The sequence below is a fragment of the Carassius auratus genome, chromosome 35, assembly GCF_003368295.1.
Source record: "Carassius auratus strain Wakin chromosome 35, ASM336829v1, whole genome shotgun sequence".
In the NCBI taxonomy this organism is placed as follows: domain Eukaryota; kingdom Metazoa; phylum Chordata; class Actinopteri; order Cypriniformes; family Cyprinidae; genus Carassius; species Carassius auratus.
In genome coordinates this window covers 8475724-8537329 of record NC_039277.1, presented here as the reverse complement: position 1 = coordinate 8537329, position 61606 = coordinate 8475724, and the positions used below count along the sequence as shown (strand labels likewise).

The following is a 61606-nucleotide window of genomic DNA, read 5'->3' as shown; positions in this document are numbered from 1 at the left end:
GAATCCTTAAAGCAAATTTAATCACCAAGCTTTTGGTCAAACGACTATCCCCATGGCATACAGACCTCTGATCTCTGAACTCCATGATCTCCCTTCTGATTCCATTTTAGCTATGTTTGATGTAGAAATTCTTTATACCAATATTTCTCATGAACGAGGTATTACAGCACTAGAATACTACATGCAGAATCGCCCTGAGGATGTTAATCCTCCTAACAATTTCGTCTGTGATTTGGCATCATCAATCCTTAGATTAAATTTCTTTGCTTTCCACCAGGAAGAATATTCCCTCCAAGTTAAAGGCACAAGTATGGGGAGTAAATTTGCCCCCAGTTATGCTAACGTGTATGTTGGATTCTCTGAACAACAGTTTATTTTTAATGAGGACAGAAATCCCTTCTACAGTAAAATCATCAGATATTTTAGATATTTAGATGATGTCTTGTGTGTTTTTAAAGGGTCCCAAGATGAGCTGAATAAATTCAACAGTCACCTCAACAAGATGAGCTCAGTTCTAAAATTCACTGTAGAATCTGACTCCATTTGTGTGCATTTCTTAGACATGTGGATCAAACTAGAAGATGGTAGACTGACCACAACCCTCTATCATAAAGAGACTGATCGCAATTCGTCCCTTCTGGCAAGCAGCTAGCATCCCAGTGCCTTAAAAAACGGCCTGCCTAAGAGTCAATACTGTATATATATATATATATATATATATATATATATATATATATATATACAGTACAGACCAAAAGTTTGGACACACCTTCTCATTCAAAGAGTTTTCTTTATTTTCATGACTATGTAAATTGTAGAGTCACACTGAAGGCATCAAGGGCTATTTGAGCAAGAAGGAGAGTGATGGGGTGCTGCGCCAGATGACCTGGCCTCCACAGTCACCGGACCTGAACCCAATCGAGATGGTTTAGGGGTGAGCTGGACCACAGACAGAAGGTAAAAGGGTCAACAAGTGCTAAGCATCTCTCTGGGAACTCCTTCAAGACTGTTGGAAGACCATTTCAGGTGACTACCTCTTGAAGCTCATCAAGAGAATGCCAAGAGTGTGCAAAGCAGTAATCAAAGCAAAAGGTGGCTGCTTTGAAGAACCTAGAATATGACATATTTTCAGTTGTTTCACACTTTTTTGTTATGTATAGCAAAATATATAATATAATTCCATATATAATTCCACATGTGTTAATTCATAGTTTTGATGCCTTCGGTGTGAATCTACAATTTTCATAGTAATGAAAATAAAGAAAACTCTTTGAATGAGAAGGTGTGTCCAAACTTTTGGTCTGTACTGTGTATATATATATATATATATATATATATATATATATATATATATATATATATATATATATATATGCATAGATATATAATTTAATGCAAAGATAACTTTCGTACGCACATTTTCTAAAAGAATGCACTTTTGCACGCTCAAAATATAATCTTTCGCGTTCATAATTGTGGCAGAGATATAATCCCATAGTAATGCACGAATTACGCTGGACGCCAACCGCCGTTAAATTTTAAAAGAAAAAGTAGAAGAACCACACAGACACCTCTTGAATGCGTCAGCGTTTAGTGCAGTGCGTCGATTTTGAGGGAGGGGGGAGAAACGCGTAAACACTACTGCGCATGTGCAGCCGTGTTCTCAGACTTAGCTTACGGTAGTGATTTTGGTGTAGTATAGTCATCATGAAGGCTCTTAGAGGAATGGTGAGCGGAGCTGTGAGCGAAATATCATCCGCTGTTACCGGGAGCAAACACGTCGCCGTTCGGGAAAATGTCCTCGCCGTGACTCGTGACTACATTTCTCAGCCGAGATTAAGTGAGTGACCAGTGCTGACTATGAAGGGCCCTTACAAACAGAAACCCACTACTGTAACGATCAAATGATGTGTGTATGTCGCAGCGAATGAATGCCATGCTCTGTATTTACACTGCATCTGCTAATCGTCCTCGTCATGTTATTTTCAGCTAAAGACATTACACTTCTGATTTTTAGCATATCTGGTACTGTACATCTGTGATTAGTTAACGTTATGCGTTCAGGTGAATCCAGGGACAGCCTGCTAATTAAATTATATTTTCATTGCAAATGCGTAGTTTACGTCAAATTGCGTGTAAGTTACTTAAAATTCAGTTTAATGATAGGTTGGATTTCACAACTTATGACTTAAAATTAAATATGATGCAGATTTTAGAATGTTTGATCTGTATCGTGATGGCGTCATGGCAAGCGGTGCTAACAATTAGACTAATACTTCAACTAGTATCTATATTTATGTTATCAGTCCTTTTAATTACTTAATATTTCATATAAAGTAACATAGAAGTATTAGTACCTATTTTAAAAATATGTTACTCATATGTGTCAAAAACAATTGGAATACTAGTTTAAGTGAATAGTCAATATCTGAACAACAGCAAATTTAATGACAAAAATGTAAAATTTGTTACCAGTAACAACAGAATAGATGTCTTTTACTACTGGAGGCAGGACAGGAAAGAAATACATACTAGTATTCAATAAGATGTTACTAGTGAAATGGAAAGCTAGTGCTTATTAAAATAAGTATACCGGTAAGCAAAGTCCCTTTAAGGCAAAACAAAAAGTACTAATAACATAAAAATTATATTAGTTAGTTAAAGGAATAATGTTAAATTGGCTTGCTATAGATGGCAGCATCATCAGATGAATTGATGACATCACAGCATGCAAGGAGCTTTAACAAATTTTACATTTAAACTGGTTGATTCTCAAATATGGAGTCTTTTTAGTAAAAAAAAATAAATAAATCACATTATTTAAAACAAACAATGAATACAATTTTACAAATAACATTTATAAGGCATCATGACCTTTTATTTTCTGATTATGATCATCTCAGTCTGTTATTTATTTCTATATGGGTTTATGTTTTTATACATTATAAGCGACATTCTCATTCTTTTTCTTTTTTTTTCTTTTTAAAGAGACTTTGACCATATCATGATGTCATATTTTATAAGGTGATATGTGCTTTTTTTCTTACTTAATTTATTTTTCATCAATGCAGTGCTTACTGAACTTTGTTCATGTAATAATAATAAAAAATAAAAAATAAAACTTTGTAATTTTATTTAGACTAAAACCACTCTTGTGACATTGTTAACTGTGTGTACAGCATATAAAACTGTTGCTGGTGTTAATGGACCCCTGGTGATTTTGGATCACGTGAAGGTATTGGATTTCTATATTATTATTACCTTTGTTATACATCTGATCTGATTTGATTTGTATTGTATTTTAGAAACATAATGCACCAGAATCTGGCGCCACAACTCTCTGCTTACTTATTCAATATAAAAATATAAAATGTTACAATATAAAATATTTTCATATAAATTGTAATGATAACTTGCCCACATCTACACAATAACCCATCTAGCTACAGCTGTAGAGGTTTACCATTACTAAGATGTTCATTATTGTCTTTATAATCATGAATCCAGAAGCCGAGGCAATCATCTCATATGTTTGGAAAATACTGGATTACTCTGAGGTTCTTGATGTAACATTAACCTGTTGCTCAGTAGCATTCTGTATATCTGGTTTAGTTCCCCAGGTTTGCTGAGATTGTTCATCTGACTCTTCCTGATGGCACCAAGAGGAGCGGACAAGTGCTGGAGGTCACAGGCTCCAAAGCTGTGGTTCAGGTCAGGGAACGAGACCTTCTGAAACAGCTAGGTTTTTTTCCTCCATTGTGGAAATTTCATCAGTAGCATACCTCATTTTTTTATTTGTAGGTTTTTGAGGGAACGTCTGGTATCGATGCCCAAAAAACCACATGTGAATTCACAGGGGACATTTTGCGTACACCTGTGTCTGAGGATATGTTAGGTAAGAATAAAAAAAAGGAGACGTTCTGAAGCCATCTGATGTTTTTTTATGATGTGTATTTGCTAACACTAGGAGTGTATTACAGGTCGGGTCTTCAACGGGTCAGGAAAGCCGATTGATCGAGGGCCTGCGGTGCTAGCGGAGGACTACTTGGACATTATGGGTAAATTTCAATGAGGCCACGTTAATGATCATGCTCACATATTGTCATCAGTGGCATTTTTGAGTATTGATGGTATGTGAACCATCCAATTTCCTCCTGCTTCATGTAGGTCAGCCGATTAATCCTCAGTGTCGTATTTATCCTGAGGAAATGATCCAGACAGGCATCTCTGCCATTGATGGCATGAACAGTATTGCTAGAGGCCAAAAAATTCCTATTTTCTCTGCAGCTGGCCTACCCCACAATGAGGTAAGACCCCTGTCAGTTTTTTTTTATTTGTTTGTATCATTCTTTTCTGGTTTTTATCTTAAAGGTAGGAAGGATGTTGAATATATAAAAACATGATTACATAAAAGTTGATTCTCCTTGAAAATGCAGACATGCATTGAATTGGTTTTATTAAATAATTTTCTTTTCAGTGAGGATGCAATGGATTAATCAAAAGTGACAGTAAACTCACTTATAGTATTGCTTTATAATTATTGTATTATTCAATGTATATTATATTTATATTTCAGATAAATGGGTCTTTTGAACTTTTTATTCATCAAATAATGCAGAGAAAAATATATATCATGGTTTCCAAAAAAAAATCTGTTTTATACATTGCTTATAAGAAGAAATGTTTCTTGAGCAGCATATTAGAATGATTTCTTAAAGATCATGTGACAGTGAAGACTGGTGTAATGATGATGAAAATTCAGCTTTGCGTCACATGATTAAATTTTATTTTAAAATGCACTCAAATAATTAGTAGTTATAATTGCAATAATTGTTATCAAATAAATGCTGCCTTGGTGATCAAAAGAAACAATGTTTTTCAAAAACATTATAAAGTCTTATTGACAACCAAACATTTGAACTGTATTGCATGTAAAATGCAATGTCGCTGTAGCAAATGTAAAAATAATAAACACCGTTAACCAGACACAGTGGCTATGTTTACATGCACACTTTTTGGTTCAATCGGACTGAATTCATAACGATTGATGAATCTGATTGTAGTGTTTACATGAACGCTAAATAAAGTTATCCAGTTGATGTGCGCATTTTCTATGTCACAAGCTTCAAATCGGAATATATTTTTTTAGACATGCGCACACTGCTCAAATAGTGAAAGTGACATATAGATAATATTGAGTTTCTCAGTGTTTGCACAAAATAACCACTCTCCCACGTGGTTTCTTTATTTGTTTTCAGCAGCAAAATTATTATATACACCTTTATGGATAAATAAACATATAAACCGCTGTGCTGTTCATATTTATCATGAAAAAAAGTAAAAAGCCCCTCCCCGTGCCCAAAATGGGTTTCCTGTGGATGAGTATCCAAAACTATGGTGTGCTGCTCCACTTCACAGTTGCCGAGTGAAATGAGAGTTTTATAATGAATGGACATGCATTTATACAACACTTTATTCAAAAGGAAGAGCCGTCGTTCCGTGCGTCATACGTCATTACGTTATTTCATTGCACATGCGCAGTCCTTTCAGTTACATGGTTCAATTGATTGAGTGTTTACATGCACACTTAATCGTATTAGAAGAGGAATAAAACATCCCCTTCAATCCGATCGAAATTTAATTTGGATCGAGCTCAATCAGATCGATTAAAGTGTTTATACGAATGTTTTTCAATCCGATTGAGCCTTCAATCCGATAACAAATGGATTATTTGGGTGCATGTAAAGTAACCAGTGGCTCAAATCAAAGGGATTTATTGTCTTTTAACCACTGCACATCTTGTACACATCTTGACTTAGTAAAATTTTGGAAAATATCCAAAATGCCCATTTTTACCAAGTCTAATGTAGTTATCTTACAGTTGAACCCTCATTGTAATGTGCGTTTTTCAGATTGCTGCACAGATCTGTCGTCAGGCGGGTTTGGTGAAGAAGTCCAAAGATGTGATGGATTACAGTGAGGAGAACTTTGCCATTGTGTTTGCTGCCATGGGGGTGAGCAACACCTCTGATTAAAAGTTAGCAATCTACATCCATACCAGTGGGATATCTTCATGACTTTACTTGTATCTTCAGGTCAACATGGAGACTGCAAGATTTTTTAAGTCTGACTTTGAAGAGAACGGATCTATGGACAACGTATGCCTCTTTTTAAATTTGGCGAATGATCCCACGTCAGTATCTTCTAAAATATTCTTCAAAGTAAAGGGATAGTTCACCAAAAAATGAAATCATGTCATCATTTATTCACCATCATGTCATTCCAAACTCATATATAGTCTTTTGGGTTTTTAAATAGGGATGGCCACTTTGGTTAATGGACCGACATCCGTTACTTTTGAACATTAACCATTAACTGATATAAGATTAGAATATTAAATTATTATTAAATAAAAATAGAATAGATAAGTGTCCATGACCCTGACGTGTGAGTTCCGCTCCTGCTAATTTTTTTTATTTTATTTTGCCCGCTTCCGCAAATATTCATATATTGTTTAGAATTTTCACCCTATCAATATTTGGGTATTAAAACCGCTTTTGAATGCGCGTTCGCTGTTCACTTTTGATTTTATGTCCACTCACACTCAATGTAAAGAAGCACATCTAATCTTACAAGATCAGATTTTTGTGTGGGTGAGTTCAGAGTAAATTCCAGGTATAGGTCACCATACTTTGCCACACATTACTTCACATTTTCGGAAGGTCATGCAGGTTTGGAATCACATGAATGTGAGTAAATAATGACTCAGAAATATTTATTTTGATATGACTTGGACCACAATGTTTGATTTCCTGACGCAGGATTGAACGCATCATCACCCCTCGCCTTGCACTTACCTCAGCTGAGTTTCTGGCTTACCAGTGTGAGAAACACGTGCTGGTCATATTGACAGACATGAGCTCTTATGCTGAGGCTTTACGAGAGGTACGATGTGTGAATTTATACTGGAAGCCATTAACATCAAAGTTAAACATGTTACTTAATTTTACTTAAATTTTACTTATAACCATGCATTAAACCCTATCATTTTGAAGGTCTCAGCAGCTAGAGAAGAGGTTCCTGGGCGACGTGGTTTCCCAGGTTACATGTACACTGATCTGGCAACAATATACGAGAGGGCTGGACGTGTGGAGGGACGCAATGGCTCCATCACCCAAATCCCAATCCTCACTATGCCCAACGATGGTTAGCAAACCTACTCCTACCTACTCTTGTTTTAATCCTTTAACCATCATAAAGGGTTACCTTACTTATTTTCATCACCTAAACACAGATATTACCCATCCTATTCCCGATTTAACTGGCTACATCACTGAGGGTCAAATTTATGTGGACAGGCAGCTGCATAACAGACAGGCAAGAAACAAGCTTACAGTCTGAACATTAGTTATATAGTATGATTGAATCTCGTGTGTTGTTTCATAGTAATTGTTGATATTTCTGTGCAGATCTATCCTCCTATCAATGTACTACCTTCTTTGTCTCGACTGATGAAGTCAGCCATTGGTGAAGGAATGACACGCAAAGACCACTCAGATGTTTCTAATCAGCTGGTAAGTATGGACCTAAATTATTTTCATATTCATATTAATCAAAAGTGTTTTTGAATGAAGCCTCTTATGCTAATTAAGGCTGCATTTATTTGATCAAATTACTATATAGTTTTAAAGGGGTCATCGGATGCTAAATTAACTTTTAGATGTTTTTTTAACATAAATGTGTGTTGGAAGTGTATGTACACATCTATATTATAATGATAAAAATCCACCCAGTGGTTTTTATCTAATTCCTAAAAATAATGTCCCCTTTTTCAAATCAGGCCATTCTCAGTTGCTTCCACGATTGTTGATTGACAGTGCCATCTTACCTTAGACCTGCCCTGTGTGAGTTGTCACAATCCGACCACAATTGTTTCACTGCCCGAGCAGATGTAGATAAGAATGGCTCCGTAGAGATTGAGGTGTTTTATTGTTAAATGTAATAATGAACATAGCAGTGGTCATTTACTCCCCACATCTGAGCCACTGAAGATGCAGTGGATTACTTTTGTTTGTTAAGGGAATGTGCCCCCAATCTACCTAAATGTATCTACACTAGGGCTGCACGATGTGTCATTTAAGCATCGATATCGCAATGTACGAATCCACGATAGTCACATCCCAGGATGTGCGATGTAGGCTGTCGTAGTTGATCCGTTATTCATTAACTGTACGGGCCAGCTGCTCCCTGGCCCTTGACGAATGTGATTCGCGGGTTAATTGCACAGCTTAACCATCATAGAGTGAAAGTTTATCATTTGCATGTGTTTTTAAGTCCTGTCAGTTTAACAGTGCTGCATGTTTGTCTCTAATCAGCATCAAGACTAATTAAAGGGATACTCCATCCTAAAATGAAAATTTTGTCATTAAATAAACACATACAGTAGTCCAGCCTAATAATAATTTGTCTATATTAAAAGAATTGCTCTTACAAAACCTGTGTTTTGTATCACTAGTGCAGTGTCTGTTATCAGAGCATAAAAGCCCTGCCCGCGTGAGGCACACCGCTTCCAGCTTACTCTGTTCTGTAGTTTAATAATGATATAATGTGCGTGTTTATATTGCACCAAAATGCAACACTGCACTCTCTTGGGTCTACATCAACACAAGTCGATTAAATGAATGGTTTCTCAACATAATATAAATGCAGACAGACAGACACACAGAGATTCCTGCCTTTATCAGAGAGGAGCATATGTTGAGCCCCCTTCTTCTGAAGCTTCGAATATTTGATGTTGATTACTACCGAAGCTTTGAAGCTCAAAAAAACCATCACCTCATGGATCAGCATGATAATGCACGGCCCCATGTTGCAAGGATCTGTACACAATTCCTGGAAGCTGAAAACATCCCAGTTTTTCCATGGCCAGCATACTCACCAGACATGTCACCCATTGAGCATGTTTGGGATGCTCTGGATCGACGTATATAAAAGCGTTTTCCAGTTTCTACCAATATCCAGCAATTTCGCACAGCCATTGATAAGGAGGGGACCAACAGGCCACAGGCCATAATCAACAACCTGATCAATATTATGCGCAGGAGATGTGTTGCACTGTCTGGCCACACCAGATACTGACTGGTTTTTGGACCCCCCGATACAGTAAAACTGCACATTTTAGAGTGGCCTTTTATTGTGGTCAGCCTAAAGCACACATGTGCAATAATCATGCTGTCTAATCAGCATCTTGATATGCCACACCTGTGAGGTGGATGGATTATCTCGGCAAAGGACAAGTGCTCACTAACACAGATTTAGACAGATTTATGAACAATATTGGAGAGAAATTGGCATTGTGTGTACATAGAAAAAGTTTTAGATCTTTGAGTTCAGCTCATGAAAAATAGGGGCAAAAACAAAAGTGTTGTATTTATAATTTAGCTTAGTGAATATTCGTGCAAATCATTTGTAATCCAACTTCACTTACAGCAGAAGTGAGTATACATTTTTTTTTTTTTTATGAATCTTTGCAATCGCTGTTCCTAACAACAGGCTAGTTAGAAAGCTTCATGGCTAAATGTGGTTAAAGTAAACATTCTTTAAGAGCACGGTTCATCACCCTACAGAAGAGGGGGCGGGGTCAGGAGAGCTCATTAGCATTTAAAGCAACATGCAAAAAATTCGGTGTTCTGCAGAGCTGATTTTGACAAGGTTAAAAGGGTGTTTTTTACACTGTCTTTGAGAAATTTTAACCAAAGTATGGTATTGACTTTTCATTTATACCCTAAAGAATCATATCAACTTGTGGAAAATGGGCATCTGATGACCCCTTTAATATTTTTGCAATTTGAGGATGTTGTTTATGGACATTTAAATAACTTATCATCTTTTGCAGTATGCTTGTTATGCCATCGGGAAAGATGTGCAGGCAATGAAGGCTGTGGTTGGGGAAGAAGCACTGACATCAGATGACTTGTTGTACTTGGAGTTCTTGCAGAAATTTGAGAAGAATTTTATTTCCCAGGGTAAGTAACAACAGGAGAGCACCTGTGGAATGATTAAAAAATTAACTTGTTCCCCATTAAACAATTAGGATTAGTTCACTTTCAAATTAAAATTTCCTGATAATTTACTCACCCCCGTCTCATCCAAGATGTTTACGTCTTCACATTCACACAAAAACATTCTAGGATTATTGTCTTTAGTTTAGTTGACTTCAACAGATACCAAATGTTTGAAGGTCAAAATTTCATGCAGCTTCAACGGGTTCTACACGACACTAGACGAGTAATAAGGGTCTTATCTAGTGAAACAATCAGTCATTTTCTAAAATATATATATGTGTGTGTATATGCTTTATAAACAGAAATGATCGCCTTGCACTGCTCTGTGATGTGATGATGATATGTAAACCACCAGCCAAAACAAATTAATTTAGGCTAAAACGAAATTGAAACCAACTTGGGTCTCTCCTTTGACACAAAATCAAATGTTCCCATATTTGCGATGTCTTTAAATGCCAATTTATAATTTATTTATCCACGTTCCAATATTCACGTAAAACAAAATGTTTTGCAAAACATTGTGGCGGTTCGAACACTTAACAGCACAGATTTGATTACATATTTAAACTGTTTTCTTATATATATATATATATATATATATATATATATATATATATATATATATATATATATGTATGTGTGTGTGTGTGTGTATGTATGTATGTTTGTTTGACTGACTGTATGTTGTTATGTACAGGGTGCATTGTCAAAGTAGCAAAGCCTAACTTTTTGTGCCAATGTGGCACCAGCAATCACTTGAGTTTTTTTTTTCCTATTAACAGTGAAAGCTATTTCTCCTTTTAGTCATGAAGATAATCGGAATTATAAACGGTTTGCCTTTATTTGTATACATTCACAATAAAAAACAAATCTCTGTGTGTAAAATAAACCTAAAGAAAATAGGATGCCGCTTTCTGCCATCTGTTTTCTGCCATAGTCAGATAGGGAGCTTTAATTGAACGCCGTTAATTTTATCTTATAAATACATAATCTTTGGCAGTATTCAGTGCATATGAATGCACAAGACGCATTTGAAGTTCTTTTTCACAGACCAAACTGTCTCAGACATTTCTTTCTTTTTTATATTGAACGTAGTGTAGCTGTTTAACTTGTCTGTTTGATCAAATAGCGTGCTTCTGCTTCGCCAGCTATGGAGAAACTGGTAGTTGATCTTAAGACAAAACAAGAATTCAAATTCTTAAAAAAATAACTTAAATTTAGGACAGCCCCAGACTTGACTTAATCCCAATAATAATTAATTAATGAATTTATTGGGTTATTTGAAACTAATGGTTATATTTAAGCATTACAACAACAGCAACATATAATACATAGGAGGACAATTTTTATGAAGGGACACCGATGACGCTGCTTTTTGCGGACTTCAAAACTCATTAGCAACTCTAAAACGAGTCGGATAGGGAGCTTTAATTGAACACCGTTAATTTTAGCTTATAAATACATAATCTTTGGCAGTATTCAGTGCATATGAATGCGCAAGACGCATTTGCAGTAGAAGCGCAGACTCAAATATCGGGAAACGTTCACTCAGATGAAAGCGCAAAAACATGGCACAAAAATGAATGAAACATATCGCTGCAGCCTGAGACAGGCTATTTTAAAAGTAACTGTTCAAAAACAGGCTGCATTAAAAACGTGAAGCTGAGCACCAGTCAAAGTCGCAACGACAATATACAGTCTATGGAGCATGCTTATTATGATTATTAGGGTAAGAATGTTTGCGAATATTATTTGATTATTTAATATTTAAGAATATATTTGAGAACTTAAGAATTTTTTCAAGAATTGCACTTGAGAACATTTTCACTAACTTCGCGAAATTTATCTTAAGAAATTTCTGAAATTATTTTGTAAGAAGATTTTTGTGAAATCTTCACCTGAAACCCAGGTGTTAAAAAAAAAGAAGAAAAAAGTTGAATGCCAACACACCGAACGAATATTCAAATAATCCAATATTCTGGTCCAGCTCTAGTGTTTACAAGTTAAACGCCATTTGCAAAAAATGTGCATAGTGTATGTGTCATTGGACATACAACAACTTTTGAACGGTCCTCCTTCTCCACATTTGTAAACACACTGAGTCAGTACTTCTGCCTACATCAGGTGTGACCTTTTCAAAGTGATTAGGCATTTCAGAGCAGTGCAAGGCAAGCATTTCGGTTTTTAAATGGCTGATCATTTCGATAAATAGGATCCTTAATCCTTGTCTTGTGTCGTATGAATCCATTTGAAGCTGCACTGAAACTCTAATTTTGACCTTCAACTGTTTGGTTGCTGAAGTCCATTATAAGGAGAATAATCCTGGAATGTTTTCATCAAAAACCTTAATTTCCTTTCGACTGAAGAAAACAATACATAAACATTTTGGATGGAATGGGGCTGAGTAAATTATCAGGAAATGTAAATTTAAAAGTAATCTAAGCCTTTAACACATTAAAATGTTTATTCTCACCAAACACCAAACAAATATTTTCTCAAGGTGCTTTGTAATATCGGTAAAAAAAACAACAATATATAAAAATTGTAGTTTATAGTTTGTTCTTTTATAGTTTTATAATTAACTTTCAGTTAATTCTGATTATCTGTCTCTAGTTTTATGCTTATTGGCTGACGTGTACCTGCAAGGGTTGCCACAAGTTTTCAGCTTGTGTATTTGATTTGCATGAAAAGCACAGTGGGCTGCTTTGTGTATATAACTTCAGAATGAGCATAACATGTTTTGTGGCACAGGTGCATATGAGAACCGAACTGTGTTTGAAACACTGGACATTGGCTGGCAGCTGTTGAGAATCTTCCCCAAGGAGATGCTGAAAAGGATTCCTCAGAGCACTGTGGCTGAGTTTTATCCCAGAGACTCCAAACATTAGTCTTACTTCCTTCTTTGTTTATTCACTTTGTCTCTCAATCAGCCATGAGTCTGCCCTCTTAACTTCTATATGTTACTCTGCTCAAATCAAGTACACTTGAGTCTACACTGATGGAATAAAACAAGTTTTCATTTTTGCTCTTGGTATTTATCATGTAAGTGTTGCTGAATAGTAAAGCAAATATTGTATTAATATTGTTGCTACACCCCAGTGTGAAAGTGTTTTTGTGTGTGAATGTAGCTCAGTGTTTAAATTTTTCTCTATGCTGGCAAAATTTTTAGAACAACTGACAAAGCTATTAGTATGCATTACAAAGCAGTCCATATCTGTACTTTAGAAGTGCCAAGTTGAATGTATAATGGCTTTATGCATTCTATGAAATTTTCATCGTTATAATGTATACACTATATATAAAAGTACATATTTATCACAAAGTATAAAAATAAGCCATATGTTCATACAGTGCATTACAAAGGAATAGAAAAGCACAGTGGCCCTATCAAATCAAAGAAAAAAAGAGCAATAGATTTATTGCTTGTCATGCACTGTTTTTGTATAAAAATGTCTAATTTATGTTTGTGTCAGCAGTATGTTTATTATAATTTATATTGGTGCCATGAATTTATGTACTGTGGTAAAGTGTGTGATTATCAAGTGAATTCATATGAAAGTAATTGTTGTCCTAATGCATGAACACTATATTTAAAATATTTATGTAAAACACTTGCTTCATGAAATAAACATTGATGTAGTTTAAATAATCATGCTGATAGTTATGAAATCTATTTATTGATGGTTTGGTGTTGATTAGTTTCAATGCTGATGTCATTTGCGCAAAAGGATGCATATTCATTTCACTAGGAAATTTAGTTTTGCACAGCCTTATTCAAGTAACTTGCTAGCTCAGACAATAAGAAAAGGTAATTGTTTTTATCGCCACCTAAATTTAGCATAAAATTTATGCCATGCATTTGCAAAAGTATGTAATGAGCTAAAAAATTAAAAGTTTTGCAAAAAAATATATATAAAAATATAGAATTTCAAACTAATGATTTTAATATCAAAATTAGTTTGATAAAAGTAATTAGCATGCTATCCTATTAACAGATTTGTATTTAATATAATGTATATTTTGTATAAGGTGCGTGTATAATATCTTATGTAGACATTACACAAAGGGTCTCAAGAGTTTTCACAAAACAAGCATCAATTGTCTTTTAGCCAGTTTCCCAGGTGAACAAGATTTCATATAATTAGTCATCTGCGTTAATTGGAATGGTGAAGGCATATAAAATACACTTACTTCCAGTTGCAAGTATGTTTGGATTTGTTGGTTCTGTGTGGTGGTTTGATAACGTGAACGTTGGGTTTTTGGAGTACTTGTGGGTTTTTTTGGCTATGGGTCAAGGTTGGAAAAGGTCAGTTTGTTCATTCAATCTGTGCTTGTGAATGACTCCACAAACATTTGTTAATGTGTCTTAAAATTTTGTAGGTTATCTTTGCTAGTAGTCTTCTTGTTTTGGAGGAATGCTGATGGATTTAAAAGTGAGTTGTGCTCTCTCCCTCTTATTTAAAGGAATGCGTTTAGTGAGACTTGTGTAAAAGCCTTCTGTTTTAATTCTATAGGTGGAGCATATTCAGAGTCCCATCATGGGTGGGGTCAGCCTTCTGATGGTCTTACCCCCCATGCAGTCCAGTCTTCCATGTCAGAGGTCCATGTGACTGGGACTTTGCCTGTTGAAGAAGTGGGCTCCAGTTTGTTCCCTACTAAGCCCCTGAAGAGCAAGTCAAAATGGAATCTAGCTCAGTTTGTCAAAGGTGGTTCCAGCAGCTATCCATCAATGCCCGATGCCCAGGCTACTCCAAGCAGCTCTGTATCAGTTTCCTTGCCTCTGTCCCGGAATCAACAGTCTTCAAGCAGTTTTGCGTCCTCTGGATCAACTGTTCCAGGTGTTACTGGGGGACTACGTTTGGTGACCCAATATGCTGCAAGTGGTTCTAGACCAGTTTCTACCCTAAGAGAGAGAAGTAGCTATCCTGCCCAGCTTGGTGTTTCTAGCCAATCCACCAGTGATTCTTTGCATGTGTCCAGCTCCCAAGAAACCCAAAGTGCTTTCAGTCAGTCCACCAGTATCTTGAGTTCCCAAAAGCAATATAGTGCTGCCTCTCAGGTCAGCTCTGGGGCTCAGCTTGGGGCCTCTACTGGTTTGCTCCCGCAGAGAATGAGCAGCTCTTCCAGTGGTTCTGTCCAGTCTCCAGGTAGCACAAGTCAGTTTGCCCTCGGGTCTTACCCATTTGCTGCAAGTGTGTCACTGTCCTCCCCACAAGCTGGTCCATCTACTGTTCTGGGTCCTCAGAAGCAGCTGACCTCTACCTACACTGGCAGCTCTGGCACCCAGGCAGGATCCTCTACTCCCTTCACCCTGCATGGAAGTCCTGCTTATGGATCAAGTCAGCCTCAAGGTACCACAAGTCTGTCTGCCCCTGGGTCTCCATCCTCCTATCCAGGTTTATCCCAGTCCTCACCCCAAGGTGTTGCCAGTCAATCTAGTTCACAGAAGCGGCTTACCTCCGTCTACCAGATCAGTTCTGGGCCTCAGCTTGGGGCCTCTACTGGTTTGCTCCCGCAGAGAATGAGCAGCTCTTCCAGTGGTTCTGTCCAGTCTCCAGGTAGCACAAGTCAGTTTGCCCTCGGGTCTTACCCATTTGCTGCAAGTGTGTCACTGTCCTCCCCACAAGCTGGTCCATCTACTGTTCTGGGTCCTCAGAAGCAGCTGACCTCTACCTACACTGGCAGCTCTGGCACCCAGGCAGGATCCTCTACTCCCTTCACCCTGCATGGAAGCCCTGCTTATGGTGGATCAAGTCAACTTCAAGACATGAGTCACTTTGCTGCTAGCAGTCCATATGGAGGCTTGTACTGCAAATGTGCGTTGTCACCTCCAGGTGTAGACCATCCCTCTACTTTTCAGAGTTCACAAAAGCGGTTTACCTCTAGCTATGGAACCCAATCAGGGTCTTCACCATTTACTCTGCAAGGAAGTGTCACTTTTGATGGCTCGCAGCCTCAAGGTGTTGCCAGTCAATCTGTTCATGGCTCTCTGAAGAAACTTCCATCCACCTTCGTAGGCAGCTCTGGAACCCAGGTAGGGTCCTCTACTGCTATCCTGCAGGGAGGCACTACTTATGGTGGATAATCTAAGCCTGAAGATACCGCAAGTGCGTTTGTTCCTGGGTCTCAGTCCTCTTATGCAAGTGTATCACGGTCTTCACCTCAAGATGTTGCTGGTTCTGGTCCTGCTGATTTCTCAGCAGTTTACTTCTACCTTCACCGGCAACTGATTCAAGTGCCTTTCAGAATTGAAACCCCAATAAAGGTTGGATGTCAAGCAGTTTTTGTGTGGGGGGTGTGTGTTTTTTTTTATTTTATTTTTTTTTAAAAAGGTGCAATGTACAGTTTAACCCCTTCACTGTCAAAGATCAGTAATGACTTCCGCTTATGTCCATCTAACAGCCCTCTTTAATTTATACTCTTACTTGATCGAAAAACAACATTGTTAGGCTCGTTTGACCACGGTTTTGATAAAACATTGCAGTGACAGTTTATGACCGGAGTGCAAAATATGTCATTTAGAATATAAATTCACCACACATTCGTATTCTGCTTCACTGAATGGTGGCAATTGCTTATCGTCCAAAGATGCATATACATTGAGATGTTTGCTCATTGTTCTCTGTCCTCCTATGCAAGTGTATCATGGTCTTCACCTCAAGATGTTGCTGGTCCTGGTACTGCTTGGTTTACAGAAATAGTTTCTCTACCTCCACAGGCAGCTATGGTAAACTGATATGATGCATGTGTCTTTCAGAATTGAAACCCTAATAAAGATTGGAAGAAAGGGTTTTTGTCTCTCTGTATGTTAAAGAGCCCCCTTTTAAATGTCAGTGAAATTGGTTTCAGTTCAATCATGGTGATAAAATGTCAGTGATCTGTATTCACTACAGTTAGTTTCATTAGTGCAGCTTTCAGAGTAGTGAAAGCAGAATTATATATTTTTTTAATCTGTGATTTACTTCTGTAGGTATGACTAGGGAATTTGATTTCCCACCAGAAACCCATTTAGTGGGTTCACTTTGTAGTTCATTTCATATTTTCAAAATCATGATTTGTTCTGAAAACTTTCAAGAGTGAAGCTACAAGAAACCGTTCCAGCTTTCACAAAATAGACTGTAAAAAAAAAAAGGTAAACGTAAAACTGATTATTCTAGAAAAGGGAAACAAAGTATACACAGAGCTGGAAATGCAATTTAAATTTCACAACTCTGTATTTCTCAGTTTATAATTATCATCCCTGCTATACTACATACTTTTGTTTCATGGTTGCTGTAAATGCGGGCGTACACAATGCGATTTTTGCTTTCTTACGAGTTCGCATGCATTTTTTTTTTTTTTTTTTTTAAATCTTATGGAAATCGCGTATTCTCGTATGGTCGCGGCTCGTATCATTTGCGATGAATTACGAGCCGAGCAGAGTGGCTTACGAGCACTTCCCGACTTCCATGTCTAAAAAGTTTGTGAGCTATCGGTTTGAATTTGTGCAGTTGAACGAGCCGATTTGTTGATTTATCTGAAGTTGACCAATCACGAACTAGGAAAACCACAGAAGAAGAAAGACGAAGACGGCAGCACCCCAGCGAATGTGGACTATTGACCAGGAGGATAAACTCGCTGAAGTCTCACAGGAACAGCGAGCGCTGTATGATGTTTCTAGCAATGTGTTCCAATGCCTTTTTAGTTCTCTCTTGCTCTCTCTCTCACACACGCATACGTAGTTTACAGGGACACTCCATAAACGTAAAGGTATTCTATACTGTATATCCCCATACATCTATCCATCACAGAAAATGCATGTTGAAAATTTATATTAAACGCTGTATAGTATTTTTTAAAAGCCATTTGGTTTACGAGGGCACAGGAATTGTCTTCACAAACCATGTTTACATTGTAATAGGGCTTGGGCGCCGAGTTGTATTCTGGGGCGTGGCGGCCCTGTTGCTAGCCTTGCGAATGTAAACATACAGCAAGTTGAACAAGAAGAGATGAGTAGAGAGAAAGAAAAAAGATGTTAATATCGCAAAAATTATGTGGGAGTTATAGGAATACGCTAAATATGGATGCCAGGGACCGGTATGTGGACAAAATCGGCACTATAAACAGTTTGGAACCATATGAAATTCCCAACAAATAGTGGAGTACAGACGGAGACTTGCTGCCGCACTTTTGCATTACAGATATCTTCGGCTACCTTGTTTGTTTTGTGAGCGCCTACACTTCAGAATAGTTCCGAAGCTACAAGTCAGTTCACAAATGGATGGGTATTTTCCTGTAAAATATCCCGTTAGCTCTTCAATCGTACCTGTCAAGTCTCTGTGTTGTTTTCCTGTTGCTACTCCTTGCCCTTCCAGTGAAACAGCTGTTTTGCTTACTTGAAAGCAACCTTAGCGTGATGTTGGGCTTTTTAAGATAGCGTGGTTGTTGTGAGAGCACGATTTCACGCCAATCTGTAACTAAAGTCACGTTAGACCTAGCTTCACAAATCGCTTAACGTTGGTTAATGCAGCAGTTTTGTAGTCCAAATTCTTATGTCAGCAGAGGGTTAGCAACAAAAAGATGAATGTTGAAATTTCCCGTATTTTGGATGAGTAACGTTAACCCAAGAAATTTCCCTTATTTTCAATGTTGACTTAAGCTATATAAATGAATATTCAGATGTTATGGTCTCCGTGGTCGCGCTATGGGTCGCGCCTCCAAGCAGGAAAATGGTGTAAAGTGAATCCATTCTCATTTTATTTTTCTCATGGCGATTATATGTTGCGCTATTACACCCCACAATACAGCAACGGTTTACCATGGTTGAAATAGATTTTTAATTAATCAAATTAAGACACACGGATGAGAGGGAGTGTGTCTAAACACTGCGCAGTAGCCCGAGTAGCAGTAAAGGAGGCTACCAACGTGGCGGCCACGCCAAGTAATGACATCACGACGCCCAAGCCCTATACCCATTTCAGATATTTATAAATCATATACAAGAACACACACACAGGGTAACCAAACGTCCCCGTTTCCTATTGCTGAAAAATAACCTGTACGTGTAGGAAACAGTAACGGCTCGTATCAATATTTTATTTGCAGTTATGAGAGAGGAAGCACAGTGACATCAGGCACGTTCCACTTGAAGCAGCGCTGCACAGAATGATCACCTGTATGACATCAAAGTACCGCGAGAGCGAATGCATTGGATTTGTGTGCTCTCTTATCGCTCTCGCGGTACTTTAATGTCATACAGTGATCCTTCTGTGCATGCAGCGGTGCTTCAAGTCGAACGCGTCTATCATCTTCGTGCGATTGCTTCTGGAATTTGCGGGTTGTAAAATCGTTTCGTATATCATCTCGTCCGTACGATTTTCAGATAAACTCACTCGTGCCGTGTGCGTGGACATATGATCTTCCGACCATCCGAATTCGCACCGTGTACGCCCGCCTTAAGCAAAAACAACTCTTCATCAAAACTGCACTACAAAAATCACTGTTACACACACACACAAAAAAAAAAAATACAATAAAATGTTGTGATACACTACAGAGAAATTACCACTCTAAAAACGCATGTTATTACCAACCCGTTCTCATCTCAGGGCCTCATATAAGGCCGTTTTGTCACGTCCTTCGGCGTTTTCTGCCCACGCATGATGACAGGCACGTGGCTTTCAACCAACTTTATTGTAAAACCATCCACAATGTTATTACACACTCAGGGCTTCGCCAGTCATCAATTCACCTCATCATTGCCTACACGTAACGGACGTTTCCCCGCAACAACGACTTATGTTTGATCTATGATTAAGATTGTCTGCACCTAATGGAGGTCAATATTTTCCATTATTTATCTTTCAAGAGAAGTCTATTTGACACTTTCAACACCCTTATCGTCTGTGAGAGATGCTCGGCTTTACCACCTCCAATGCAACCCACCCGCATTTTACAGGACGCAGTTGGACTTTGCCAGCCAAGCCAAGTGCGTCATATCAGATGCTTTTTAGCAACAGTAGTGTGCGTAGGCTACAATTTCATTTAGTTTTAAATTAGCCTGTTGTAGCCTACTCAATTTAAACGTGAATGTGTTGTAATGGAAACAGGTCAACTTAGCACAAAGGGAATCATTTAAGATTTTAAAGGCAATTTGAACAGAATCACTGTTTCACGGCTGATCACTGAGATGCCCTGCAATTCACTGAACGAGCCAGTTAACATCAAATCTGCGCTGGATATTAATATCCAAACTATAGTGAAACACTATCAATTAGCACAGTAAAAAGATCGGCAGTTTAAGACTTATTAACTTGTAAGCACAAAACACAAGACACTTCTCTTTTCAATATGAATAAGGCTTTATTTGATCAATCTAAGACATATAAACTAATCTAACACTCACAGCACTCACAGATTCATACAAGTTGCAGGAAGATTGAAAGTTAGGGAAAGATGAGTTTAAGAGAATGGAAATATGAAATCCCAAGTTTACAGCAATACGTTAAATTGCATAGACATGAACAGCCATCAATCACGTAATTAGCCCTCGCATTGAGTTCCTCAGTGAGGTTAAAATTATATTAGATACACCAGTAAAGGTCACAGTCTGGAGGTTACTTGCGTCTCCTGTGAAAAAGGGAATCCCGGTGAAAGAGGTATCCCGATGTCGCTGATTGGCTGGAAGTTCAGTAGTCGCTGAAGTGACGTCTTGGGAAGGCCCGTGGTGGGGCGTTGGCTGAAAATGGAGTTGTGTGGCTGGTTGAAGTTGAACGCGCAGACGAGGTCGACGTTACAAAACTTAACTCATGAAACTCTCAAACTGAAAAGAAAAGAAAAGAAATAAAGTTTGACGAGACTAGGTGGTGTTCCTTCTCATCGTGGCTAAGTAGCAGCAGGCGTGCAGGCTGAAGCACTCTGCAACCGCGCTCAAAGAATAGTGATGACAAAAGGCATGGCTAAAAGCTAAAGCTAGGTAGCAAAGCTACAAGCTAAAAGCTAAGAGCAGACTAAAAGCAGACATGACAAATAGCAGAATCAAAGCTAACAACTAAAAGCACAGACATGACTAATAGCAGAAGCACAGCTAGAGACTAAAAGCAAAGATTTTATGGTGTCCTAAGTATTTAAACTGGCCTGTTGGCCACACCTCAAATGCTGACTTGACCAATCAGATATTGTCTTGGCTTGGGGGTATCATAAATCATATGTTTATCTTACCAAGCATGTGGTCCGAATTTTCCTGCCTTGCAGGGTCTAATTTTGGACATGATTCCTATTACCAGGTTATGATATATTTGACAAATAAATGATTGTCTGTTCTAATTCAAGCAAGCAGATTCAATCACACAACAAACATAGTTATGAATCCTTAAGCTATCCCATAGTTATTAAAAAAACATACACAATAAGTGATTATAACATGATAGTCAAATGTGTGGGTTACACATAAATGAATATGGAGTGAATCGATGGACAAGTCATGTTGGTGTTCATTTTGGTCCATATATATGTACAAAAAACTGTTTCTTTGTCATTCTCTCACATAGGGATGTTCTGTTGGAGACCAGAGGCTACAAAGCCCTTCCCCCTTAGGAATTTCAGTCTGGTTCTGCTGGGTGGGGGAAGTCAATGGAACTTGTGCAGTACTCTCATGGGTTTCCATGTGATGTCCAGCGTTGCATTTCAATTACTAACAACAAATTTGACAATCTCTTCTGCGAATTAAAATTGTCAATAATTGCTCTAGTGGTGTTAATGTTGAAAGCTGTTGTGTGAACAAGTTGGTTGGTTGGTTATCTTCCTTGGGACTTGTGGCACAGAATTTTATGACTTCCTGAGGAATTCGGATCGTGTTCCAACACAGCTTTGATAGACTCTTTAATTTGTCTGGTTCGACTCATTTCTGTTACAGTGTGCTAGGTGTGTGTCTCTCTCTCTCTGTTTAAATCTAGATTAAAAACACATCTCTTTCGCCAAGCAATCGACTAATATATTCAAAATTGTGAGTGTAGTTGCATCTGATCAATGCACATTTTTATTCTTTAGCTTGGGTTAAACTAATTAATTTTACTTTGTTGGATCAGCAGCTATGCTAATGATGTCTCTATTTGTTTCTATGTTTTGCCACATGATTTATATTCATTTTGAGACTGTCCTCCTTCTAAAAATGACCACATAGGTCGTTTGTGCAAGCAGCGTATTACGACCCATTATTACGTTTTCAAATCAAGTGCCCTCTAGTGGTCTTATTACGACAGTCTCGTTTGTAAGGTGTGTCGTCATCAAATGACCTTTGACTGTCGTTACCATCGTTACAGCTCACAAAAAGGAGAAGTGACCCAACAGTTCACCGAGCGTTGTTGTCCAGGTGTGTAACGTTAAACTATTTTATTTTATGGTTTATTTTTTTAAGGTACTGCTCGGATTCTTTGCAATTAATCTGGAAGTAAGTGCAGTTTGACGTTTACAGATTTGTAAATTTTCTTTACAAATCTGTTGCGAATGCCAGTGAACGAATGTGTAATACCCAGTGACCAAAACACTTACCATATTATTTACCATGATAACTGTTTTACTGAGGTATTTTTCTTTTCTGTTTTGCAGTTTCTTCATATCACATACATCTCAAGCTCCTACAACATTCAGTGTCCAGAGGCTCTTTTATGAAGTTTATTAAACTTTTTCTGTGTTTCAGTTGAAAGGAAGACCAAAGGAAGGCCTGTCAAACTCTATTCAAACCTGTCTTATTTGTGGAGAGGGATACATTTGACCATCTTGTGTGTTTATGGAGTAGACCAAAAGCTGCAAAGGCAAACATTTCCAGTGGTACGTCTGTGTTGGTCTGAGCATGTCAACAGAACTTTACTGCAGTTACATTTTGCACCAAATTTGTTTTTTGTTTTTACTTTTTTACATACCCCATAACCCCATCAGCACGAGCCCTGTGCTACATCAAAGTATTAATAATTCATACAATTTTGGCGAATCCATATGACATTGTACAAACGTGCTCTCCAGCTTTTCCTCCTGCTGTCATTGACCATTAGGAGTGGGCAGATCGATCTAAATATCTATAGTATCGATGCCAACTCTGGTATTGGTATCGGATCAATACAATTGTAATTTAATCAATATTTTAATTTAAATATATTATACTTTGCTCGTGTCTTGTACCTCTACAATCCAGAGCAAATGCTGCTTTCACATTCCAAGTATAGGTCTCTGCAGGAAAGTAATGGGAGTTTCCAGATCAGGGTGTTTTTACACCATGATACCTGATTGGTTGATGTAATAGTGACGTTAGGTTTAGGGGTGGGGTTGGGTAAGGGGGATCATTTAGATTGCATGATTTAGAAAGACCCAGCAGTTTGGAAAAACACCCACATTGTGATAAACGCCCACTTTTGCTCTGCAGAGACCTAAGTCTCTCACATCCTGGCTCACTTTGCTGCTACTCCCCGTCCTGCTGCTCTGCTATGATTCGTTGTTGTGTCGTCACGTGACACAACGCGCCAAGGAGCAGCGAACAGAGAGAGCGAAGCTGATACCAAATTCAGAAGGGGGGCTCAGGGAATGTTATTGCACAGGTATATTTGTTCTTTGTTTGTTCTTCAGTAATAATTGTGTGCATTTTATTTCATTTGCTTTTAAAACCAGAAAAAAGGGAGATTTTTTATTTTATTTTATTCTTTATTTATTTTATTTTTTTAAAAGGCTGTATAGAATTCATTCTACAGTGCCTAATAACTAATAATTTTGTGGACTTCAGTACATTAATAAAAAATTTTGCCTAAATAATTGATCATTCATCCATCTCAGAAATAATGACATAGACCTACTGCTCTCCCCTACACAAATTTTTTGATTTTTTAATTTTTTTAATTTTTTTTTAAATAAAAAGTATTGTATTGGTATCGGTATAGGCGATACTGACCCTATATGTATTTGGTATCGGATCAATACAAAATTTTGCAGTATTGCCCACAAATATTGACCATTGCCTCAACTCTCATGCAGACTGTGCCCATTGTAAGTAGTCAGAGCGTTTATATCCTAAAGTTTATATTGAGTCCACTGTATTCTTTATTAGTGCCGTCTTTTCCCGTTCTAACAGTATATCTGTCCACACCTCACAGTCTGCCTTTATTTCCATGTTGATTTTAATTGAACACATCTGTCTAAAAGCAAGTCTGGAAATGCTTTTTAACTTGTTATGACACATCAGATCTTCAGTTAATTTGGCCAAATTAGATCATTTTAGGCCGTTCACAACAAGAATAGTAACTACAATTACTATTGGTGGGCCACCCTGCCACGGCCATAACACGTTTCAAATAATTTTACTTAATTTATCTCTCTACTCAGGTCTTCAGTCACTTTGCCGTGTGCCTTGCAAGGACAAAACACATGCCTTCATCTTCTCCTGGTATCCTGGTGTTGTGCACCAAGGGGTTCTTCAAGTTGAGACTTGGTCAGCCTCTCAGGACAAACTAGACATCCCCTTCTCCTTCCCCTTAGGTGAGGAGCGGTCAGAGTCCATCTGCAATTAGTGACGATGACACAGGTGAAACTTAGTTAGCTACTGTATTGAAGAATTACAAATGAAATTAAAAATATTGGTGTGTGTGTGTGTGTGTGTGTGTGTGTAGACGTGGCTTTCTGCCGTGATCCAGTACTAAAGAAAGCCGTGAAGAAGTACAGGGTGAGACAGAAACATTAACACTTAACTTTTGTAATTCAGATCCACAGTAAATAAAACAGTTGTGTTTTACTTTTTCCTCCAGTGAATTTTATTTTATATAGTGAATGTGCAGTAATAGCAGTTCTTTCACTTTTAATCGTGTAAATAAATAGTGTTTTATATAGGTATAACAGATGATTGGCTTTCCAGTGGGAGGGGTGGGACAAGTTGCACACAACCGCCATCTTTGCCATTAGGGGTTTTCCTTATATAGTTGTATTGAGGATTGAGGAAGTGGCATGTCTCTTATAAACTGTCTCTGATATGACTCATAACATATGAAGGCTACAGTAGCCTAGCTAAAGTGGACGAGAATGCTAACTAACGTTACCAACCTCCCTGCAAAACTCACCAAAACTTTGTAGGTCTTGTCCCTCATGCTGGCACTTACAAAACCCACAAGCTGACCCTACACTCAACTACATGACCCGATCTGAAGTGGTTTTCACCCCTTTGAACGCTTTTGTTTTCCTCCTTGAAAAAAGCCATTATGGCAGCCAAGGAGATCATGATTGCACTGATAAGTCTACCGTGCAAAAACGCAACACAGGTTTTAATTTTATTAATTTTTTTATGAACAATCTTCAGACTTCACAGACATTCGGGGGGTTTAACAGGACAGTTACACAAGTTCCACCAATCAGATGCATCACTGTGGGATTGTAGGATTGTTCAGGATTGTTCAGGACCCTGTAATGAAGAACTTATCCAAGACATCGTGAATAAAAGGCATTTATCTCAAAACAAAGTTAGTGCCCCATGAACCTTTGGCGTTTATATGAGCGTTTATACTATCGCTAATCACAGCCGTAGCTGGTTTTAAGTCTACCATGTATGGTTACGTTCTTATGGCTTATACCCCAACTGTCAATGCAGAAATTGTATTGAATTTTTACTTCCGGCGCCGGCTGTGGGCAGGACTGTGATGCTCTATAAGGCTTTTCACTTATCAATCCACGCAGATTCTGTTCATAGACAGTAGGTTCTGTTACTGAAGAATCCAACACGAGACAACAATATGGGTTAGCCAAACTGTTGCATGATTGGCTGTTAGCGTGTCACCCCCCACGTTGCTAGGTTACCAGAGAGCGAGTGCCTTTGTTCATGAAACCAAACTTGCTTCGAAATGGTTTCTTCCGACGAAGAAAAAAAAAATATATATCTAACGATATTGATTACATGTCTATCTTACATTTTATTCATAAACCTTAAAAACACACTCTTTTGTAGTAAAATATGAGCAGAAGATAAAAAAAATGGAATTCCAAAAAATTAAACAGTAAAAAATGAAATTTGGAAAAATAAATAAAATGAAATTTAGGAAAAAATTAAACGGAATTCATAGGGCCTTACATCACTCTGACTGGTTTTGAGCAAATTACTTGAACAAGTAGTGTAGCTACTCAGGCTACAGCTATAACGTTAGCTAACTTTACCTCGGCACACAGACTATAATGATAACTTTTAGAGTAAGGACTTGCATATTTCGGTATTCAGTTACAGTAGGCTACCACCAATTGAATCCTGAGCAAATGTGAATATGTGTAATTAAAGGGGGGTGAAATGCTATTTCATGCAAACTAAGTTTTTTACACTGTTAAAGAGTTGGATTCCCATGCTAAACATGGACAAAGTTTCAAAAATTAAGTTGTACGTTTGAAGGAGTATTTTTGGAACAAAAACCTTCCGGTTTGTCACAAGTTTCGGAAAGTTTTTTTTTTGAGTATGGGTCTGTGTGACGTTAGATGGAGTGGAATTTCCTTATATGGGTCCTACAGGCACTTCTCCCGGAAGAGCATGCACGCGCCCGTAGAGCAGAGCAGAGACATTCACTGACCAGAGCGAGAGAGCAAAATCTCACAAAAGAAGTGTGTTTTTGGTTGCCAGGGCAAGACAACCCTGCACAAATTACAAAAAAAAAAAAAAAAACAGCATTATAGGAACACTCCACCGTTTTTTGAAATAGGGCTTATTCACATTATTTCCTACAGTTAGATAGGTGGGCAAATGCATTTTTGTGTCAGTGCATGCATTGTTTTAGTTTGACTGGGTCGGCGTTAGCTTAGCTTAGCACAATGAATGGAATCCTTTTTTGCCAGCTAGCATGGCCTGAGTAAAAGTGATCAAAAAATATAAAAAAACCCACCTAATTACTTCTTGTGGCCTGCTTATTCACAACAAGTACAAATAGCGATCCGGTTTAACACTAGGCGATTTCCTAGGCAGATATTGACTTGGGACTATATTATGGGGAAGCACAGGCGAAGCACTGCTGCTTAGGCGAAGCACTGCTACTTCGGCGCAGAGAATCATGCAACACATGAAATCCCACGACTTCCGTCAACATACCGGCGTGAATAGTAGCTGCCTGGCTATTTTCCTTACAGTAGACGAATGGCGATGAACATGGCTGATTTTGAGAGAGACGAAGAGGGTGACTTCTCAGACAGTCAAGAACCAGAACCATACCTATTTGAACCAGAGTTTACAGAAGACGAGCTGCGTGCTTTGGAAATAGAACGACAGGAGGAGGAGGCTGCGTTCGCTCAACAGCCTGAGGACGTGAGGATGAGAGCCAACATGAACTGGTGGCGTGAATGTGGGGGAATATGCCAATCTATAACCGACGGAAATAGAGTGTCTGTGCTGTAGAGAGTGGGACATGTTTTTGCCATTGATGACCAGGCTCAACACGTCAGATCAAGATGAGCGTGCCCGAAGTTGTGTCACATCTACAGAGGATTTCACGGCGCTGATCCATTCTGCAGTACTCGATTTTTTTTTCCGGTGTGACAAAGTGAACTGGAAAAAACGCCCCACGCCGAATGGACCAAATGGACAGCTGTCCACAGAGTAAGTGATTATTTTAATCATGACGCATGTATAGATCGACCCATATTATACCTGTATTCACATAGAGTTGATGTTTTCATGTGTTGCGTGATTCTCTGCGCCGAAGTAGCAGTGCTTCGCCTGTGCTTCCCCATAATATAGTCCCAAGTCAATATCTGCCTAGGAAATCGCCTAGTGTTAATCTGGATCGCTATTTGTACTTGTTGTGAATACGCAGGCCAAAATAAGTAATTAAGTGTTTTTTTTTTGTTTTTTTTTGATCACTTTTACTCCGGCCATGCTAGCTGGCAACAAAGGATTCCATTCATTGTGCTAAGCTAAGCTAACGCCGACCCAGTCAAACTAAAACAATGCATGCACTGACACAAAAATGCATTTGCCCACCTATCTAAATGTAGGAAATAATGTGAATAAGCCCTATTTCAAAAAACGGACGACATAAAGTGGAACTTAGTCATTTTCCAAAACCGCTAAGCAAATATATACAGTTTCAATACATACTACATAGAGACGTCCTGCTGTAGTCTTTGCTGCTGCTGTTCTTGTTCAATTTCAGCCTCGGGATCTGATTCTGGATCATAAATATACGGATGAATCTGACTGTTACCCATGGTTTGTTTTGGATGATGGTTTTTTCCTCACGGTAATGTCACAGCTTCCAGACACTCTCAACGCAAAAGCCTACTTGCGCTCGTGTTTCTTTAGCTTCGCCCACACGTCACGCCTCCAGCCGCTTGTGTTTTTCCGAAAAAAAAAAAAACTGTACAGACTATCTTTCTTTTATAAATATAATAAAACTAAAGACTTTTTTGGAGATATGAAGGATGCAGTACTACTCTATAGGTACTCAAGATTAACAGGAGATTAAGAAAAATTACTTACCATTCACCACATGCTTCACTCGTCTTGTCATCTGGTTGCGCGTTGAAACTGTGGGCCGTTTACGGGTCATCACATAGTTTTTTACCTTAACAGAACTTAAAGTTAAATTGTTTTTTGATTAACTGAAAATGTTAAACTCTGACAAGTCTTGATAGTATATTTCATCAATAAGCATAATTTGTGTGTCATCCCAGCTCAATAAAATAAAAATTACAATTAAAAAGTCTAACAGTATCTCAGAACTTGATTTTGTATTTCACAACAACATATACATTTTAAGTAATGACTAAAAGTCCAATGAATTAGTTTTTAGAGTGTAATTCATGTGTAAACCTAACAAAATGTGCTAATTAGTCTTTATTCAGTATTAACTTTGAGATGCTACCTATTGCAATGCACTATAGTCACTCAATAACTATAAGGGAAGTTGTGGCCTAATGGTTAGAGAGTCGGGCTCCCAATCGAAAGGTTGTGAGTTCGAGTTCTGGGCCGGCAGAAATTGTGGGTGGGGGGAGTGCATGTACAGTTCTCTCTCCACCTTCAATACCATGACTTAGGTGCCCTTGAGCAAGGCATGGAACCATAAATGGCATAAATGGCTGCCCACTGCTCCCGGTGTGTGTTCACTGCTCTGTGTGTTTGCACTTCGGATGGATTAATTGCAGAGCACAAATTCTGAGTATGGGTCACCATTCTTGGCTGAATGCCACGTCACTTTCAATAGAAATGCTCTTCCACATAGTTGGTTTAAGTGCAGTGGGTTCTAATAGACTAGAAATGTAAAGCTCTCATTAAGGTATTTCTTCAGATCTTTAATAAGCCATGGCTTGAAAAGATTTTAACCACTTTAGTATCAATTACAGTATCTTCACAGAATTTAATATAAGATGTGATATAGTCTGATAACTCATGAGGTTCTCTGCATGAATCAAAGAACATATCCCAGTTTATAGTGCAAACAATCCTGTAACGTCCACTTTATCCTTGCTCAAAACAAGGATTTTCTTTTCTACCGGTTTCTCATTTCTAACAGGTTTTCTGTATTTTGGCAGTAGATGGATCACTTTATGAACCAGTCTGCCAGTGTGTGCTCTACATAATGCCCTACCCTCAATGTTACCATACCACAGATCCGATGCACATGAGAAAATGGTTGAGCTATCAATATATTGCTGCAGGTTTGGAAGAGTCTCTCTTAACAAAAAAGTATTAAAATATCCCAGTATGAATACTGGTTGATTTGCCTTTGTCAGGTTGCTATTAAAGCACTTTGCAGTGTGCTCTGCTGCCTTGCTATTATTAGGTGATACAAAATATTTACGCATACAGCTAAACGCGTGTCTGTGTTGATGGGGCAACAGACAATAATAAAAGGTAATGGGACTGTTTTGAATCTCCACATAATTTAGCTCTGCAAATCAATGCCACATATTTGCAAAAGAAAGGACTGAGCAAAAAAAAAAGTAAATAAGTAAACAAAACAGCCAAATAACAAAATGAACAAAAGGTATAATTCACTGCAAACTAATGATCTTAATATCAAAATTAGTTTGATAAAAGTAATATAATTATATTTTTTGTAATATGATGTGGTATATTTGTATGAGGATATCATACACTGTGAAAGTAATGTTCTGGGATTAATTAGCTGCTTTAAAATGTTTTAACTGCAGAGGGTATCACAGCCTTCACAAAGCAAGCAATCTTCTAAAGACCAGTTTCCCAGGTGAACAGTATTTCATATAATTAGTCATTTGCTCTTATTGGACTGGTGAACACCTTTAAAATACACTTAACTCTAACTGCACATATGCTTGGAATTTTGTGTTTTGTGTGGTGGTTTGAAAACTAGAACATTGGGTATTTGGAGTATTTTTTTATTTGTCATGGATCAACGGTGGACAGGGTGAGTTTGTTCATTCAGTCTGTGTTTGTAAATGACTGCACACATTTACAATACTTATCTTTTATTTTTATTTTTGCAGGTTGCTCTTGCCAGTAATCTTCTTTTTGTTTTGGAGGATTGCTGATGGATTTAAATACAGCTACCCCCATCCCCCCAGCCCCAGCAATTTCAAGGAATGTGCATTTAGTGGGACTTGTGGGACACATTCCAATCATGGGTGGGGTCAGCCTTCTGATGCTTTCTCACCTCCTGCAGTCCAGTCTTCTATGTCAGAGGTCTATGTGACAAAGAATTTGCCTATTGAAGAAGTGGGCTCCAGTTTGTTCCCTAAAAAAACCCTGAAAAGCAAGTCGAAGTTGAATCCACTTCAGTTTGTTAAAGGTGGTTCCAACATCTATCGGTCAACGTCCCATGCCCAAACTGCTTCAAGCAGCTCTGTCTCCACTACCTTGCCTCTGTCCCTGAATCAACAGCCTTCAAGCAGTTCGGCAACCTCTGGATCAACCATTCCAGGTGTTTCTGGTGGATTAAGTTTAGAGCGATATCCAGAGATGTCCAGTCAGTTTCAGCCCGTGGTGGTATCCAGCCAGTCTACTAATAGTCAAAGCTCCCCTAGTTTACATATGGTTAGACCTCAGAGTAGTTCAAAGTCAACAGATGATGCTACACCTCTGTACACTCGGGGCAGTGTTTCTTACAGAAGCTTCTCTAGCCAGTCTCATGGCTCCGCCAATTCTCAGGGCAACTCTGGGGCTAAATTGTCTGCAAACTCTATCCCCAAACGAGTAGGGAGTGGCTATTACAGTGGTATGTTGCAGTCTCTCAGTACCTCTAGTCCATATACTCCAGGATCCCTTATGGCTAAAAAGCTTGACTCTTTACCCCTGGGGGTTTCTAGCCAGTCTACAAATGTTCAGAGTTCACCCAGTTTGTCTACATCAAGCACCCAGAGCAGGTCTGGCACTCGGTCTGCAACTTCCAGATACTTTATCCCTGTGCAAGAAGATCATAGATCTGTTAGTTTATCTCACAAGTCTACAGGCACTCTGGGTCAGTATGCTCCCATGTCCCCTACAAAATATGCAAGTGCTCCAATGTCTGCACCCCAAGCTACCAGAAACAGCAGGTCTTCATATAGAGCAGTTTCACAGGCTGGTTCTCTGTCTCAAATGGGAGCTTCTGGTCCACTTACATTACTGGGAAGGAAGTATTACAGGGGGTTGCTTCCACCGTCTCAAGCCACCTCTAGTCCATATGCTCTTGGCTACTCCAAGCCCTTTTCCTCACCCCACAGCACTGGTGGACTAGCTGGAAGTGTCTTGAGTTCCCGTAAGCAATATAACTCTGGGGCTCCGTTTGGGGCATCTACTGGTCTTGCCTCACAGGGAATGAGCAGCTCTAACACTGGTTCTGTCCCGTCTCAAGGTACCACAAGTCAGTTTGCCCCTGGGGCTTCCCCATATGCAAGTGTTTCACACTCCTTACCCCAAACTGGTCCATCTTCTACTGTTCAGGCTTCTGGGAAGCAGCTTACCTCTACTTACACTGGCAGCTCTAGCACCCAGGCAGGATCATCAACTCAATTTATCCTGCATGGAAGCACTGCTTATGGTGCATCACATCAGCCTCAAAATATAGCAAGTCAGTCTGCCTTTAAGTCTCCATCCTCCTATACAAGTGGATCACTGTCCTCATCCCAAGCTGGTCCATCTTCTACTGTTCCGGGTTCTCAGAAGCAACATGCCTCTACCTATATGGGCAGCTCTGGCACCCAGCCAGGATCATCCAGCCTCACTCTGCAGGGAAGCACTGCTTCTGGTGGATTAGCTCAGCCTCAAGGTCCTGCTAGCCTGTTTTCCCTTGGGTCTCCAACCTCATATCCAGGTTCATCACTGTCCTCAACCCAAACTGGTTCATCTACGGTTCCGGATTCTCTGAAGCCGCTTACCTTTTCCTTCATGGGCAGTCCAGATACCCAAATGGGGTCCTCAACCTCTTTTATCCTGCAGGGAAGCACTGATTCTGGTGGACAACCTCATCAGCCTGCAGATGCTGCAAGTCCGTCTGCCCCTGGGTCTCCGTCCTATGCAAGTTTATCAGTGTCCTCATCCCAAGCTGGTCCATCTACTACTCTGGGTTCTCCGAAGCAGTTTACCTCTGCCTACCAGGGCAGCTCTGGGGCTCAGTTTGGAGCCTCTACAGATGTTTCCTCACAAGACATGAGCAGTGGTTACAGTGGTTCTGTCCAGTCTAAAGGTACTAAAAATCAGTTTGCTCCCGTTCCTTCCCTATATGCAAATGTTTCACTGTCCTCGCCAGAAGCTGGTCCATCTACTGTTCCGGGTTCTCTGAGGCAGTTTACCTTCACCTTCATGGGCAGCCCAGACACCCAGACTGGGTCCTCTACTCCTATCCTGCAGGGAAAAGCCGCTTATGGTGGATCACATCAGCCTCAAGCTGCTGCAAGTCAGTCTGCCTCTGGGTCTCCGTCCTATGCAAGTGTATCACTGTCCTTACCCCAAGCTGGTTTATCTACTACTATGGGTTCTCAGAAGCCGTTTACCTCTGCCTACCAGGGAGGCTCTGGAGCTCAGATTGGGGCCTCAGCAGATTTTGCCTCGCAAGAAATGACCAGCTCTTACAGTGGTTCCCTGCAGTCTCCAGGTACAACCAACCAGTTTGCCCCTGGATCTCCATCCTTCTATCGAGATTCATCATTCTCACCCCAAGCTGGTCCAGTTACATTTCCAGGTTTTCTTAAGCAACATGCCTCTAGCTATATGGGCAGCTCTGGCACCGAGGCAGGACCATCCAGCTTCACTCTTCAGGGAAGCACTGCTTCTGGTGGATTACCTCAGCCTCAAGATATTGCTAGCCAGTTTTCCCCTGGGTATCCATCCTCGTATCCAGGTTTATCACTGTCCTTACCCCAAGCTGGTCTATCTACTATTCTGGGTTCTCTGAAGCAGTTTGCCTTTACCTTCATGGGCAGCCCTAGCACCCAGGCAGGGTTCTCTAGTCCCTTTAGCCTGCAAGGAAGTATCACTTATGATGGATCAACAGAGCCTCCAGGTACTGCTAGTCAATTTGCCCCTGTTCCTCACTCATGTCCATGTGCATTATCCCCATCTCAAGGTGTTGCCAGTCAATCTACTATTCAGGGCTCTCAGAAGAAGCTTGCCTCTAACTTTGCAGGCAGCTCTGGTACCCAGGCAGGGTCCTCTACTCCCCATGCTCTTCAGGGAGGCACAGCTTATGGTGGTTCATCTCAAACTCAAGACCCCACAAGCCAATCTGGCCAGGGACCTTATTCCTCCTATGCAAGTGTATTGCTGTCATCACCCAAAGATGGTCCATCTACTAATGTTCAGGGTTCTCTGAAGCGGCTTGCTTCCTTCGTAGGCAGCTCCGGCATCCATGCAAGGTCCTCTACTGCTATCCTGCAAAGAAGCACTGCTTCTGGTGGATCATCTCAGCCTTAAGATACCACAAGTGACTTTTGCTCCTGGGTCTCAGTCCTATGCAAGTGTATCCCGGTCCTTACCCCAAGCTGTTGCTGGTCCTTCTACTGCACCGTTCACCGAAGCTGTTTCTCTTCCTCCAAAGGGTGCTCTGGTAAACTGCTATGATGCAAGTGTTGCAGATTTCAGAACTGAAACCCCAATAAAAGTTGGAATCTAAGCTGTGTGGGTTGGGTTTATTTATTTTTTTTTTTTTTTTTGCTTGAGTTTTGCTGTATCTCAGTGGGTGGTCTCTACCCACCAGGATTTAATTCTGCTGACAGATGCAAGTGAGGTTTTAGCAATAGAGAGTAACGGGTCATTTACTGTGACCGTAAGGATGGGTAGGGTGACACTTGATGAATCACTGAAACCGTTGAAGCAAATGTACAGAATTGTATCAAGGCTTTAGAACAATCAGACACCAGTCTCCATTGATGCACCAATTTTAACCACTTGTGTTGCTCTGCAACATTGACTTAAGAATGATAACCTTTGTCAAACAAAGTCTGTCAAAATTAGGCCTGGGTATTTATTTATTTTCAAATGTTGCTTCAACATTTTACATTCTCAAACCAAATTGATATTTTGTGGTTAAGCAAACCTCTAAAAGACCTGATAATATTTTTATTAGTCTTCTCAACTAATTGCCACCTTATTTAGGCTACCTTGTGCGACGCCTTTTATTCATTCAGTGCTTCTCATGGAGAAAGAGAGATTAAGAGATTTTTAGTAATAATAATCTGCATAAGTATTTGACATGTGTAAGGGTGCCATAATTTCCACAATGAATGAATAGACGATGGTGCAACACACAGTTTTGTTTATACAAGCCTGGACAACACTCACTTTGTTTTCAGTCTCGGTTGTCTCACTATGATGTGAACACACAAATTTCATCCCCAGCTGCTCTGAGTGTCACTTCATTAGCATTTCAACATTTAATCTGACAAAACTACTGTACCATCATATCACATACAGACACACCAGCTGCAATGTCCTCATGGCAAACTGTCAAAAAAGTTGTTTCACTTGAATAAATATTACTATTTAACAGTCTTAAGCTACTTCTAATAAATAAATCTTTATTTTTAAAAGAGTAATCACATTTTAAAACCATAAACCTCTTTTGTACAAAAATAAAAGGTTTTTTCAGTTGATTATGATACATTGCCTTCATCTGATTACCAGAAAATTTTTGGACATTTTATATGGCCATATTATTGTTTAAAAAATGACGCTAAAAAAAAGGTTTAAAATACAGGCCTGTGGATCTTATTTTCTTTTTCTAAATTCACCATTTGTAAAATTGTTTACTGTAAATTTTTTAGTAAAACCAATAGTATTTATATATATACTTTTGGGTAACATAGCCCTACACTGGTACAGAAAATGTTAGATGTTGTTGACTTGGTTCACCGGATTGGGAAAAAGGAAAGTGGAAGACACCATCAAATAATTGTTCAGTTCGCCATGCGAAGATACCAAGACTTACTCTGGAAAATTACAAAGAATTCACACTGACCATGGAATCAGGTTAGCAGAGGATCTGTCAGCTGAGGACCGTAGGGTGCGTGCAGCTCTTTGGCTACTCATCAGATAAGCCAGAAGTGCCGGTGTTACACTGAATTCTGTGACCCTAGTAGATGCTGTTGTCTATCTATCCTAAAGGAAATTCTTTCTCACAGAAATACTTTGATGTTCTCCAAATGCACAGCGTACAAAAAATAAATAAATATATATATATTTATAAATATATAAATTAATTAATTGATTAATTAAAAACTATTCAATATTTAACATCTGTAAATACATTATAAAAAAAAAATTCTTCAGATTTAATGAATTTTCCTAATTTAATGGGGACAACTCTGTAAACATAAAATAAACCTGCTGATATTTTTTCAATGTCCTTTTATAGCATCTGTGTTCCTTGGGGTCAATTTGACCCCAGGCTCTTTTAGCTGTATAAAACATAAGAAATATTAAAATTTCACACACATTTGTTTCGGTTGTTTTTTTTTGGTCACTATAACATGTTATAATTATATAATGTTCACTATAATTTTACATATTCAATATTATATTCAAAAAACTTCCCTCTGTTTTAGGGCTCTAACCTAACATAACCGTATCTGAAGTAGTTCACATGACATGGGACATAATTCTCATGAGAACTTTGATGTTTCCGGTGCCATAGGTGAGAGGAAAACATAATTTTTTGCGAGAACTTTGATATTTCCTGTGGCGTGGGGAGGGGAAAAGCTAATTCTCATGGTTTACCAAACAAAGGGGAGGGGCAAACATTATAAAAGCATGAACAGAAGCATTCTAAACCATTTCTCTTTGTGCTCTGTGTGCTCTATATTTTCTCTATCTCTCTCATTTGAAAATTAAATCAAAGCAAAGATTTTCTGTCAATGAGATTTTGACAAAGAAAATGACAGAGGAGATTATGGAGATTATGAGGCATCCTCCTCAGATGAGAATGAGACTCCTAATGTTGACCCTCCTGTTGTCTCTCAACCACCCACAAACCCATTACCTTCCAAAAATGGAAAGTTATCATGATCCCGCTCACCACCTGAGCAACAGGGTAGACTTAGTGCTGCTAATGTCATCAAAATGGTTCCAGGGCCCACTAGATATACTGTCAGACATGTCCAAGATATAAAATCAGCATTTCATCTTTTCATCACACCATCAATTGAAAAGAATGTACTTGAAATGACAAACTTAGAGGGTAGGCGTGTGTATGGGGATGGTTGGAAAGACTTCGATGTGACTAACTTGAAAGCCTACATTGGGTTGCTCATTTTGGCAGGAGTCTACAAGGCAAAAGGAGACGCAACAGCAAGCCTTTGGAATGCTGACACTGGAAGGACAAAATGCAATATGCCCCTGAAGGGGCACATCTTGTAGTTTTTGGTCTCTCAACCGAGGTTGCTGAGATCATCCTTCAATCCAGAACTCCCTCCATGAGGAAACTGTACACCTTGAGGTGGAAACCTTTCACCTCCTGGTGTGAAGACTGCTAGCACGACCCAGTTATTTGCCCAGTTGGGACAGTTCTGGAGTTCTTGCAGGCCCTTCTCTCTGCATGTTTGACCCACTCCACCCTGAGGGTCTATGTGGCGGCCTGCCAGAGTTCTCTCCCTGCCAGAGTTCGCTTCATTCCTAGAAGCTGACACTCGTTCCACCTCACGTCCTTTTATAGCTTCTTGGTCGCTACGTCACCTGCCTATGACGTCACGCCCATTCATGAGACTGATTTAACATATTATTCAAAGTTGGTCACGCTGAAGGGCGTTACCATAGCATTTCGGACGCAGCGTCTCATTCCCTTTGGGGAACCATGGTTGCATACGTAACCTAGGACGTTTTTCTTGGGGTCAAATTGACCCCACACATTATGTATGTTGCAATCCTTGATAACAAAAAGGGCTGTTCTGTGTTCCTTACTGATGTTTTGATTGTGATGATGTTCTGTTTAAAAATAAAACCCTTCTAAATGTTTGAAATTGTGTTTGTTTTTCCCGGTCAAAATGACCCCAGTGGGTAACAGATGAGGGTTAAACATCAACCCCCCAAACATAATGAGAGGTTTGAGGGTAACAGGAGGGTTAAACATCAACCCCCCAAACATAATGAGACGTATTATTGCCTGAAAAAGAAACCCCCAAAACCAACCTTGTTCCATTCCTATAAAAGAGAAAAGACAATGTTACTGAGATATTCTTTATATAGTCTACTGGCTAACAGAGGGGTATTCTCCCCTCTAATGAGGCAGAGAATAGCAGGCCTCTCTTTAATTAAAGTAGTGAGTTATAGAAGAGAGGGGTATTCTCTCCAGCGGGAGAACTGCAAGAACAAGCAGCATGTCCCTGAGCTTGACATGAGGGGTAGGAGAGCAGCGTGAAGAACCCCCTAAATATCCATGTTCCATTCCCGCAAAAGAGAAAGACAATGTTACTGAGATGTCCTTAAAGCGATAGTTCACTTTCAAATTAAATTTTGGTATGTTTTAGCTTACCTCAAGGGTAAGCAAGATGTAGGTGAATTTGTAGTAGTTTCAATTTTGATATTTTTAGGTCAAACTGTTCTTGTCTGTCACCACCTCAAAGAGCATGCACAGAGAAGTCCAAATGAAACAATTCCCCATCGTAAGTACACATTGATGGCCTAAGACAGCGGTTCCCAAACCTGTCCTGGCGTACCCCCAACACTGCACGTTTTCTTTGTCTCCCTAATTAAACACATCTGATTCAACTCATCAGCTCATTAACCCATGTGATAATGAGTTGATGAGTTGAATCAGATGTGTTTAATTAGGGAGACAAAGAAAATGTGCAGTGTTGGGGATACGCCAGGACAGGTTTGGGAACCACTGGCCTAAGACATGAAACGATCGGTTTGTGTGAGAAAACGGACAGTATTTATATAGTTTATACCTGCTATACACAATCACGTCCAAGTGGTCTGAGGAATTTTCCTGCCTTGCAGGGTCTAATTTTGGACATGATTCCTATTACCAGGTTATGATATATTTGACAAATAAATGATTGTCTGTTCTAATTCAAGCAAGCAGATTCAATCACACAACAAACAGAGTTATGAATCCTTAAGCTATCCCATAGTTATTAAAAAAACATACACAATAAGTGATTATAACATGATAGTCAAATGTGTTGGTTACACATAAATGAATATGGAGTGAATCGATGGACAAGTCATGTTGGTGTTCATTTTGGTCCATATATATGTACAAAAAACAGTTTCTTTGTCATTCTCTCACATAGGGATGTTCTGTTGGAGACCAGAGGCTACAAAGCTCTTCCCCCTTAGGAATTTCAGTCTGGTTCTGCTGGGTGGGGGAAGTCAATGGAACTTGTGCAGTACTCTCATGGGTTTCCATGTGATGTCCAGCGTTGCATTTCAATTACTAACAACAAATTTGACAATCTCTTCTGCGAATTAAAATTGTCAATAATTGCTCTAGTGGTGTTAATGTTGAAAGCTGTTGTGTGAACAAGTTGGTTGGTTGGTTATCTTCCTTGGGACTTGTGGCACAGAATGTTTTATGACTTCCTGAGGAATTCGGAACGTGTTCCAACACAGCTTTGATAGACTCTTTAATTTGTCTGGTTCGACTCATTTCTGTTACAGTGTGCTAGGTGTGTGTCTCTCTCTCTCTGTTTAAATCTAGATTAAAAACACATCTCTTTCGCCAAGCAATCGACTAATATATTCAAAATTGTGAGTGTAGTTGCATCTGATCAATGCACATTTTTATTCTTTAGCTTGGGTTAAACTAATTAATTTTACTTTGTTGGATCAGCAGCTATGCTAATGATGTCTCTATTTGTTTCTATGTTTTGCCACATGATTTATATTCATTTTGAGAATGTCCTCCTTCTAAAAATGACCACATGGGTCGTTTGTGCAAGCAGCGTATTACGACCCATTATTACGTTTTCAAATCAAGTGCCCTCTAGTGGTCTTATTACGACAGTCTCGTTTGTAAGGTGTGTCGTTATCAAATGACCTTTGACTGTCGTTACCATCGTTACCGCTCACAAAAAGGAGAAGTGACCCAACAGTTCACCGAGCATTGTTGTCCAAGTGTGTAATGTTAAACTATTTTATTTTATGGTTTATTTTTTAAGGTACTGTTCTGATTCTTTGCAATTAATCTGGAAGTAAGTGCAGTTTGACGGTTTCTTTACAAATCTGTTGCGAATGCCAGTGAACGAATGTGTAATACCCAGTGACCAAAACACTTACCATATTATTTACCATGATAACTGTTTTACTGAGGTATTTTTCTTTTCTGTTTTGCAGTTTCTTCATATCACACACATCTCAAGCTCCTACAACAACATTCAGTGTCCAGAGGCTCTTTTATGAAGTTTATTAAACTTTTTCTGTGTTTCAGTTGAAAGGAAGACCAAAGGAAGGCCTGTCAAACTCTATTCAAACCTGTCTTATTTGTGGAGAGGGATACATTTGACCATCTTGTGTGTTTATGGAGTAGACCAAAAGCTGCAAAGGCAAACATTTCCAGTGGTACGTCTGTGTTGGTCTGAGCATGTCAACAGAACTTTACTGCAGTTACATTTTGCACCAATTTTTTTTTTTTTTTTTTTTTTCTTTTTACTTTTTTACTAGGGCTGTCAAATGATTAAAATTTTTAATCAAATTAATCAGAATTTTCAGTGGATTAATCATGATTAATCACTATTTGCAACTACACCTGAATCCTAACCATTTTTTTTCTGAAATGCATACCAAAAGATAAATAACAGGACACAGATACATAATTTTCATGTATTGTTTCATCATGTGGTTCTTTTTTTCTGAATTTCAAAAGTTTAACATTTACTTAGATCAAATTTACCTGAGCACTATATCAAACCATGCCATTTAACTACAGATAGTGTAAGAGTTTTAGGTGAACCAGTGGTTAAATATAGCCACATATCTATGAAATTATGCATAGAGAAATTTGAAAGAATGAACTCAGAAACACAAACATGCGCCACAATCACATAAGCAGCACTCTGGGCACTCTTGTTTTTGGGGGGTGTTCATTTGCTCTGCCACAATTCTTTAGGATCGATATTTTCACGTTCTGAAGGCTTCAAGTGCCAGTAAAACCAAGTAAAAATGCATATGCTTTTCCAAACAGCTGTAATTTTCGCTGCATTGCATGTAGGCGTTCTGCGCATGCGCAGCGTGAAACACAGGACGCTATAACAGAGTGATCCTCAAATCTGTCTCACGAGATCCACTTTCCTCGCCGCTGTTTTTTACTATCTTGAGAATTCAGAGATCGACGAGACTTTCCTGACCTGCATAATTTGTCACACTGCGCATGCGTGAAATGCGTTAAAAAATTTGACGTAATTAATGACAAACAACTAATTAACGTCGTTAACGCGCTATTTTTGACAGCCCTATTTTTTACATACCCCACAACCCCATCAGCACGAGCCCTGTGCTACATCAAAGTATTAATAATGCATACAATTTCGGCGAATCCATATGACATTGTACAAACGTGCTCTCCAGCTTTTCCTCCTGCTGTCATTGACCATTAGGAGTGGGCAGATCGATCTAAATATCTAGTATCGATGCCAACTCTGGTATTGGTATCGGATCAATACAATTGTAATTGAATCAATATTTTAATTTAAATATCTCTCATCAACGTTCATTATACTTTGCTCGTGTCTTGTACCTCTACAATCCAGAGCAAATGCTGCTTTCACATTCCCAAGTATAGGTCTCTGCAGGAAAGTAATGGGAGTTTCCAGATCAGGGTGTTTTTACACCATGATACCTGATTGGTTGATGTAATAGTGACGTTAGGTTTAGGGGTGGGGTTGGGTAAGGGGGATCATTTAGATTGCATAATTTAGAAAGACCCAGCAGTTTGAAAACACCCACATGGTGATAAACGCCCACTTTTGCTCTGCAGAGACCTAAGTCTCTCACATCATGGCTCACTTTGCTGCTACTCCCCGTCCTGCTGCTCTGCTATGATTCGTTGTTGTGTCGTCACGTGACACATCGCGCCAAGGAGCAGCGAACAGAGAGAGCGAAGCTGATAGCAAATTCAGAAGGGGGGCTCAGGGAATGTAATTGCACAGGTGTATTTGTTCTTTGTTTGTTCTTCAGGAATAATTGTGTGCATTTTATTTCATTTGCTTTTAAAACCAGAAAAAAGGGAGAATTTTTTTTTTTTTTATTCTTTATTTATTTATTTTTTTTTTTTTTTTAAAAGGCTGTATAGAATTCATTCTACAGTGCCTAATAACTAATAATTTTGTGGACTTCAGTACATTAATTAAAAATATTGCCTAAATAATTGATCATTCATCCATCTCAGAAATAATGACATAGACCTACTGCTCTCCCCTACACAAATTTTTTTGTATTTTTTTTTAAATAAAAAGTATTGTATTGGTATCGGTATAGGCGATACTGACCCTATATGTATTTGGTATCGGATCAATACTAAATTTTGCAGTATTGCCCACAAATATTGACCATTGCCTCAACTCTCATGCAGACTGTGCCCATTGTAAGTAGTCAGAGCGTTTATATCCTAAAGTTTATATTGAGTCCACTGTATTCTTTATTAGTGCCGTCTCTTCCCGTTCTAACAGTATATCTGTCCACACCTCACAGTCTGCCTTTATTTCCATGTTGATTTTAATTGAACACATCTGTCTAAAAGCAAGTCTGGAAATGCTTTTTAACTTGTTATGACACATCAGATCTTCAGTTAATTTGGCCAAATTAGATCATTTTAGGCCGTTCACAACAAGAATAGTAACTACAATTACTATTGGTGGGCCACCCTGCCACGGCCATACGTTTCAAATAATTTTACTTAATTTATCTCTCTACTCAGGTCTTCAGTCACTTTGCCGTGTGCCTTGCAAGGACAAAACACATGCCTTCATCTTCTCCTGGTATCCTGGTGTTGTGCACCAAGGGGTTCTTCAAGTTGAGACTTGGTCAGCCTCTCAGGACAAACTAGACATCACCTTCTCCTTCCCCTTAGGTGAGGAGCGGTCAGAGTCCATCTACAATTAGTGACGATGACACAGGTGAAACTTAGTTAGCTACTGTATTGAAGACTTACAAATGAAATTAAAAATATTGTTGTGTGTGTGTGTGTGTAGGCGTGGCTTTCTGCCGTGATCCAGTACTAAAGAAAGCCGTGAAGAAGTAAAGGGTGAGACAGAAACATTAACACTAAACTTTTGTAATTCAGATCCACAGTAAATAAATCAGTTGTGTTTACACACATACCTCCCTGAATCATTTTACTTAATTTATCCCCTACTTAGGTCCCTAACTAACACTCTTTTTTCTCTTTAAAATGAACTGTATTACCATTACTGTCCTTTGTAATACAACGTAAAGCAAGCATTTTCTTAGAAATTAACCTGTGTACTTATCACTTCAAATCAGACATTTAGTTTAATTGTATGGTCACTACACCTACACTACACTTTCTTTCGATCTATCATCGTGTCAATTCTCAGTTGTTTTTGATAGTAATATCAATTTTGATTAATATGCACGAGAGAGCAAGACAGTTAGAAGACAGTGAGAATGCGCGCTCTGCTCGTTCTCTCAGTAACATGCGCGGATGCCTGTCACAACTAGCAGTCATTAATCTACATCACTCACCTATCAAATACAGCATCACAGTCCAGCCCACAGCCCGAGAGAGCTTTGGTGCTGGAAGTAAATTTACCATTTATTTCTCCCATTGACTTTCGGAAAAATCCGTATCTAAAGAGTTTTAAGCATACAACATATCATTTCAAGTGAAAAAATTAAGAGAGAATCCAAAAAACGTCAAAGGTACAACAAGACTGTGTACATATTTTCATTTAGAGCGAAGGAACTACTCTTCCCATAAACCACCGCGCCTCACTGAAGTCACAACCGCGAACGAGCCTTTTGAGCGACTTCAAATCTGACGACGGCCGCGAGAACTTTTTCCTCCAGTGAATTTTATTTTATATAGTGAATGTGCAGTAATAGCAGTTCTTTCACTTTTAATCGTGTAAATAAATAGTGTTTTATATAGGTATAACAGATGATTGGCTTTCCAGCGGGAGGGGTGGGACAAGTTGCACACAACCGCCATCTTTGCCATTAGGGGTTTTCCTTATATAGTTGTATTGAGGATTGAGGAAGTGGCATGTCTCTTATAAACTGTCTCTGATATGACTCATAACATATGAAGGCTACAGTAGCCTAGCTAAAGTGGACGAGAATGCTAACTAACGTTACCAACCTCCCTGCAAAACTCACCAAAACTTTGTAGGTCTTGTCCCTCATGCTGGTCCTTACAAAACCCACAAGCTGACCCTACACTCAACTACATGACCCGATCTGAAGTGGTTTTCACCCCTTTGAACGCTTTTGTTTTCCTCCTTGAAAAAAGCCATTATGGCAGCCAAGGAGATCATGATTGCACTGATAAGTCTACCGTGCAAAAACGCAACACAGGTTTTTATTTTATTAATTTTTTTATTAACAATCTTCAGACTTCACGGACATTCGGGGGGTTTAACAGGACAGTTACACAAGTTCCACCAATCAGATGCATCACTGTGGGATTGTGGGATTGTTCAGGATTGTTCAGGACCCTGCAATGAAGAACTTATCCAAGACATCGTGAATAAAAGGCATTTATCTCAAAACAAAGTTAGTGCCCCATGAACCTTTGGCGTTTATATGAGCGTTTATACTATCGCTAATCACAGCCGTAGCTGGTTTTAAGTCTACCATGTATGGTTACGTTCTTATGGCTTATACCCCAACTGTCAATGCAGAAATTGTATTGAATTTTTACTTCCGGCGCCGGCTGTGGGCAGGACTGTGATGCTCTATAAGGCTTTTCACTTATCAATCCACGCAGATTCTGTTCATAGACAGTAGGTTCTGTTACTGAAGAATCCAACACGACACAACAATATGGGTTAGCCAAACTGTTGCATGATTGGCTGTTAGCGTGTCACCCCCCACGTTGCTAGGTTACCAGAGAGCGAGTGCCTTTGTTCATGAAACCAAACTTGCTTCGAAATGGTTTCTTCCGACGAAGAAAAAAAAAATATATATCTAACGATATTGATTACATGTCTATCTTACATTTTATTCATAAACCTTAAAAACACACTCTTTTGTAGTAAAATACGAGCAGAAGATTAAAAAATGGAATTCCAAAAAATTTAAACAGTAAAAAATGAAATTTGGAAAAATAAATAAAACGAAATTTAGGAAAAAATTAAACGGAATTCATAGGGCCTTACATCACTCTGACTGGTTTTGAGCAAATTACTTGAACAAGTAGTGTAGCTACTCAGGCTACAGCTATAACGTTAGCTAACTTTACCTCGGCACACAGACTATAATGTTACTATCAATACTGCTCAACTTTTAGAGTAAGGACTTGCATATTTCGGTATTCAGTTACAGTAGGCTACCACCAATTGAATCCTGAGCAAATGTGAATATGTGTAATTAAAGGGGGGTGAAATGCTATTTCATGCAAACTGAGTTTTTTACACTGTTAAAGAGTTGGATTCCCATGCTAAACATGGACAAAGTTTCAAAAATTAAGTTGTACGTTTGAAGGAGTATTTTTGGAACAAAAACCTTCCGGTTTGTCACAAGTTTCGGAAAGTTTTTTTTTGAGTATGGGTCTGTGTGACGTTAGATGGAGTGGAATTTCCTTATATGGGTCCTACAGGCACTTCTCCCGGAAGAGCATGCACGCGCCCATAGAGCAGAGCAGAGACATTCACTGACCAGAGCGAGAGAGCAAAATCTCACAAAAGAAGTGTGTTTTTGGTTGCCAGGGCAAGACAACCCTGCACAAATTACCAAAAAAAAAAAAAAAAACAGTATTAAAGGAACACTCCACCGTTTTTTGAAATAGGGCTTATTCACATTATTTCCTACAGTTAGATAGGTGGGCAAATGCATTTTTGTGTCAGTGCATGCATTGTTTTAGTTTGACTTGGTCGGCGTTAGCTTAGCTTAGCACAATGAATGGAATCCTTTGTTGCCAGCTAGCATGGCCTGAGTAAAAGTGATCAAAAAATATAAAAAAACCCACCTAATTACTTCTTGTGGCCTGCTTATTCACAACGAGTACAAATAGCGATCCGGTTTAACACTAGGCGATTTCCTAGGCAGATATTGACTTGGGACTATATTATGGGGAAGCACAGGCGAAGCACTGCTGCTTAGGCGAAGCACTGCTACTTCGGCGCAGAGAATCACGCAACACATGAAATCCCACGACTTCCGTCAACATACCGGCGTGAATAGTAGCTGCCTGGCTATTTTCCTTACAGTACACGAATGGCGATGAACATGGCTGATTTTGAGAGAGACGAAGAGGGTGACTTCTCAGACAGTCAAGAACCAGAACCATACCTATTTGAACCAGAGTTTACAGAAGACGAGCTGCGTGCTTTGGAAATAGAACGACAGGAGGAGGAGGTTGCGTTCGCTCAACAGCCTGAGGACGTGAGGATGAGAGCCAACATGAACTGGTGGTGTGAATGTGGGGGAATATGCCAATCTATAACCGACGGAAATAGAGTGTCTGTGCTGTAGAGAGTGGGACATGTTTTTGCCATTGATGACCAGGCTCAACACGTCAGATCAAGATGAAGTAAGTGATTATTTTAATCATGACGCATGTATAGATCGACCCATATTATACCTGTATTCACATAGAGTTGATGTTTTCATGTGTTGCGTGATTCTCTGCGCCGAAGTAGCAGTGCTTCGCCTGTGCTTCCCCATAATATAGTCCCAAGTCAATATCTGCCTAGGAAATCGCCTAGTGTTAATCTGGATCGCTATTTGTACTCGTTGTGAATACGCAGGCCAAAATAAGTAATTCTGTGTTTTTTTTTTTTTTTTTGATCACTTTTACTCCGGCCATGCTAGCTGGCAACAAAGGATTCCATTCATTGTGCTAAGCTAAGCTAACGCCGACCCAGTCAATATAAAACAATGCATGCACTGACACAAAAATGCATTTGCCCACCTATCTAAATGTAGGAAATAATGTGAATAAGCCCTATTTCAAAAAACGGATGACATAAAGTGGAACTTAGTCATTTTCCAAAACCGCTAAGCAAATATATACAGTTTCAATACATACTACATAGAGACGTCCTGCTGTAGTCTTTGCTGCTGCTGTTCTTGTTCAATTTCAGCCTCGGGATCTGATTCTGGATCATAAATATACGGATGAATCTGACTGTTACCCATGGTTTGTTTTGGATGATGGTTTTTTCCTCACGGTAATGTCACAGCTTCCAGACACTCTCAACGCAAAAGCCTACTCGCGCTCGTGATTCTTTAGCTTCACCCACACGTCACGCCTCCAGCCGCTTGTGTTTTTCCGAAAAAAAAAACTGTACAGACTATCTTTCTTTTATAAATATAATAAAACTAAAGACTTTTTGGAGATATGAAGGATGCAGTACTACTCTATAGGTACTCAAGATTAACAGGAGATTAAGAAAAATTACTTACCATTCACCACATGCTTCACTCGTCTTGTCATCTGGTTGCGCGTGGAAACTGTGGGCCGTTTACGGGTCATCACATAGTTTTTTACCTTAACAGAACTTAAAGTTAAATTGTTTTTTGATTAACTGAAAATGTTAAACTCTGACAAGTCTTGATAGTATATTTCATCAATAAGCATAATTTGTGTGTCATCCCAGCTCAATAAAATAAAAATTACAATTAAAAAGTCTAACAGTATCTCAGAACTTGATTTTGTATTTCACAACAATATATACATTTTAAGTAATGACTAAAAGTCCAATGAATTAGTTTTTAGAGTGTAATTCATGTGTAAACCTAACAAAATGTGCTAATTAGTCTTTATTCAGTATTAACTTTGAGATGCTACCTATTGCAATGCACTATAGTCACTCAATAACTATAAGGGAAGTTGTGGCCTAATGGTTAGAGAGTCGGGCTCCCAATCGAAAGGTTGTGAGTTCGAGTCCTGGGCCGGCAGAAATTGTGGGTGGGGGGAGTGCATGTACAGTTCTCTCTCCACCTTCAATACCATGACTTAGGTGTTCAAGGCATGGAACCATAAATGGCATAAATGGCTGCCCACTGTTCCGGGTGTGTGTTCACTGCTCTGTGTGTTTGCACTTCGGATGGGTTAATTGCAGAGCACAAATTCTGAGTATGGGTCACCATTCTTGGCTGAATGCCACGTCACTTTCAATAGAAATGCTCTTCCACATAGTTGGTTTAAGTGCAGTGGGTTCTAATAGACTAGAAATGTAAAGCTCTCATTAAGGTATTTCTTCAGATCTTTAATAAACCATGGCTTGAAAAGATTTTAACCACTTTAGTATCAATTACAGTATCTTCACAGAATTTAATATAAGATGTGATATAGTCTGATAACTCATGAGGATCTCTGCGTGAATCAAAGAACATATCCCAGTTTATAGTGCAAACAATCCTGTAACGTCCACTTTATCCTTGCTCAAAACAAGGATTTTCTTTTCTACCGGTTTCTCATTTCTAACAGGTTTTCTGTATTTTGGCAGTAGATGGATCACCTTATGAACCAGTCTGCCAGTGTGTGCTCTACATAATGCCCTACCCTCAATGTTACCATACCACAGATCCGATGCGCATGAGAAAATGGTTGAGCTATCAATATATTGCTGCAGGTTTAGAAGAGTCTCTCTTAACAAAAAAGTATTAAAATCTCCCAGTATGAATACTGGTTGATTTGCCTTTGTCAGGTTGCTATTAAAGCACTTTGCAGTGTGCTCTGCTGCCTTGCTATTATTAGGTGATACAAAATATTTACGCATACAGCTAAACGCGTGTCTGTGTGGATGGGACAACAGACAATAATAAAAGGTAATGGGACTGTTTTGAATCTCCACATAATTTAGCTCTGCAAATCAATGCCACATATTTGCAAAAGAAAGGACTGAGCAAAAAAAAAAAGTAAATAAGTAAACAAAATAGCCAAATAACAAAATGAACAAAAGGTATAATTCATTGCAAACTAATGATCTTAATATCAAAATTAGTTTGATAAAAGTAATATAATTATATTTTTTATGTAATATGATGTGGTATATTTGTATGAGGATATCATACACTGTGAAAGTAATGTTCTGGGATTAATTAGCTGCTTTAAAATGTTTTAACTGCAGAGGGTATCACAGCCTTCACAAAGCAAGCAATCTTCTAAAGACCAGTTTCCCAGGTGAACAGTATTTCATATAATTAGTCATTTGCTCTTATTGGACTGGTGAACACCTTTAAAATACACTTAACTCTAACTGCACATATGTTTGGAATTTTGTATTTTGTGTGGTGGTTTGAAAACTAGAACATTGGGTATTTGGAGTATTTTTTATTTGTCATGGATCAAAGGTGGACAGGGTGAGTTTGTTCATTCAGTCTGTGTTTGTAAATGACTGCACACATTTACAATACTTATCTTTTATTTTTATTTTTGCAGGTTGCTCTTGCCAGTAATCTTCTTTTTGTTTTGGAGGATTGCAGATGGATTTAAATACAGCTACCCCCCTCCCCCCAGCCCTAGCAATTTCAAGGAATGTGCATTTAGTGGGACTTGTGGGACACATTCCAATCATGGGTGGGGTCAGCCTTCTGATGCTTTCTCACCTCCTGCAGTCCAGTCTTCTATGTCAGAGGTCTATGTGACTAAGAATTTGCCTATTGAAGAAGTGGGCTCCAGTTTGTTCCCTAAAAAAACCCTGAAAATCAAGTCTAAGTTGAATCCACTTCAGTTTGTTAAAGGTGGTTCCAGCATCTATCGGTCAACGTCCCATGCCCAAACTGCTTCAAGCAGCTCTGTCTCCACTACCTTGCCTCTGTCCCTGAATCAACAGACTTCAAGCAGTTCGGCATCCTCTGGATCAACCATTCCAGGTGTTTCTGGTGGATTAAGTTTAGAGCGATATCCAGAGATGTCCAGTCAGTTTCAGCCCTTGGTGGTATCCAGCCAGTCTACTAATAGTCAAAGCTCCCCTAGTTTACATATGGTTAGACCTCAGAGTAGTTCAAAGTCAACCGATGATGCTACACCTCTGTACACTCGGGGCAGTGTTTCTTACAGAAGCTTCTCTAGCCAGTCTCATGGCTCCGCCAATTCTCAGGGCAACTCTGGGGCTAAATTGTCTGCAAACTCTATCCCCAAACGAGTAGGGAGTGGCTATTACAGTGGTATGTTGCAGTCTCTCAGTACCTCTAGTCCATATACTCCAGGATCCCTTATGGCTAAAAAGCCTGACTCTTTACCCCTGGGGGTTTCTAGCCAGTCTACAAATGTTCAGAGTTCACCCAGTTTGTCTACATCAAGCACCCAGAGTAGGTCTGGCACTCGGTCTGCAACTTCCAGATACTTTATCCCTGTGCAAGAAGATCATAGATCTGTTAGTTTATCTCACAAGTCTACAGGCACTCTGGGTCAGTATGCTCCCATGTCCCCTACAAAATATGCAAGTGCTCCAATGTCTGCACCCCAAGCTACCAGAAACAGCAGGTCTTCATATAGAGCAGTTTCACAGGCTGGTTCTCTGTCTCAAATGGGAGCTTCTGGTCCACTTACATCACTGGGAGGGAAGTATTACAGGGGGTTGCTTCCACAGTCTCAAGCCACCTCTAGTCAATATGCTCTTGGCTACTCCAAGCCCTTTTCCTCACCCCACAGCACTGGTGGACTAGCTGGAAGTGTCTTGAGTTCCCGTAAGCAATATAACTCTGGGGCTCCGTTTGGGGCATCTACTGGTCTTGCCTCACAGGGAATGAGCAGCTCTAACACTGGTTCTGTCCCGTCTCAAGGTACCACAAGTCAGTTTGCCCCTGGGGCTTCCCCATATGCAAGTGTTTCACACTCCTTACCCAAAACTGGTCCATCTTCTACTGGTCAGGCTTCTGGGAAGCAGCTTACCTCTACTCACACTGGCAGCTCTAGCACCCAGGCAGGATCATCAACTCAATTTATCCTGCATAGAAGCACTGCTTATGGTGCATCACATCAGCCTCAAAATATAGCAAGTCAGTCTGCCTTTAAGTCTCCATCCTCCTATACAAGTGGATCACTGTCCTCATCCCAAGCTGATCCATCTTCTACTGTTCCGGGTTCTCAGAAGCAACATGCCTCTACCTATATGGGCAGCTCTGGCAACCAGGCAGGATCATCCAGCTTCACTCTGCAGGGAAGCACTGCTTCTGGTGGATTAGCTCAGCCTCAAGGTCCTGCTAGCCTGTTTTCCCTTGGGTCTCCAACCTCATATCCAGGTTCATCACTGTCCTCAACCCAAACTGGTTCATCTACGGTTCCGGATTCTCTGAAGCAGCTTACCTTTTCCTTCATGGGCAGTCCAGATACCCAAATGGGGTCCTCAACCTCTTTTATCCTGCAGGGAAGCACTGATTCTGGTGGACAACCTCATCAGCCTGCAGATGCTGCAAGTCCGTCTGCCCCTGGGTCTCCGTCCTATGCAAGTTTATCAGTGTCCTCATCCCAAGCTGGTCCATCTACTACTCTGGGTTCTCCGAAGCAGTTTACCTCTGCCTACCAGGGCAGCTCTGGGGCTCAGTTTGGAGCCTCTACAGATGTTTCCTCACAAGACATGAGCAGTGGTTACAGTGGTTCTGTCCAGTCTAAAGGTAAAAATAAGTTTGCTCCCGTTACTTCCCTATATGCAAATGTTTCACTGTCCTCACCAGAAGCTGGTCCATCTACTGTTCCGGGTTCTCTGAGGCAGCTTACCTTCACCTTCATGGGCAGCCCAGACACCCAGACCGGGTCCTCTACTCCTATCCTGCAGGGAAAAGCCGCTTATGGTGGATCACATCAGCCTCAAGCTGCTGCAAGTCAGTCTGCCTCTGGGTCTCCGTCCTATGCAAGTTTATCACTGTCCTTACCCCAAGCTGGTTTATCTACTACTATGGGTTCTCAGAAGCCGTTTACCTCTGCCTACCAGGGAGGCTCTGGAGCTCAGATTGGGGCCTCAGCAGATTTTGCCTCGCAAGAAATGACCAGCTCTTACAGTGGTTCTCTGCAGTCTCCAGGTACAACCAACCAGTTTGCCCCTGGATCTCCATCCTCCTATCGAGATTTATCATTCTCACCCCAAGCTGGTCCAGTTACATTTCCAGGTTTTCTTAAGCAACATGCCTCTAGCTATATGGGCAGCTCTGGCACCGAGGCAGGACCATCCAGCTTCACTCTTCAGGGAAGCACTGCTTCTGGTGGATTACCTCAGCCTCAAGATATTGCTAGCCAGTTTTCCCCTGGGTATCCATCCTCGTATCCAGGTTTATCACTGTCCTTACCCCAAGCTGGTCTATCTACTATTCTGGGTTCTCTGAAGCAGTTTGCCTTTACCTTCATGGGCAGCCCTAGCACCCAGGCAGGGTTCTCTAGTCCCTTTAGCCTGCAAGGAAGTATCACTTATGATGGATCACCAGAGCCTCCAGGTACTTCTAGTCAATTTTCCCCTGTTCCTCACTCATGTCCATGTGCATTATCCCCATCTCAAGGTGTTGCCAGTCAATCTACTATTCAGGGCTCTCAGAAGAAGCTTGCCTCTAACTTTGCAGGCAGCTCTGGTACCCAGGCAGGGTCCTCTACTCCCCATGCTCTTCAGGGAGGCACAGCTTATGGTGGTTCATCTCAAACTCAAGACACAAGCCAATCTGGCCAGGGACCTCATTCCTCCTATGCAAGTGTATTGCTGTCATCACCCAAAGATGGTCCATCTACTAATGTTCAGGGTTCTCTGAAGCGGCTTGCTTCTTCCTTCGTAGGCAGCTCCGGCACCCATGCAAGGTCCTCTACTGCTATCCTGCGAAGAAGCACTGCTTCTGGTGGATCATCTCAGCCTTAAGATACCACAAGTGACTTTTGCTCCTGGGTCTCAGTCCTATGCAAGTGTATCCCGGTCCTTACCCCAAGCTGTTGCTGGTCCTTCTACTGCACCGTTCACCGAAGCGGTTTCTCTTCCTCCAAAGGGTGCTCTGGTAAACTGCTATGATGCAAGTGTTGCAGATTTAAGAACTGAAACCCCAATAAAAGTTGGAATCTAAGCTGTGTGGGTTGGGTTTTTTTTTCTTTTTTTTTTCTTTTTTTTTCTGCTTGAGTTGTGCTGTATCTCAGTGGGTGGTCTCTACCCACCAGGATTTACTTCTGCTGACAGACGCAAGTGAGGTTTTTGCAATAGAGAGTAACAGGTCATTTACTGTGACCGTAAGGATGGGTAGGGTGACACTTGATGAATCACTGAAACCGTTGAAGCAAATGTACAGAATTGTATCAAGGCTTTAGAACAATCCGACACCAGTCTCCATTGATGCACCGATTTTAACCACTTGTGTTGCTCTGCAACATTGACTTAAGAATGATAACCTTTGTCAAACAAAGTCTGTCAAAATTAGGCCTGGGTATTTATTTATTTTTTTTTTTCAAAAAATGTTGCTTCAACATTTACATTCTCAAACCAAATTGATATTTTGTGGTTAAGCAAACCTCTAAAAGACCTGACAATATTTTTATTAGTCTTCTCAACTAAATGCCACCTTCTTTAGGCTACCTTGTGCAACGCCTTTTAGTCATTCAGTGCTTCTCATGGAGAAAGATACCGTTGACAAAAACAAAGATTTTTTTAGTAATAATCTGCATAAGTATTTGACATGTGTAAGGGTGCCATAATTTCCACAATTAATGAATGGCCGATGGTGCAACGCACAGTTTTGTTTATACAAGCCCGGACAACACTCACTTTGTTTTCAGTCTCTGTTGTCTCACTATGATGTGAACACACAAATTTCATCCCCAGCTGCTCTGAGTGTCACTTCATTAGCATTTCAACATTTAATCTGACGAAACTACTGTACCATCATATCACATACAGACACACCAGCTGCAATGTCCTCATGGCAAACTGTCAAAATAAAAGTTGTTTCACTTGAATAAATATTACTATTTAACAGTCTTAAGCTACTTCTACTTCTAATAAATAATAAATCTTTATTTTTAAAAGAGTAATCACATTTTAAAACCGTAAACCTCTTTTGTACAAAAATAAAAGGGTTTTTCAGTTGATTATGATACATTGCCTTCATCTGATTACCAGAAAATTTTTGGAAATTTTATATGGCCCTATTATTGTTTAAAAAATGACGCTAAAAAAAAGGTTTAAAATACAGGCCTGTGGATCTTATTTTCTTTTTCTAAATTCACCATTTGTAAAATTGTTTACTGTAAATTTTTTAGTAAAACCAATAGCATTTATATATATACTTTTGGGTAACGTAGCCCTACACTGGTACAGAAATTGGTAGATGTTGTTGACTTGGTTCACCGGATTGGGAAAAAGGAAAGTGGAAGACACCATCAAATAATTGTTCAGTTCGCCATGCGAAGATACCAAGACTAACTCTGGAAAATTACAAAGAATTCACACTGACCATGGAATCAGGTTAGCAGAGGATCTGTCAGCTGAGGACCGGAGGGTGCGTGCAGCTCTTTGGCTACTCATCAGAGAAGCCAGAAGTGCCGGTGTTACACTGAATTCTGTGACCCTAGTAGACGCTGTTGTCTATCTATCCTAAAGGAAATTCTTTCTCACAGAAATACTTTGATGTTCTCCAAATGCACAGCGTACAAAAAATAAATAAATATATATATATATTTATAAATATATAAATTAATTAAATGATTAATTAAAAACTATTTAATATTTAACGTCTGTAAATACAAAAAATTACATTTAATGAATTTTCCTAATTTAATGGGGACAACTCTGTAAACATAAAATAAATCTGCTGATATTTTTTCAATGTCCTGTACACATTTTATAGCATCTGTGTTCCTTGGGGTCAATTTCACCCCAGGCTCTTTTAGCTGTATAAAACATAAGAAATATTAAAATTTCACACACATTTGTTTCGGTTGTTTTTTTGAGGTCACTATAACATGTTATAATTATATAATGTTCACTATAATTTTACATATTCAATATTATATTCAAAAAACTTCCATCTGTTTTAGGGCTCTAACCTAACATAACCGTATCTGAAGTAGTTCACATGACATGGGACATAATTCTTATGAGAACTTTGATGTTTCCCGTGCCATAGGGGAGGGGAAAACATAATTTTTGCGAGAACTTTGATATTTCCTGTGGTGTGGGGAGGGGAAAAGCTAATTCTCATGGTTTACCAAACAAAGGGGAGGAGCAAACATTATAAAAGCATGAACAGAAGCATTCTAAACCATTTCTCTTTGTGCTCTGTGTGCTCTATATTTTCTCTATCTCTCTCATTTGAAAATTAAATCTAAGCAAAGATTTTCTGTCAATGAGATTTTGACAATGAAAGTGACAGAGGAGATTGTGTCTAAGACCGATGATAATATTGAGGACCCTGATTATGAGGCATCCTCCTCAGATGAGAATGAGACTCCTAATGTTGACCCTCCTGTTGTCTCTCAACCACCCACAAACCCATTACCTTCCAAAAATGGAAAGTTATCATGATCCCGCTAACCACCTGAGCAACAGGGTAGACTTAGTGCTGCTAATGTCATCAAAATGGTTCCAGGGCCCACTAGATATACTGTCAGACATGTCCAAGATATAAAATCAGCATTTCATCTTTTCATCACACCAGCAATTGAAAAGAATGTACTTGAAATGACAAACTTAGAGGGTAGGCGTGTGTATGGGGATGGTTGGAAAGACTTTGATGTGACTAACTTGAAAGCCTACATTGGGTTGCTCATTTTGGCAGGAGTCTACAAGGCAAAAGGAGACGCAACAGCAAGCCTTTGGAATGCTGACACTGGAAGGACAAAATGCAATATGTCCCTGAAGGGGCACATCTTGTAGCTTTTGGTCTCTCAACCGAGGTTGCTGAGATCATCCTTCAATCCAGAACTCCCTCCATGAAGAAACTGTACACCTTGAGGTGGAAACCTTTCACCTCCTGGTGTGAAGACTGCTAGCACGACCCAGTTATTTGCCCAGTTGGGACAGTTCTGGAGTTCCTGCAGGCCCTTCTCTCTGCATGTTTGACCCACTCCACCCTGAGGGTCTATGTGGCGGCCTGCCAGAGTTCGCTTCATTCCTAGAAGCTGACACTCGTTCCACCTCACGTTCTTTTATAGCTTCTTGGTCGCTACGTCACCTGCCTATGACATCACGCCCATTCATGAGACTGATTTAACATATTATTAACATATTATAAGTTGGTCACGCTGAAGGGTGTTACCATAGCATTTCGGACGCAGCGTCTCATTCCCTTTGGGGAACCATGGTTGCATACGTAACCTAGGACGTTTTTCTTGGGGTCAAATTGACCCCACACATTATGTATGTTGCAATCCTTGATAACAAAAAGGGCTGTTCTGTGTTCCTTACTGATGTTTTGATTGTGATGATGTTCTGATTAAAAATAAAACCCTTCTAAATGTTTGAAATTGTGTTTGTTTTTCCCGGTCAAAATGACCCCAGTGGGTAACAGATGAGGGTTAAACATCAACCCCCCAAACATAATGAGAGGTTTGAGGGTAACAGGAGGGTTAAACATCAACCCCCCAAACATAATGAGAGGTATTATTGCCTGAAAAAGAACCCCCCAAAACCAACCTTGTTCCATTCCTATAAAAGAGAAAAGACAATGTTACTGAGATATTCTTTATATAGTCTACTGGCTAGCAGAGGGGTATTCTCCCCTCTAATGAGGCAGAGAATAGCAGGCCTCTCTTTAATTAAAGTAGTGAATTATAGAAGAGAGGGGTATTCTCTCCAGCGGGAGAACTGCAAGAACAAGCAGCATGTCCCTGAGCTTGACATGAGGGGTAGGAGAGCAGCGTGAAGAACCCCCTAAATATCCATGTTCCATTCCCACAAAAGAGAAAGACAATGTTACTGAGATGTCCTTAAAGGGATAGTTCACTTTCAAATTAAATTTTGGTATGTTTTAGCTTACCTCAAGGGTAAGCAAGATGTAGGTGAATTTGTAGTAGTTTCAATTTTGATATTTTTAGGTCAAACTGTTCTTGTCTGTCACCACCTCAAAGAGCATGCACAGAGAAGTCCAAATGAAACAATTCCCCATCGTAAGTACACATTGATGGCCTAAGACAGTGGTTCCCAAACCTGTCCTGGCGTACCCCCAACACTGCACGTTTTCTTTGTCTCCCTAATTAAACACATCTGATTCAACTCATCAGCTCATTAACCCATGTGATAATGAGTTGATGAGTTGAATCAGATGTGTTTAATTAGGGAGACAAAGAAAACGTGCAGTGTTGGGGGTACGCCAGGACAGGTTTGGGAACCACTGGCCTAAGACATGAAACGATCGGTTTGTGTGAGAAAACGGACAGTATTTATATAGTTTATACCTGCTATACACAATCACGTCCAAGTGGTCTGAGGGCGCTTGTGCTTCCTGGTGTCTAATGTGTGCGCATTCTGGCTTAGTCTGCGCATTGTTTACTGTTTAACACAAGATACACCACCAATCTGCACTGTCTGATATATAATGCAGTAATTGTTATTAATTAATTGGTTTATAATGCACCCTATAATCATTACAACACATTACTCACTCTATTGATAGCGTGCCATTGGGTACCTCTGGGCTTGGATCTCGCCTCCAGTTTATGCATGGCAAACTAAACACAACGTGCAAAATGCTGTGGTTCAACAGCGGAGAAAACTCAGGATCTTCAGTCAGTCAGGTGTGTGATACTGTCAATGTCCTCGTTTTCGTCTTGTAGTTGTGGCATTGCTATGTTCCATTCATGACAACATATGCTCTCCACTTCTGTTGGCTCCTCACAACACTTGCTACTAAAACACCACCAACTTTGAAGAGATCTCTGTCTCTCTGACGCTTGAAGACGTGCTGCTGCAGCGGATCGGTCCTGAGTACTTGATCTGTGAATTCTGGTTCAAATAAATATGGTTGTGAAAAAAAATTAAATGTTGTCTGTTGATATATCGAAATCGTCTTCCATTGTGATTTCCTGTGTGTCTAAATATGTTTAGATCTTCACAGTAAAAGGTAACGCTTCCGATGTGATGACACACGCGAGAGATCACTTCCGAGCTTTCCGGCACTTGCGCAGACTTAAGCCAGAGCATGCGCACATGTCACACGCCAGGAAGCACGCGCGCCTTCAGATCACTTGGACGTCGTTGTGTGCGTGTCTTAGGTCATCAATGTGTACTTATGATGGGGAATTGTTTAATTTGGACTTCTCTGTGCATACTCTTTGAGGTGGTGACCAAAGACCTGCATTATGAGTCACAGACAAGAATGGGTTTACCTAAAAATATAAAAATGGAAACTACTGCAGAAACAAAAAAGACAACTACATCTTGGATGCCCTTGAGGTAAGCTAAAACATACCAAAATTTAATTTGAAAGTGAACTATCCCTTTAATGCAGCCTACTGGCTAGAAGAGGGGTATTTTCCCCTCTAAAAAGGAGGGAAAAAATAGTAGGCCCCTCTTTAATTTAAGCAGCAGGGGTGTTCAGTCCCCTGCAGCTATAGCAGCAAAGGGTGTTCTCTCCAACGGGAGAAAACAGCAGGCTCTTTTTCTTTTTGAGGGGTGTTCGTCCCTCGTTGAGGGATAGAACAGCAGGCCTCTACATTTATAGCAACAAGGGTGTTCTCTCCAGCGGGAGAAAACAGCAGGACCTTTTCCTTTTTGAGGGGTGTTCGTCCCTCGCTGAAGGATAGAACAGCAGGCCCCTGTAGTTTTGCAGCGAAGGGTATTTTCTCCAGCGGGAGAACCGCAAGAACAAGCAGCATGTCCCTGAGCTTGGCATGAGGGGTAGGTGAGCAGCATGAAGACCCCCCAAAATTGTCCTTGTTCCATTTCTGCAAAAGAGAAAGGCAATGTTACTGAGATGTCCTTAATGCAGCCTACTGGCTAGGAGAGGGGTATTCTCCCATCTAAAAATGAGGAAGAGAATAGCTGACCCCTCTTTAATTTAAGTAGCAGGGGTGTTCATCCACTGCTGAGGGATGAACAGCAGTCCCCTGCAGCTATAATAGCGAAGGGTGTTCTCTCCAGCGGGAGAAAACAGCAGGCCCTTTTTCTTTTTGAGGGGGTTCTTCCCTCGCTGAGGGATAGAACAGCAGGCCCCCACAGTTATAGCAGCAAGGGTTTTCTCTCCAGCCAGAGAAAACAGCAGGCTCTTTGCCTTTATTTTCTTCGTATAAAGTACGTTTTATATGAAATATCCACTTAGTCATCACCAACTTCCTTTATTTAGCAGTAGATAATGCTGTATACCATCACTCTGCCTCAGAAGCCTGTCCAAAATCAGTTCATGAGGTTGAAATCAGCTGGACACTTCTGCTCCCGTTAGTGACACTCTCGCAGTGTTTGCATACATTATCACAGATGAAGTAAATAAAATGCAGTATTTGTCAAATACGCAGCAGTTTCAGAAACGTTTTTCAACAGAAACACTTTTATATACTGCTTAATACAGCGCCATATTTTTAAAGAATAAAAGTTCAACATAATCATATATCACAGGGCTACTCATATTTCATTCTCAGTTTACCATTATTTGTCAATCCGAGCCATCACTGACCTAAGCAGCAACCTTCGGCAAGGTTTTTTTTTTTCCTCTCTTCTATTTTATTTTATGAAACCATGATTAACCATTCAGTAAGAAAGCAAATTATTATGACCCAATGCACTGCATTTTCATCCAAGCATTTTTAATCAAACCTTGAAATGACTGCATTAAATTTCAAGCATTTTCGAGGATTTCAAGCACCCATATGACCCTGTACAATGGCCAATGCGGCAAGTATAAAGCCTTGACCGTTTGGTCAGGTGCGCGAGCTGTCAGCAGAGGCTCGCAAGTGGAGCTAGCGAAAGCATAAATCCCGCTTACGCAACGGCAGGATTAGCACCTGATACTGGACACTAGATAAGCCTCAAGAAGCAAGCAGTCCCAATTCCCTGATAGCTTTAAGCAAAGACATAGAGTGGGGAAGGATCCCTTTACAGAAGAATAGAAGTAGTGAAGTGCGCTCTTTTAAAACAGCTAAAAAGATCAGCATGCACCTTTAAAGCAGTACGCCATATGGTCAGTACTTGAATTTAGGCAACAGCATTAGCTCTTGTTTGGATAAAGTTTTAACATTGATACGAGCAAAATTTATGATCTGTACATTTAGTATCAAGCTCTTTATCGATACACTAGCATGAGCAACAGCAGATCACTGATTTAAACCAAGTGTGTTGGAAATAGGCGGATAAGTTTAATGAAAGCATCCCCAATAGATGAGCCTGAAGCAGCAGCCCATTCATATCGACAGCCTTGACAGATTAACAAGCTCTAGGGTATATTTAACTGGTAGTGCTACCGGTGTGGTAATATGATAGCATGCCTCGCAAACATAACTGAACAATTAGCCTTAGACAATGAGCAATGTCTGAAGCATATCCGCCAACATAGCACTAGGCAATAAAATGAAAGAACTTTGCTTAGCTTCATGAAGACGTCCAGAGATTAATTAAAGGTGAGATGGCCAGTTGTTCTTGGATTCTTTGATTCTTCTTGAATATCTTGCTTGTATCAGCGGAGGAGCAGATCTCATGTAAAGTTGTTGGTTCAGTCATATTAGTACAACTTTGGCGATGAATCATGGGCAGAGTGTCTATATCAAGTGCTCGCTCATATCACTTTCAGTCCATCGCTTGACAAACAACCCGGCGAATTCATGTTCAAATACTCTGTGGGAATCCTGCCAAAAAATCCTGATTTAAATGCTTCCTATGGAGATAGATTCGCCATCTGATTAGTTCCTGAGTGAGTGATAGCTATTGCAAGCAGTTTGAGCCTTGTGAGCCATTTGAGCATACTTACCAAACAGTAGTGCCACATATATACTGTATGCCCCTTGTCTAATTGGAGGTTGGTAGTGATTGGGGCCATTTGACAGCTGACCGTATCAACTGGTTATGGCCTGACTGAACTAACACTGTGCTCGATTAATTTGGCATTTATTCAAGATTCAAGATTTTTATTCATCACATACAGTATTGTTCAAAATAATAGCAGTACAATGTGACTAACCAGAATAATCAAGGTTTTTAGTATATTTTTTATTGCTACGTGGCAAACAAGTTACCAGTAGGTTCAGTAGATTGTCAGAAAACAAACAAGACCCAGCATTCATGATATGCACGCTCTTAAGGCTGTGCAATTGGGCAATTAGTTGAAAGGGGTGTGTTCAAAAAAATAGCAGTGTCTACCTTTGACTGTACAAACTCAAAACTATTTTGTACAAACATTTTTTTTCTGGGATTTAGCAATCCTGTGAATCACTAAACTAATATTTAGTTGTATGACCACAGTTTTTTAAAACTGCTTGACATCTGTGTGGCATGGAGTCAACCACCTTGTGGCACCTCTCAGCTGTTATTCCACTCCATGATTCTTTAACAACATTCCACAATTCATTCACATTTCTTGGTTTTGCTTCCGAAACAGCATTTTTGATATCACCCCACAAGTTCTCAATTGGATTAAGGTCTGGAGATTGGGCTGGCCACTCCATAACATTAATTTTGTTGGTTTGGAACCAAGACTTTGCCCGTTTACTAGTGTGTTTTGGGTCATTGTCTTGTTGAAACAACCATTTCAAGGGCATGTCCTCTTCAGCATAGGGCAACATGACCTCTTCAAGTATTTTAACATATGCAAACTGATCCATGATCCCTGGTATGCGATAAATAGGCCCAACACCATAGTAGGAGAAACATGCCCATATCATGATGCTTGCACCTCCATGCTTCACTGTCTTCACTGTGTACTGTGGCTTGAATTCAGAGTTTGGGGGTCGTCTCACAAACTGCCTGTGGCCCTTGGACCCAAAAAGAACAATTTTACTCTCATCAGTCCACAAAATGTTCCTCCATTTCTCTTTAGGCCAGTTGATGTGTTCTTTGGCAAATTGTAACCTCTTCTGCACATGCCTTTTTTTTAACAGAGGGACTTTGCGGGGGATTCTTGAAAATAGATTAGCTTCACACAGACGTCTTCTAACTGTCAC

General features: G+C 39.7%; 4 protein-coding genes across 7 annotated transcripts; all 4 read left to right on the top strand.

Moving 5' to 3' along the window:
- The first annotated feature begins 1626 nt into the window (after positions 1 to 1626).
- atp6v1b2 (ATPase H+ transporting V1 subunit B2) lies at positions 1627 to 13714 on the top strand. The gene is made up of 14 exons (XM_026219687.1): positions 1627 to 1840; positions 3180 to 3235; positions 3613 to 3711; positions 3802 to 3895; positions 3981 to 4058; positions 4168 to 4307; positions 5913 to 6014; positions 6096 to 6193; positions 6822 to 6945; positions 7056 to 7206; positions 7295 to 7377; positions 7470 to 7574; positions 9896 to 10025; positions 12816 to 13714. The coding sequence occupies exons 1-14, from the start codon at positions 1708 to 1710 to the stop codon at positions 12950 to 12952; spliced, it is 1530 nt and encodes a 509-aa protein (XP_026075472.1). The 5' UTR covers positions 1627 to 1707; the 3' UTR covers positions 12953 to 13714.
- A 561-nt stretch (positions 13715 to 14275) lies between these two features.
- LOC113054259 (mucin-12-like) lies at positions 14276 to 16344 on the top strand. Its single transcript, XM_026219680.1, has 3 exons — positions 14276 to 14370; positions 14445 to 14497; positions 14579 to 16344. The coding sequence occupies exons 1-3, from the start codon at positions 14351 to 14353 to the stop codon at positions 16147 to 16149; spliced, it is 1644 nt and encodes a 547-aa protein (XP_026075465.1). The 5' UTR covers positions 14276 to 14350; the 3' UTR covers positions 16150 to 16344.
- A 13985-nt stretch (positions 16345 to 30329) lies between these two features.
- On the top strand, positions 30330 to 34108 carry LOC113054250 (apomucin-like). 2 transcript variants are annotated; one of them, XM_026219662.1, is made up of 3 exons: positions 30330 to 30427; positions 30507 to 32683; positions 32747 to 34108. In XM_026219662.1, the coding sequence occupies exons 1-3, from the start codon at positions 30408 to 30410 to the stop codon at positions 33907 to 33909; spliced, it is 3360 nt and encodes a 1119-aa protein (XP_026075447.1). In that variant the 5' UTR covers positions 30330 to 30407; the 3' UTR covers positions 33910 to 34108. The 2 variants fall into 2 exon arrangements, with proteins under 2 accessions (XP_026075447.1, XP_026075446.1); XM_026219661.1 differs by having other exon boundaries at positions 30507 to 34108.
- Positions 34109 to 48821: 14713 nt separating this feature from the next.
- LOC113054251 (mucin-19-like) lies at positions 48822 to 52596 on the top strand. Of its 3 annotated transcripts, XM_026219665.1 has the most exons (3): positions 48822 to 48918; positions 48998 to 51174; positions 51235 to 52596. In XM_026219665.1, the coding sequence occupies exons 1-3, from the start codon at positions 48899 to 48901 to the stop codon at positions 52395 to 52397; spliced, it is 3360 nt and encodes a 1119-aa protein (XP_026075450.1). In that variant the 5' UTR covers positions 48822 to 48898; the 3' UTR covers positions 52398 to 52596. The 3 variants fall into 3 exon arrangements, with proteins under 3 accessions (XP_026075450.1, XP_026075449.1, XP_026075448.1); XM_026219664.1 differs by having other exon boundaries at positions 49004 to 52596; XM_026219663.1 differs by having other exon boundaries at positions 48998 to 52596.
- Positions 52597 to 61606: the final 9010 nt, after the last annotated feature.

Coding starts and splice junctions, on each gene's coding strand:
- LOC113054250 (XM_026219661.1), top strand. CDS start 30,408: ATGGATCAACGGTGGACAGG. Junction 30,428..30,506: donor ATGGATCAACGGTGGACAGG/GTGAGTTTGTTC, acceptor TTATTTTTGCAG/GTTGCTCTTGCCAGTAATCT.
- LOC113054259 (XM_026219680.1), top strand. CDS start 14,351: ATGGGTCAAGGTTGGAAAAG. Junction 14,371..14,444: donor ATGGGTCAAGGTTGGAAAAG/GTCAGTTTGTTC, acceptor AAAATTTTGTAG/GTTATCTTTGCTAGTAGTCT. Junction 14,498..14,578: donor GAATGCTGATGGATTTAAAA/GTGAGTTGTGCT, acceptor TTAATTCTATAG/GTGGAGCATATTCAGAGTCC.
- LOC113054251 (XM_026219663.1), top strand. CDS start 48,899: ATGGATCAAAGGTGGACAGG. Junction 48,919..48,997: donor ATGGATCAAAGGTGGACAGG/GTGAGTTTGTTC, acceptor TTATTTTTGCAG/GTTGCTCTTGCCAGTAATCT.
- atp6v1b2 (XM_026219687.1), top strand. CDS start 1,708: ATGAAGGCTCTTAGAGGAATGGTGAGCGGAGCTGTGAGCGAAATATCA. Junction 6,194..6,821: donor AATTTGGCGAATGATCCCAC/GTCAGTATCTTC, acceptor TTCCTGACGCAG/GATTGAACGCATCATCACCC. Junction 7,378..7,469: donor GGCAGCTGCATAACAGACAG/GCAAGAAACAAG, acceptor ATTTCTGTGCAG/ATCTATCCTCCTATCAATGT.